Source organism: Medicago truncatula, chromosome 5 (assembly GCF_003473485.1).
Source record: "Medicago truncatula cultivar Jemalong A17 chromosome 5, MtrunA17r5.0-ANR, whole genome shotgun sequence".
In the NCBI taxonomy this organism is placed as follows: domain Eukaryota; kingdom Viridiplantae; phylum Streptophyta; class Magnoliopsida; order Fabales; family Fabaceae; genus Medicago; species Medicago truncatula.
Window position 1 is genome coordinate 26,298,506 of NC_053046.1, and position 72,089 is coordinate 26,370,594.

General features: G+C 35.8%; 1 protein-coding gene and 1 long non-coding RNA gene across 2 annotated transcripts; one reads left to right on the forward strand and one right to left on the reverse strand.

The window, feature by feature from the left end:
- Nucleotides 1–27,883: 27,883 nt before the first annotated feature.
- Nucleotides 27,884–28,975, forward strand: LOC11431946 (F-box/kelch-repeat protein At3g06240). Its single transcript, XM_003614750.2, has one exon. The coding sequence runs from the start codon at nucleotides 27,884–27,886 to the stop codon at nucleotides 28,973–28,975; it is 1,092 nt and encodes a 363-aa protein (XP_003614798.2).
- A 1,592-nt stretch (nucleotides 28,976–30,567) lies between these two features.
- On the reverse strand, nucleotides 30,568–36,252 carry LOC11431492 (uncharacterized). The gene is made up of 3 exons (XR_003012187.2): nucleotides 36,096–36,252; nucleotides 35,571–35,988; nucleotides 30,568–30,783 (listed from the first exon to the last, which is right to left on the reverse strand). It is a non-coding gene; the product is annotated as an uncharacterized lncRNA (long non-coding RNA).
- Between the last annotated feature and the right edge of the window lie 35,837 nt (nucleotides 36,253–72,089).

Here is a 72,089-nt window from a genome sequence, read left to right on the forward strand (position 1 = left end):
TTTCTTACACGGTTACCTTGAAGAGACAATCTACATGGAGCAACCAGAAGGTTTTGTGGAGGACAAGTCTAAGGTATGTCTTTTGAATAAATCTTTATATGGGTTGAACCAAAGCCCTAGGCAATGGTATCGTCGGTTTGATGAATTTCTTTTGAAGATCGATTTTGTGAGAAGCGGATATGATTCATGTGTGTACATGAGGGTGATAAAAACCTTAATTTATATGAAATAGTTTAACAACATTCACTTCTTATGATAATATAATTTACAACGGTACAATTCAAATGTAGAGAACGCAACATATTGTTTAACCAAAGTGGGTTTTAGAACAATGTCTTTAAGGTTTTGATGATAATAATGTATGAAAGAACAACTGGGGTATTATAATGTGTGCTAAAGTGTGCAGGACCATATAACAAAAGAGTTTTTCTACTTGCACCCTAGTTAGTCATGGTTGCACCCCAAAATGACAAGATTACCCTTTCATAAAATTTGATTTTCAAAAAGTCTATTCCTTCTTTTTTGGTTACACCCCAAAACCTTTCTTACAAAACCATAATTCTCTAATCGATCGACTGTGTTCTGCGAAGATTTTCAAAACCATACTTTCTCACGTCCATTCATGATTTCAAAGAAAATTCGAAGCAAATCAGGTTAGCAAGTGTTGTTCTTCAATCGATTGTGTTTTTCTTGTTATGGGTTCTCAGTTCTGATTTTGTGTTTTCCTTGTTCTGCGATTCACAGTTCTGCGATTTTGTAAACTCAGTTTAAGTAGGTTCATGTAAACTCAGTTTAAGTAGGTTCATGTAAACTCAATTTAAGTAGGTTCATGTAAACTCAGATTAAGTAGGTTCATGTAAACTCAGTTTAAGTAGGTTCATGTTAACTCAATTTAAGTAGGTTCATGTAAAATCAGTTTAAGTTAACCTTGCCAATGTAAATTAAAACCGTAATCGTACAGTGCATCATTGCAGTTGAAGGAAAAAAAATTGAAACTAGCAAATAGAAGAAGAAATTCACTTACTTATATCCAATTGAGTATGGATGAAAAATATTTTGATTCACTCTTTAATTTTCATGGAGATTGATATTGAACATGAAATTGTTTGATCGATCGCTTTGTGGGGTGAAACTCACTTACAATGAATAAAATTAGGGTTTTAAGAAAATTTATATAATAGGACAATTTTGGTATTATAAAAAAAATTTAAGAAAATTTGGGTGTAACTAGAAAAACATAGGGTGTAAATATAAAAACTCTATAACTAAATTATGATAACAGCATCCTGAGTCCATATAACTAGAACTTTTCATTCCGTACATGACATTTTTATACCCTTTTAGGTCTTGATATTAATTCAATGCAATAAATGGCTTCACAACATTATAAGTACACAACCGTTGTTAATGCACTTATAAAAAAAGGGAGAAAAGATGGATATCTCTGGACAATTAGCATCAGTTTCACATTTAGTTAGTGCTGCAATAAAAAAATTTACAAAAAAAAAAAAACGAGATAAAATTTGTGTATGAACCGAACCACAATGTAAAGAAGGAAGATTTAAAGGGATCAAAATATGGATTACCTTCAATCTTGTATGCAACCAGAAATAGGAAAATAAATAAAATCATAGGATAAGAAAACTTAAGAGTTTTAGCCATATTGTTTTCTTTGTATACAATAAATAGAATATGATTTGATGTATTAAGTAGATCAAAGTGTTATGTTTGTTTCTTTTCCAGATTTATTAATTGTCTCTTAAGTAGACTAAGGTGTTGTGTTTGAAAGGGGAAATGTTTTTTAATTAACTTTTCAACCTTTCATGATAGAAAGGGGAAATGTTGATTTAAAAATAGTAGGACCAGTAATTTTTATAAATACTGCACGATTATATAGCAACATAGTTATGTTCATGTTGAAATTGTAATTTTTATATATTACTTCACATGGGCAGATTCATCATCACTTATTCTATTTTTCTAGGATAAACTATTTCTTTAAGTAGAAATGGTCGTAGAAATAACATACTAATTCTTTGAGTAGAAATGGTCATGGGAAAAATCAATCCATGGATTGCAATTAATTGTCTTTTTATTATTAAGTATATAGTATTGACTTATTATTACCGAGCCCACACATTTCTCAAGTCATCATCTATAGCAAAAGAGAACTCCCAACGTTTTCCAATGCTTTTGAAGCTTGTCGACAATATCCTTTGAGGAATAACACTTATCCCCTTTATTCAACACAAGCCTGCCCCAAAGATTATGCTTCCAAATCTCCAGCCCTCATATATTGGCATCCTGTGTAATCTTAATCGAAAGAATTTCCCCACGAATGGATGGAGTGGGAAGTGGTTCAGTAGCTGACACCCTCGCTGCTGTAAAAACCCGTCGTGCAAAGGAGAGCTGCTGTTTTGGTGGTGTAGTAGAAGGAAAATCTACCTTATTGTTAACGTGAGAAGTTTCTGAAGGAACCTTGTTAGCAAAGAATTCGGACTGCCAATCGAAGGTCATGGGTGATAATTGCAATCAGAGCTGCTAAAGTGGAATTTGTCCAATCCGTGCCTGAAGAAACCCAAGCGTTGTAATTTTTTTTCTTTTGTATTTGGTGTATGATATCATCATTGGCACCAAGCGGTGTAATTCCAATTTTTTTTTTAAGAGGCTTAAATGAATTATATTACCACGACAAAGACCCTCCTGGCACAAGATGGTGTAACAATTGGATAACAATGGGATCAACAACGTTGTAATTTGAAAAACTGCCCTGAACAAGAAAATCCAACAACTAACAAGACAACAATCACAAATGAATGGAGAATTGAATTGGATTTGGAATTGACAAATGAATGTGGGATGGCGCTCATACAAGGAGAACCCTAGCAGAGCATCTATGCAAGAATTCCTTTTTACACTACGATGAATTGGAATTGTAATTCATTTTTTACTATACAACGATCAACCTATTTAGTGTTTACATAGACCATGCTTCTCTGCTTCAAGATGCGATGTAACATCCTGCAATTTCCTCTCCATAATTAATTTTAACTATGACCCAATTTTGTATTGTAAAGTGATGCATATAAGTTGTTTTCTCATATTTTAGGATTTATGTTTTTATGTGTAATAGTAGGAGTGTATGAGTAGTGGGGGGTGCACCTAGTAATAAGATATTGAACCACCTCTCACATAAGTGGCTGAACAATCTCTCACATTCCAAATAGAAAACAAAAAAATAAAAAAACAGACACAAAAACAAACGGCAACCTTCTTTCTCTATTCTCTCTATCAGCTAACCTAATTTCACCATCTCCACAATTTTAAACCACCAATTCTTCCATAACTATCAAATAAAATCCACATGGAAGAACAAAGTTGGATTAAGCATGTAAATTTCAGTCTACGAAACTTAAAAAAAGAGATTGGAAGCAAATAGTAGCATTGGGTTTAGGGTTTATAAAGGAATAGAGCAGGTCCATCCAAAATTAGCAAAGGCAGGTAGAATTTGAGAGAAGAAACAAGGTTTGAGAGAAAAAGTCATTGTAACACCCTATTTCCCAACGATAATTATTAGATAATAAAAATAAATTTAATATTTAGGATGTTACAAAACTTCACATGATTTCACATATTAGCATAAATTTTCCTTTTAAATAATAATTTCAACAATGGAAAACAATCATCTGATCTCATTAATAAAAATTTCTCTTGTCGTTCGACATCAAAATAAAAATAACAACAGTTCTCAAGATTTAAACTTAACGATAAATAAATTCAACGTCAACTCCAACCCTAGTGTTACAATATCAGAGCTCGTAGCGACTACATTCATATTCAACTACCAAACAACATAACTAAACGGAGGGCATCTCATCGTCTCCACCTTCTAAAACGTCCCACTGCTACTCCTCAGCAACCTGAGTATCTCTACTCAAAGTACATTAAATAAGGGGTGAGAAATCCTGCCATAACATAATAATAGGGAAAAGCACGCACATTAAATAAATTTCATAGGAATACAATTTCTACTATCGCATCACTCTCAACGGTTATCATGTATAGCCTTTTCTTTTCACAAATCACGACAACACATTATTTTCACACATAAACAATTAGCATAAACATCAACAATTACACATCATCCATGACGTCACCAAATCACAAAATATCATCCTATATATGCGAAGATGCAACTCTTTCCTAACACCTATATGCATGCCGGTATCGGTATCTACTCAACAAAATTGTATGTCAATGTTATGTTAGTGAACATACACGTCACCAGAATCGTCACCAGAATCTTAATCATGATATGATGCATGAATAAATTCATTAAATACAACACCATAGAATTTACATATTTACTCACGAATAATGTCACCAGAATTTATATGTTTTGCTCATCATTATCGTCACCAGAATTTATATGTTTTGCTTATCAATATCATCACCAAAATCTATGTTTTGTTCATCAATATCGTCACCAGAATTTGTATGTTTTACTCATCATTTACTTCACCAGATTCTACACATTTTTCTCATCGTTACATCACCAAAATCCACATATTTTACTTATCATTGCATAACCAGAATCTACATATTATAGCTCGTCATCCCTTAACACTCTCATAATATTGAACTCATCGATTACCCTATTCTTCATTTTTAGTTTAAGATTTTACCTCAGTGTTATCATTATGTTATCATTACTTATAACGACTTCAATATTTACAACTAAAACTTTATTATATTTTAAGGCTCTATCTCCCTATTATCAATCACCTTTGACACCATTAATTATCATAAACCACTATCCCATATTTTCAATTAAATCCGTCTTATGCTCCTCTAGTTAATTCATATCTTAGGCTCACCATTGCTCTAAAGGAATCTCTTCTAAAACACCTAGATATACGTCCCTCCCTTAGGAATCACTTCTTTCATTTTTAACTTAAGGTCATTATCTCATTATTATTATTATTACTCTTAACATCATCAATTATCTTAAACGACCACACATTATTCTTCGTTTATTATAATCTTGTACTCCTCTATCTAACAATTATCTTATTAATTAATTAAAACTAAAGATTTCATTCCGAAACTATTAACCTACACAGTAATTCTACTTTGAATATCAAAAATCTATTTATATCGTCGCATTTCTAACTCTTTCTGGCCTGCTTAATAAACCAAGAGACCAACTACTGAAAGTGCTACATAGTTTCTACTCCTTAAAAATCACAAATCCATAGTTTCCAGTCCTTAAAAATCACAAATCCTAATGTGCCGTAAGAAATTTTCATTCGTCCCAATATGGCTACACCAAAAAAATTAAATTAAGATATCTAAAACCCTCACGCAACCAGCAACTCAAAATACCCAATTCTTATTTCTATCTATGGCTTGGCAGTACCAACACATAGTATAGTATGCAAGATTCCCATATATATCTCTTTGAATCATAGCTAGCTTACTTTTGGAATTCTACTTTTATCTTTTAATAAACCATTCGATTGATAACAAAAATGTGAGAAAATTAAGGTCACGCATCACACTTCATGGTTGCATTAAAATCTGAATCCATATATAGTTCTCTTAAACTACACTAATGCTCTCGTAGATGTTTAAAAGGTTATGCTGAATTTTCATGGAAAACGCAGCATGACTTACATGTGGTATTTTAATCATAAGTAAAGTTCTAAAAATTTAAATGGAGTCCAACCAAAAGAAACTGAAAGCTAACAACCATATATACAACTTCGATGAAGTCGCTCAAACCTAATTCGAAACAGAGAATGGTAGAAAAGTTGATTTTCCTAGGCTAGGGAAAAAGCACAACCTTGCTGATCCCAGCTGATCCCTGTGTAGTATTTTGATCATATATTGAATTCTAGATGCTTAAATCGAGTCCCTTCAAAGGTTGGTGAAACTAACATCCATATCTACAACTTTTGTGAATACACCTAAATCCATTTCAGAACTTAAAGTTGCCAAAACATTAATAAACGCACGGTGACAGCAAAATCGCAGTTCTTCTGCGATTTAACTTTGGGGAACCCTTTTTGACTCCGTTTTCGATCATATACTCTCTAAAATCGGCCCTAATCTTTATCCCATGATTACCCTATCATTCAAACATTAACTATTTGTTAACCTACCAGATTATATACTCATCTTAAGTCTTAAAAAAACTTGATTCAAAAACATAAATTAGTTTTCCTCAATTCTCATTTTTCAACTTCATCTTTTATTTCGTTCATCATAAATCTCTCATCAAAATCTCACATATTAACAACAACATCATATTAAGAATTAAAAGACCCCGTCATATATTAAGAGACCCTAAAGTGCAAAGATTTTTCCCATTACCTCGAATTCTCCAAAAACGCGGTGTTTGGCTCTCTTCTTCTTAGCTAGGGTTTCCTTCTCTCCTCTCTTCTCCTCTTTTCTTTTCTCCCGTTCAGCAAGAGTGTTTATTCTGATTTTCTATCTCTCTATTTATACTAACAAAACTAGATTACTTATTATTATTGTTGTTGTTGTTGTTGTTGTTCTTGTTGTTGTCCCCTCCACTTATCACAATTTAATCCCTCCTCCTCCGCTTATTTTATTACTTATATTCCCCACCTCCCATCTCCATTATATATTATTGGGTTAAATATGTTATTGGTCCCTATAAATATACTAACTTTTCGTTTTAGTCCCTCTTAAATTTTCCTTCAACTTTTAGTCCCTAAAAAATTTTCCATCTTCACTTTTGGTCCCTCTTTTAAAGTAAACTCATATGTAGAATTCATATTTTTGAATCAAATTTTTTAGAAAATTCATAATATTAAAAGAATCTCTCCCAAAAAAAATTAGAATTTTTTAACAAAACATGAATTTAATATGAATTTTTATATTATTTATGGTTAAAAATTCGGTGGATTCTAGGGTGAGGGTTCAATTAAATCCCTCACCGGTGGACCATGAACAAAATACCATTAGATTTAATTAATGGTTTAGATTTTTTTAAAATAAAAAATGAGAAGTATTTGGATTTTTACACACGATCGTGTCCCTTTCAGGTTTTCTTCCCTGTGTCAAACTACACGTCTGGTTTCTTTAATTTTTTATTAAGAATTTATGCTTTGAGTTACAATTGTTGCAAGTTACAACCCCTCTCTACAAAATTAATTCATCACCTCCATGTTTTCATTCAACGTATTAATGATTTGATAAGTTAAAAAAATAATGAACTTTTCATCCTAAAGGAATGAAACGCTCATTCTCTGCAACAATTTCAACACTGGACTCGCTGATAATTATTTGAAAGCTTTTTCCTTAAAAAAAGTTATGAAATATTGAATGGGTTGTTCTTCATGGCATTGATAGAAATGGAATAACATGAAGAAGGGTTATGCGCTTGTGCATACAGTCACCGATGGGATGGGAGAAAAGGCTAGAAGAAGATGGAAGGGAGGGAAGAGACAAAAAATCTAGTGCATACGGTGTATAATAAAATATGTGCACTTGATTAATCTAACGACTTTTTATGTAGAGCTGTCAAAACGGGCCGGGCCTTACGGGCCGGCCCGTTTAGCCCGATTAATTATAGGGCTTGGGCCTTAAATATTGAGCCCGAATTTTAATAGGGCTTTTTAGCCCGGCCCTAAAAAGTCCGGTACCCGTTAGGGCAAGCCCGAACGGGCCGCGGGTAGCCCGTTAGCCCGCATAACAAAAAAATCCTATAAATTATATATATTTTTCAAATAATTCTTTACTTTGTTGATTATCAAAGTAAAAAATAAAAGTGAAAATTCAATGAATTAACACATGAATGTAATATAAAATTATATTTACTCGTTTCGTTATTTATATTAAAGATCAAATATATAAATATCTATAACTTTTTTTAGGGAAGTAAATATCTATAACCATAACGTATCTAATTTATTTAAAATCGTTTTCCTCGCCGTTTTAGTTTACGACTGGTGTACGAAAATGTTTACAATTTATTTTTGTGCTAGACATTATTTAAACATATTAAAAAATTATTTATAAAAAAAAATTAATTTTTAATACGGGCCGGCCCGTTAGCCTGCGGCCTGTGTAGGGCCGGGCTCGGGTAGTATATTTTGTTGGAACAAAATGTGTTTCACAATGAACCTTATTAAGTTTTGATGATAACAAGGTATTAAAAATTGTCAATTGGTTATTACTAATAATTGTTCAAGTGTACAGGACCAAAGGCTACTCAAGTTATTTCAATAGGTCTTGGAAGAACAATGGAAAGAAAAAGAAATTCTGAGCATCTGAAGAAAACTGCTCCTGAAGCTAAACTGCTCCTGAAGAGATGACGTCATCAGAAGCAGAAAGTCATCAGAAGCAAAAGTTTTCATCAGAAGCAATATCTTCACCAGAAGCTACATTTGATCCTTTAATCAAACTGAAGATTCAAAGTAGCTGATTTTCAATTCAGTCTTATCAAAGAAGAACGAAGAATTGAAAGGGAGGTATCAACGGATATATGGATAGCACTGAGCTCTTGTCTCTCGTTAATAGAGTTGACAAAGTACAAGTGTACAACCACTACCTCCACTACTCTGTTTTCTGTCTACGCTACAAGACAAAACAACAGCCATGCCTGCAGAATTGTACACTCAAGATGGGAAGGAATTTGAAGTTTATTCTTCAAAGGACTACACCCAAATCAGGCAAAGGATCACTGGTGGATAATCAAAGGATTTCAAACGACTCTTTAGACGTGCTGATTATCTCAACGTCTCTTTCACGCCTCTATAAAAAGGAGTGAAGACTTGAAGATAATATAGAGAGATACATAAGTTTAAAAGCGCCAAAACTCTGTCAATTTGATTCTAAAAAGCACACTGAATTTCTGCACTGATTTGATACATCTTAGAAATTCAAAGTCTAGAGTCTTTTCTGTATTGTATTGTGAACACCACTGATTGTATATCAAGTGTTCAATTCAAACTCAATTCTCTGTATTTTTGTTTGATTAGAAGTCTCTTGCCTGCGTGCTTGAGCATTAGAAGTCTCTTGCTTAGTGCTTGAGCATTGGAAGACTCTTGCGTGTGTGCTTGAGCATTGTTTTGTGAAGTCTCATACTTTGAAAGTATTGAGCAGTTGTAATCTTGTGATTATAGTGAAATCTCCTTGGAAGTGCAAGGGGGACTGGACTACTTCCGTGTTGTGGAAGGAACCAGGATAACTGCCTGTGTCTTTGTCTTTCTTTTCTCTGCTCTGTTCTTTTCCGCTGCAATCTGACTCTGATCATTTCATCAGAAGCAATCAAACTGCTTCTGAAGTTTTATCAGAAGAAGAATCCTTTTTTAAGAGAAAAAGAAAACACAATTCAACCCCCCCCTTCTTGTGTTTTTCACCTTCAATTGGTATCAGAGCTTGCTCTGTTATCACAGCACTTAACCGTGTTACAGTTCAAGATCTATTAGAAAAACATGTCTGGAGATGAGGAATCAGTTACTACAAAATACACAAGTGTCAAGCATGACTATGATACTGCTGACAAGAAAACAGACTCTGGAAAAGCTCCAAAGTTTAATGGAGATCCAGAAGAGTTTTCATGGTGGAAAACTAATATGTACAGCTTTATCATGGGATTGGATGAAGAGCTATGGGATATACTGGAAGATGGAGTTGGTGATCTGGATTTGGATGAAGAAGGAGCTGCTATAGACAGAAGAATACATACTCCTGCTCAGAAGAAGCTTTATAAGAAACATCACAAGATAAGAGGAATCATTGTGGCTTCTATACCTCGCACCGAATACATGAAAATGAGTGACAAATCTACTGCGAAGGCTATGTTTGCTTCTCTATGTGCAAACTTTGAAGGCAGCAAGAAAGTAAAAGAGGCTAAAGCTTTGATGCTAGTTCATCAGTATGAACTTTTCAGAATGAAGGATGATGAGAGTATAGAAGAAATGTACTCAAGATTTCAAACTTTAGTTTCTGGATTGCAGATACTGAAGAAAAGCTATGTTGCTTCTGATCATGTTAGTAAGATTTTGAGAAGCTTACCTTCAAGATGGAGACCCAAAGTAACTGCTATTGAGGAAGCTAAGGATCTAAATACTTTAAGTGTTGAAGATCTTGTTAGCTCACTCAAAGTGCATGAAATGAGTTTAAATGAGCATGAAACCTCTAAGAAGAGTAAATCCATTGCTTTACCATCTAAAGGAAAGACCTCAAAGTCTTCCAAAGCCTACAAAGCCAGTGAATCTGAAGAAGAATCACCTGATGGAGATTCTGATGAAGATCAATCTGTAAAGATGGCTATGCTGTCCAACAAGCTTGAGTATCTGGCAAGGAAGCAGAAGAAATTTTTGAGCAAGAGAGGTAGCTACAAGAACTTCAAGAAAGAAGATCAGAAGGGATGCTTCAATTGTAAGAAGCCTGGTCATTTCATTGCTGATTGCCCTGATCTTCAGAAGGAGAAGTTTAAAGGCAAATCCAAGAAATCAAGCTTCAACTCCAGTAAATTCAGAAAGCAAATCAAAAAGAGCTTGATGGCGACCTGGGAAGATTTGGATAGTGAATCTGGTTCTGATAAAGAAGAAGCTGATGATGATGCTAAGGCAGCCGTTGGGTTAGTGGCAACAGTATCATCAGAAGCAGTATCAGAAGCTGAATCAGATTCAGAAGATGAAAATGAGGTATATTCCAAAATCCCTAGACAAGAACTTGTTGATTCTCTAAAAGAACTTTTATCACTGTTTGAACACAGAACCAATGAGTTGACAGATTTAAAAGAAAAATATGTTGATTTGATGAAACAACAAAAATCAACTCTATTGGAACTGAAAGCTTCTGAAGAAGAACTCAAAGGGTTTAACCTCATATCAACAACATATGAAGATAGACTCAAGAGTCTTTGTCAGAAGCTACAAGAAAAATGTGATAAAGGTTCAGGCAATAAACATGAGATTGCCTTGGATGATTTTATTATGGCTGGAATAGACAGAAGCAAAGTTGCTTCTATGATCTACAGCACATACAAGAACAAAGGCAAAGGGATTGGATATTCTGAGGAGAAATCCAAAGAATACAGTCTCAAGAGCTACTGTGATTGTATCAAGGATGGATTGAAATCCACCTTTGTGCCTGAAGGTACAAATGCTATAACTGCTGTTCAGTCAAAACCTGAAGCTTCAGGTTCACAGGCTAAGATCACATCAAAGCCAGAGAATCTTAAGATCAAGGTAATGACAAAATCTGATCCTAAGAGTCAAAAGATTAAAATTCTGAAAAGATCAGAACCTGTTCATCAAAATCTGATTAAACCAGAATCTAAAATTCCAAAACAAAAGGATCAGAAGAACAAAGCAGCTACTGCTTCTGAGAAAACAATACCAAAAGGTGTCAAACCTAAAGTATTGAATGATCAGAAGCCACTCAGCATTCACCCTAAGGTACAAGGGAGGAAAAGTAAAACCTCCAAAACTAACCCAAAAGGACCCATGAAGATATGGGTACCTAAATCTGAATTGGCAAAAAATGCAGGTGTGCTTAAGGGCAAGAGAGAAACAAAGGTCATGGTACCTAGACAGCGGATGTTCAAGGCACATGACTGGAGAGAAAGCTTTGTTCCTTACCCTTACAATGAAAGATGGAGGAGAAGTGAAGTTTGGTGGCAACCAAACTGGAAAGATCATTGGTACAGGTACTATTGGTAATTCCTCCATCTCAATTAATAATGTGTGGCTAGTAGATGGTCTGAAGCATAACCTATTGAGCATTAGTCAATTTTGTGACAATGGGTATGATGTAACGTTCAGTAAGACCAACTGCACACTAGTCAACAAGGATGACAAATCCATTACATTCAAGGGAAAGAGAGTTGAGAATGTATATAAAATAAATTTCTCTGATCTGGCTGATCAGAAGGTAGTTTGCCTTCTGTCAATGAATGATAAAAAATGGGTATGGCATAAAAGGTTGGGACATGCTAATTGGAGATTAATTTCTAAAATTAGCAAGTTACAACTGGTCAAAGGATTGCCTAACATTGATTATCATTCAGATGCACTTTGTGGTGCATGTCAGAAAGGGAAAATTGTGAAAAGTACATTGTATCAACCTCCAGACCCTTAGAATTACTCCATATTGATCTTTTTGGTCCAGTTAACACTGCATCTTTATATGGAAGTAAATACGGATTAGTCATTGTTGATGATTACAGCAGATGGACTTGGGTAAAATTCATTAAAAGTAAAGACTATGCATGTGAAGTGTTTAGCAGCTTCTGCACTCAAATACAATCTGAAAAAGAATTGAAAATTTTGAAAGTCAGAAGTGATCATGGTGGAGAATTTGAAAATGAGCCATTTGAACTTTTTTGTGAAAAACATGGGATTCTCCATGAGTTTTCTTCTCCTAGAACTCCACAACAAAATGGGGTTGTAGAAAGAAAGAACAGAACCTTACAAGAAATGGCCAGAACCATGATCCATGAAAACAACTTAGCTAAACATTTTTGGGCAGAAGCAGTCAATACTTCATGTTATATTCAAAATAGGATCTATATCAGACCTATGTTGGAGAAAACAGCATATGAACTCTTTAAAGGAAGAAGACCCAATATCTCTTACTTTCATCAGTTTGGATGTACTTGTTACATCTTAAACACTAAAGACTATCTGAAGAAATTTGATGCCAAGGCTCAAAGAGGAATCTTTTTAGGTTACTCTGAAAGGTCAAAGGCATACAGAGTGTATAATTCAGAAACACAATGTGTTGAAGAATCTATGCATGTAAAATTTGATGATAGAGAGCCTGGAAGTAAAACTTCAGAGCAAAGTGAAAGTAATGCAGGTACAACTGATTCTGAAGATGCATCAGAATCTGATCAACCTTCTGATTCTGAAAAGTATACAGAAGTTGAATCTTGTCCAGAAGCTGAAATCACTCCAGAAGCTGAGTCTAATTCAGAAGCAGAACCTAGCCCAAAAGTACAGAATGAAAGTGCTTCTGAGGACTTTCAAGATAACACTCAGCAGGTTATTCAACCTAAATTCAAGCACAAATCTTCACATCCTGAGGAGTTAATCATTGGAAGCAAAGATAGTCCTAGAAGAACAAGATCACATTTTAGACAAGAAGAGTCTTTAATAGGACTGCTTTCAATAATTGAGCCTAAAACTGTTGAAGAAGCTCTCTCAGATGATGGATGGATATTAGCTATGCAAGAAGAGCTAAATCAATTCCAAAGGAATGATGTGTGGGATCTGGTACCCAAACCTTCTCAGAAGAACATTATTGGAACAAAATGGGTATTCAGAAACAAGCTGAATGAACAAGGAGAAGTAACCAGAAACAAAGCCAGACTTGTTGCTCAAGGCTACAGTCAACAAGAAGGCATTGATTACACTGAAACATTTGCTCCAGTTGCAAGATTGGAAGCAATCAGGTTACTTCTATCCTACGCAATTAATCATGGCATAATATTATATCAAATGGATGTCAAAAGTGCTTTTCTTAATGGTGTCATTGAAGAAGAAGTGTATGTTAAACAACCTCCTGGGTTTGAGGATCTTAAGCATCCTGACCATGTTTATAAACTTAAGAAATCACTATATGGCTTGAAACAAGCTCCCAGAGCTTGGTATGATAGACTAAGTAATTTCTTAATTAAAGATGATTTTGAAAGAGGACAAGTTGACACAACACTCTTCAGAAGGACTCTTAAGAAAGATATTTTGATTGTGCAAATATATGTTGATGATATAATATTTGGTTCTACTAATGCATCTCTTTGCAAAGAATTTTCTAAGTTAATGCAGGATGAATTTGAAATGAGTATGATGGGAGAATTGAAATTCTTTCTGGGAATTCAAATCAACCAAAGTAAAGAAGGAGTATATGTTCATCAAACAAAATATACAAAGGAGCTTCTGAAGAAGTTCAAGCTAGAAGATTGTAAAGTGATGAACACTCCAATGCATCCAACCTGCACCTTAAGCAAAGAAGATACTGGAACAGTAGTAGACCAGAAGCTATACAGAGGTATGATTGGTTCTCTGTTATACCTCACTGCATCTAGACCTGATATTTTATTCAGTGTATGCTTGTGTGCAAGATTTCAATCAGATCCTAGAGAATCTCATTTAACTGCAGTTAAGAGAATCTTCAGGTATCTGAAAGGAACAACTAATCTTGGACTCCTGTATAGGAAATCCCTAGATTATAAGTTGATTGGATTCTGTGATGCTGATTATGCTGGTGATAGGATTGAAAGAAAATCAACCAGTGGAAATTGTCAATTCCTGGGAGAGAATCTGATATCCTGGGCAAGCAAAAGACAAGCAACTATTGCTATGTCTACAGCAGAAGCAGAGTACATTTCAGCTGCAAGTTGTTGCACACAACTACTTTGGATGAAACATCAGTTGGAAGACTATCAGATCAATGCTAACAGTATTCCCATTTATTGTGATAATACTGCTGCTATTTGTTTGTCAAAGAATCCAATTCTACATTCAAGAGCCAAGCATATTGAAATCAAACACCATTTTATCAGAGACTATGTTCAAAAAGGAATTTTAGATATACAATTCATTGATACTGAACATCAATGGGCTGATATATTTACAAAACCTTTGTCTGTTGAAAGATTTGATTTTATTAAGAAAAATTTGAACATGCATTTTGTGTCTGATTGAAAAATTGCTTGCCTCTGAATAAGAAGTTTGGTTCTGAAGTTTATTCAGGAGCATTTTGGTTCATCAGAAGCTCTTAACTGAGGTTCTGAGGAAAATGTGCTTCTGAAGATGACGTCAGCACTAAAACTTCAGAAGTGTTATTCTTTGCTTCTGAATAGCTTGGTTAGTGGGAACGTTGGTAGTTACTTTATGTAAACAGCTGTCCCATTACCCAAAAAGTAGTTTTCTGAAGAGTCTCTAACGTGGTCTATTTGTATTGGAGTATAACAAAAAGGGCAATGATGTTTTATTCGCTTTTTAACATACTTACACGCGCCCCCAATTTGTCATTAATGCTGTGTTTGTTTGTCCATTCTGAATTACAAACGTTTTAATAAAAAACACTAAGTCATTTCACACACTTCTCACTTCACAACAAACACTTTCTAATTTCTTCTCAACCCTCTGTGTAAGTAAGCACATTCTCTCAACCTCTCAAAACACCTTAGAACCCTAATTCTACTTAAAATCAATGGCATCTTCAAGTTCTGCCGGTGGTTCTTCATCGAATATGGATATAGATACTCCTGCTTATGAAATCAAAGGAAGAACTATGTCGATTGAGGAATGGGATCTAATCATTCAAGCGGAAAATCCAGTGGATTTCACTTCTCTAACTCATCATGGATGCGACTTGGTAAGATTCTACAAAAAGCAGAAGCTGATGAGTTACTTCAGTCTTCTCAACGGTCCTACTTATGAAGTGCTTGTCAGACAATTCTGGGTAAGAGCTTCAGTGTTTGACAAAGTTGCTGCTAAACAGGAAGAAGCTCAGATGATTCTGGTTGATCCTACTTTGGAGGGAAAAACCAGAGAAGAAATGGGTCTACTCGCCTTCACTGGGACTGAGATTAGATCAAACGTCATGGGGATTCCTGTAACAATCAATGAGCATGTGATTGCTCAAGCCATGAGAAGGGATGCTTCTGGGACATACGATGGAGAAGAGATTCCTAACCCCAGAACAAGCCCATGGAAGGAGATAGTAAACAACACTATCTACGGATCAAAGGATGCTAAGCCTTACAGCACCTTAAGCATGGAAAAGAAAATGCTGCTGAAGATCCAAAATGAAAACATTTTTCCCAAAGGTGGAGGAAATGATCAACCTTCACTTGGTCACAAAGTCTTTCTGCATCACACCATCTCTCAGGAAACAACAATGAATGTTCCCAAGTATATGTTTAAATACATGATCAAGGAACTCAAGAAGAGCCAGATGGAGAACAGGAAGTTTGTTCCCTATGGAAGGCTGCTCTCCATAATCTTTCAAGAAGGAGGACTCCTAAGTGCCCTGAAAGACGTGGGTATTTATGATAATCAGAAGCTGGGAGCAGTCACAGGAAAAATAATCAATGGGGCAACTCTAGTCAAGATGAGGCTGATTTCAACTTGCAAGAAACTAGATACAGATATGCATGAATCTGATGTCATATCTGATCTAGTCACTCATCACATCCCTATCTGCAAGAAAGATCCCCTGGATGTGCAGAGGGCCTACATCTTGGACTACTACAAGAGCTACAACAAGAAAATCAGCCTGAAAGATATCCCAGAAGAAATGTATGGTGGTGATCTGCCTGTGGCCAAAGGCAGAAAATCTAAAAAGAAGCAGATCACCAAGGAAGAATACCTTGCTGAAGATGCTACTGAGGTGGGTGCTCAGAAGCATAAGAAAGCTAAGAAGGAAAAATCTGCTATGTCCACCATTCTTGAGGAAGTGGAGGATTTGGATGATGTCCCTCTTATCAGAAAAAGGACAAGGAGTACTCAAGAAACAGCAGAACAGCCTGCTTCTGAACAAGCTGGTTCTGAACAAGCTGCTTCTGATCAAGCTGCTTCTGAAAAGCCTTCAAGTCCCAAAAATAAAAGAGAAGCTGCTCTTCAGACCATCCAAAGGAAGAGGTCTAATTTAACAAGAAATCTGAAGACAGCTGAAGGAAGAAGGGAAGAAATGTTGAAAGAACTGGAAGAGAACTGGGATGAAGACTCAAGCCCCAAGAAGGCAAAAAGGACTGCAACTTCTGAGCCCATAGTCATGCCCAGTTTTGAAATGACTGAAGAAATGAGGCAGTACGCTAGAGAGGTTTCTGCATCCAAGATAGCAGAAAAGAAAAGGTTGAAGGAAGTGTTTGAGAAAGAAAGGGATGAGCGTCTCAAGGCTGCAGGGTATGTGCCTACTCCTGACATTGCTGCTTTAGCGTCTGAGTTAGAAACAGTTCAGTATGGAGCAACTCTGCTTTCTCAAGCCTTGAAGAATAAGCAAGCTTCAGGAGCAACTTCATCAGATCCAGTTTCAACAGCTCCAGAAGCAATTCATCCAGAAGCTCAGTCCTCAGGTAATCCATCTAAAGCTCCAACTAATACTCAGTCTCTATCTCTACCCTCTTCACCCTCTTCATCATCCACAGAATCAGATGACCAACCCCTTAGCCAACATATAGACAAGCTTCTAAAAACCAAACCTACCAAACTAACAGAATTTGGAACACTTGACTATGAGAGTACTCAAATAGAATTTTCAAAAAATAGGATAAAACTTTGTGAGAAATTCAATTTGCCTACTACTCATCCACTATATCCAGATATTCCAGAGCCTGTTAGTATACAACAACCTGAACCCAACCAAGAACCTAACCAAACTCCACAAAGAGCCTCTGAAGTAGTTTCAGATGCAACTACTTCAGAAACCCCCCAACACCAAGAATCCTCAACCCTTCACAACTTAGAAAAACATCTAGGTGGTGAAATGCAACCAACACCCACTAAGGCCTCTAAGACAGTTTCTGAAAAGACTGTCTTGGAAACCCAAACAGAAACCCAAACCATCCCTGAGCAAACTGTTCAGGAGCAAACTGCTTCTGAACAAGTTGCTCCTGACCAAACAACTTCTGACCAACATATACCTTCTGACCAAACAACAGAACAACAACAACAACCAGATTCACCCACTATAATAGACTTAACCTCTGACCAACCTTCCACATCAAATACAACTCAAACTGAACCTTCACCCATCCCTGACCATATCCTGGAGTCTGAGTATATAGAGGAACAACTGATCAGACTTAGTGATGAGATTCAGGCACTGATTCTTCGCAGAACAGTTCCTGCACCTCCTATTCACTATTATGATCAGTGGATGGATCTACAGAAGAGCTTTGATGAGCTGCTGGATCAGCTTAGAACTAAATGTGTGTCATCTCACTCTACTATGCTGAAGAAGCTTTTGGATGATATGCATGAAGCAGCTAAGGAGAAAGAGCTGAATTTTGTGCCTCTGCTGGACATCACTCCTTTCTATCCAGAAGAAGAGTACATCACTAGGGCTGCTAGAATTCAGGCTGGATATAAAAGAAGAATGAGGTAAAAGGATGAGCTACTTCAGAAGAAGGATGATCAGATCAAGTATCTCTTAGAACAGTTGTATAAGCAAGCCCAACCTTAGTTGCACACCCAACTCTAGCTTGTTTTTTACTTTTGTTCTTAGTAGCTGTGTCTTTGTATCTTAATCTTTCTTTATATATATTATCATTGTTTCTGGATCTTGTGCTTTTTCACCTTCAATATGTTTTACAAGCTTTAACTCTGATGATATTTACTGTTTTTAATGCTGTTTGCTCTGATACTCTTTCTTTTGTTTCTATTCTTTTTGTTGATGACAAAAGGGGGAGTAAATGTATAGTATTTTTTAAGGCACTGAGCCCTACTCTAAATTTCTTTTAAATACTTCTGATTTGATTTTATAAGTATTTTATTGAAATTTAATTAATAAGAATAGAACTTAGGGGGAGCTTACAAACCTCACCTTAAAGATCTATTAGACTCAGGGGGAGCTTACAAACCTCTGTCCCAGTAGTCAACTTATTAATTAGATCAACAACAATTGAACATTTTAAATACTATTGTTTGTCATCATCAAAAAGGGGGAGATTGTTGGAACAAAATGTGTTTCACAATGAACCTTATTAAGTTTTGATGATAACAAGGTATTAAAAATTGTCAATTGGTTATTACTAATAATTGTTCAAGTGTACAGGACCAAAGGCTACTCAAGTTATTTCAATAGGTCTTGGAAGAACAATGGAAAGAAAAAGAAATTCTGAGCATCTGAAGAAAACTGCTCCTGAAGCTAAACTGCTCCTGAAGAGATGACGTCATCAGAAGCAGAAAGTCATCAGAAGCAAAAGTTTTCATCAGAAGCAATATCTTCACCAGAAGCTACATTTGATCCTTTAATCAAACTGAAGATTCAAAGTAGCTGATTTTCAATTCAGTCTTATCAAAGAAGAACGAAGAATTGAAAGGGAGGTATCAACGGATATATGGATAGCACTGAGCTCTTGTCTCTCGTTAATAGAGTTGACAAAGTACAAGTGTACAACCACTACCTCCACTACTCTGTTTTCTGTCTACGCTACAAGACAAAACAACAACCATGCCTGCAGAATTGTACACTCAAGATGGGAAGGAATTTGAAGTTTATTCTTCAAAGGACTACACCCAAATCAGGCAAAGGATCACTGGTGGATAATCAAAGGATTTCAAACGACTCTTTAGACGTGCTGATTATCTCAACGTCTCTTTCACGCCTCTATAAAAAGGAGTGAAGACTTGAAGATAATATAGAGAGATACATAAGTTTAAAAGCGCCAAAACTCTGTCAATTTGATTCTAAAAAGCACACTGAATTTCTGCACTGATTTGATACATCTTAGAAATTCAAAGTCTAGAGTCTTTTCTGTATTGTATTGTGAACACCACTGATTGTATATCAAGTGTTCAATTCAAACTCAATTCTCTGTATTTTTGTTTGATTAGAAGTCTCTTGCCTGCGTGCTTGAGCATTGGAAGACTCTTGCGTGTGTGCTTGAGCATTGTTTTGTGAAGTCTCATACTTTGAAAGTATTGAGCAGTTGTAATCTTGTGATTATAGTGAAATCTCCTTGGAAGTGCAAGGGGGACTGGACTACTTCCGTGTTGTGGAAGGAACCAGGATAACTACCTGTGTCTTTGTCTTTCTTTTCTCTGCTCTGTTCTTTTCCGCTGCAATCTGACTCTGATCATTTCATCAGAAGCAATCAAACTGCTTCTGAAGTTTTATCAGAAGAAGAATCCTTTTTTAAGAGAAAAAGAAAACACAATTCAACCCCCCCTTCTTGTGTTTTTCACCTTCATATTTCAAGCCCATTTTTCCAACCGGGCTTTTTGGCCCGGCCCGATAAAGCCCGAAGCCCGTTTAGGGCCAGGCCGCCCGTTTTGATAGCTCTACATTTATGTACAATTTCATTAAAAAAATACAAAAATTTACTTTGAAATAGGGACCAAAAGTAGTGTCTCAAAATTTTATAGGGACTAAAAGTTGAAGGAAAATTTTAGAGGGACTAAAACGAAAAGTTGGTATATTTATAGGGACCAAAAATATATTTAACCCCTATATTATTTTACCATCCCTTCCGTCGTCATTTAAATTGCTATGTAGTCCCGGTAACTATTAGAGCTCTATTTCTCTCAACAATACTATAAAACATCAAACAAATTGCATTATCATCGTAATAATAATTAATACTCTACTTATTTTCTTTATTAGATTAAATAAATAAAATTTGGGGTGTTACAATCATCACCAATTAGAGGTGGGTTTCTGATCTTTTCGGTGAGAACGGTTGAGTAGCAACAGTGACAGAGAATGTTCTGATGTGACGGTAACGACTTCCAGCACGATGGTAATGAATCTTCACTTGGAACGAAGGGTGCATACATACACTTTAACACTCCAACGCTCAATTCAGTAATGGAACTGAAAAAGAGTGTGTAAGAAGTGTTGTGAAAAGTGATGTATACCTTAAGGGTGAAGCAAGTTCACCCTTATATAGGCGCGCTTGGATCATAATTGTCTCCGTGAAGCAAGTTATGGGACACATACATCATGATCTCTGAGTGGAGGCGCGGTCATGTGTGGCACGGTGTACGCAAGCTGGTGTGCGCTCCTTCGAGGACGGAGCTTGAGGCGGTTTATTTTAAGCCACGTGTAACTGCTTGAGTGGTCTTGTGACCGGTCCAGAAGAATTTTCTTTTTTTCCCTCATTCCACATGCATAAAATTATGATAATTGATTTTGTGGATTATGAGGTGTTAAGAGTCCCACATCGGATAGGTGATGGCCGGACAATGTGTTTATAACTGGTGGCAATCCTCACCTCACAAGCCGGTTTTGTGGAGTTGTGTTAGGTCCAACCACGATTTCTACGATGGGGGCTTTATTGGTAAAATAAGGGTTCATTATGCATGAACGTTAGATCTAAGAGTTGAAGTTGATGCATTTACTAAATGGTGTATTTTCCTATTAATTGGATTATAGGTGATTGATGATAGAGTTTTGAAATTCCTGTAAATAGTCTTTTTTATCATTGTTGTCAAAATTCCGACTTAAATCTTAAAATTTAAGATATTGCGACTTTATACTTTATTCACCTTCAAACTCATATCCATAGCAGAATTCTAAAATAGGCAAAAACGTATTAAAATCGCATCTAAATCGTGAAATCCATACAAAATCGCAAGATTTTGAAGGATTTTGTCCATTTATTTTAGTCATTTATGTATAAGTATTTTGTGGACTTTAAATTGAGTCATTTATGACTATATACAATTTATAATATATATTTAGCATTATTTATGTTTTAGTAAAATCCACCGATTTTGATTGCGATTTTTTATATTGATTCTACAAAAGTAGTTGAGTAAAATCCTTTGATTTTGATTACGATTTTACGATTTTCGATTTTACTCTTCCCTTTCGACCTAAAAAAAAAATCATGATTTTGACAACCTTGTTTTTTTACTACTAATATAGCTATAAAATAGCGCATGAAATTTACGGTTATAGAATAAGTTGTCTAAACATGTAGCGAAACTCTTAATATTGTTGTGAGATTAATTCTGTAGACGATGCAAACAAGAAGATGAATGAGAAAGGATTGAGTAATTTATTCATTTATTTAAGTTTTTCTTGGTTTAAGATTTTTCTGGGTATTTTTTATAAACATTGATGAAGATTTGTTGAAGATGATGAAGGTGAGGAGAGGAGAAAGAAGACGAAGAGATAGAAAAAAGAATTATTTGTAGATAGTATACTATTAGATGCAATAGACCCACACAATCTAATGGTTTCCTTTTTGACAAAAAGATCCAAGGGTTAAAATTGAAAATATTAATGAGATTTTTCTTTGTCCATCTAAGATAGCCGGGGTTAACCCCTTGACAGAAGGGACAAAATTGTGTAACGGATGCATATTTAAAGGATCTAAACAGACCAAAAATTAATTATGGGATCAAAAGATATAAAAAAAATAGTTATGGGACTAAATTAGCAATTAAATCTTAATTTTTGTACATCTTAGAGTTAAAAATCCATAATTTCGAGGTACATTAAATTACAAACTTAAAAATAAATAAAAGTTATGATTATTGGGTGATTGTACGAAAATTAAAAGGCAACTCAAGAAACATTCTAGCATGAGAATAAGGTATATTGTGTGGTTTTTTTCCAAGTGTAAGAACTCGTTACTCCCTGAATCGGGTTTTTAAACACTCTAGATTCTGATTCTCATACACTAAGTGGCTTCACTCATTTACAAGTCTACATATGTTTTTAATGCACATAAACATTAAAGGATACATGACGAAACGTTGTGGACAATCATCATCAACTTTACATATAGATTTTGCTAAAATAAGAAAATGAAAAAAAATATATATTACTAAAATGAGATTAGATATTATGTAGGAACTACAATGTTAAGAAGAAAAGTTGAAAAGGGTGAAAAATTAGCTCACCATAAACCTCCTTTGTAACCATAAATAAATAAAGACATGAAAACATAGCATAAATAAACTTTAGTGTTTTATCCATACTATTTTTTTTTTCTCTTTTCTTAAACAAATAGAATATGAATTTGATCACTTTATAATGAATGAAGCTCATGTAATTATGAAAACAATATAATATTTTTGACACTTAAAAACATGAATGTGATGTACTTGTAATTTTACCACACTTTGTAAAGGTTTCTTAAATTAATTTTGGTTTTGTGTTTGTCCCTTTAGCTCACTTGGTAAAAGGGTAAAATTAATTCTTGTTATTTTATAATTTACTTTTTAACCTTTTATGATATGCTTATCTCACGACGCCAGATGTGCCTTCCGAACGTGGTTGGTTTGATGATGTGTGGGTGAAGGAAGCTCCGCTTAAGGTCTCTGTTGTTTGGCGTTTGCTCCGCAATCGAATCCCAACTAAAGATAACCTTTTCCGTCGGCGCATCATTCCTTTTGACGACATTTCTTGCATTATTGGTTGTGATTCTCTCGAGACGGTGGATCATCTCCTGCTTCATTGTCCTCATCTTGAAGTGGTGTGGCATCACATCTTTCAGTGGCTAGGCATTTATTTTATTGCTCCGGCGTCTATCTCCGATCATCTTCATCAATTTTGTCATTTGGTGGGGTTTCCGCGCACTATTCACTCTTTTCTAATGGTAATCTGGATGGCTACTGTCTGAGCTATCTGGAAGGAAAGAAACAACATGGTTTTTAACCAGAAGATTGATACTTTAGATCATTTAGTATATAAAATTAAATTGATGTCTTTTTCTTGGCTAAAGGCAAACAAGCCTACTTATGCTTTTAGTTACCACGACTGGTGGCGGCACCCTTTACCTTGTATGGGTGTTTTATTGTAGCCTTGTGTTGCTTTGTTGTTCTTCAGGAGTGTCCATTTATGGCACCAGACATTTAGCTGTATTCTTTTGGTGGGTGGTTCTCTTTTGCACACCTTATACGAGATGAATCATCTTTGATGATATAATATATTCTATTTTGGCTTTGTAAAAAAAAACCTTTCATGATAGAAATGGAAAATGTCTTTTTAATTTTGTCGACCGTTAAAACATTCGGTTGTACGAATACTACATAATGAACATGACAAGTTGACAACATAGTTATGGGTTTAAGAATTGCTCTTATTCGCAAGTACTGTAAATTGTACTGTTTCTGTGAAATCTACGAGTTGTGTTTGTTAATAGTACTGTTAAGATTTGTGTGTTTTCGTGTTAATATTCAGTTTTGCTTTGACTTGTGAATAAGGTGATGATACAGAATATTTTCTTGGGTACGTAAATACCTCTTTTCGTCCCTGTAATATTAACGAATTTCGGTTTTAATCTATGTAAAAAAAGATTTAGATTTTGTTCCTGTAATTTCATATTCTTCCACTTTTGGTAGCTCATTCCACCACGTCAGCAAAATCTGCATACATGGCACGTAAAATGAGGGACCAAAAATGGAGGAATCTGAAATTACAGGGACCAAAAGTGGGAGAAATATGAAATTACAGGGATGTAATTTATGCGGATTCTGCTGACGTGATGAAAGGAGGGATCAAAAGTGGAAGAATCTAAAATTACAGGGATAAAATCTAGATTTTCTTTTTTACATGGACTAAAACCGGAATTCGCTAATATTACAGAGACGAAAAGAGGTATTTACCCTATTTTCTTTTGTACTAACTATTGATAGTTTGGAGCCCAGCACAGCTTCACAATTTCTTTTATCCTAAATCAAAATGTGATTCTTCTGATTATTATATGTAGGGGTTGGGGTTCGAACTTCAGACATCCCACTTATTCACATTGAAAAAAAGATGAATTCTAATTACTAGATTATTTGACCAAAAAAAAAAATGTATGTTTATTTTAAATAAATACTTAATAAATTGGTAACTTTATTTAACAAAAAAAATTGATAACTTTATTAAATGTTTTCCTTCAAAAAAGACTTTATTAAATGTTTGCAAATTAATTATGTATCAACTGGAATTAGATTTAGCCGAAGAAATTAAACTCTCGGCAGATATTGTCTCTAATAAGATTAGCTCTCACTAATATTTATTTTTGAAATAATTAGCTATCACTAAATGCAACTTATAAAAAAAATTAAAATTAATTTGTGTGTAGGTAACTTATAGGAATAAACTTTTTTAGAATAAATTACAACATATCATATTTGTTTGTATATTTAAACAATTTAATGTTAATGGTCATGATATATGATGATGTCCATGAGAAGATGACATGTACGATACCATATTATGGAATATATAATTTTTGCTTGTATTAAAAATTAGTCTCTAACAATGGCAAAAATGCCCTCTCAACCGAAAGCATCAAACATTTTCACCTTGGAACGGTGATCCTGATAATGATATATTTGAGTTTATGAGGGAATACATTTGAGTGATAATTATATAAAAAATAATTAAATTTTTTATTGTCGAATGATTAAATATATTAAATGAAAATTAACAATATTAACGTAATGTTTCTATTAAATATTTTTCTCTTATATATACAAAAATCTATTAAATAGTCGAATGTGTCAGTTTTAGATTTTATTTGTTTATATATGCCAAAACAAATTTTAATGTACATGTATAGAAAAATCGATATAATAAAATTTTGAAAACTGATGATTATTTTTAAAATATCAATATGAATGTAGTGTTTCTATTAAGGATAATACTACTTGGCACGATGGAGAGCAAGTATGACACAGACAACTGTTTGAAGCCGTTAGATAACTCATATCAACAACATGTTTTCATTTTTTTTACTTATCGTATATCTTCCGCTTTTTTCTTTCTTTCCGCTATCACTTTAATATGCATGTCGTTTAATTTCGTGTGGTTTAGGTATTGTGCTGTATAACATTTCCCTTTTTTTTTTTTTGTAGATAGACGAAATGGCAAAGCCATTATAAACTCACACACACAAGTGGAGGTACCGGGGTTCAAATCCCGGTCATGGCATCCGGCCTAACAATTTCGACATTTTGCCAGTTGAGTTAGGACTTCTGGATATTAAATCACTTCTAATTTAATACGCAAAACACCGTTAATATTTGTACTCCACTCGTTTAGGATTTTATATGTTTATATACTCATAAGAAATTTTTTATGTAGCGATATGCGATAGTCGATATGATAAATTTTTTAAAATTTGTGACTATTTTTAAAATATCAACATTATTATGGTGTTTATATTAAACATTTTTTATTTTCTATATAAAATATCGTTAAATATTTTCACCACACCTAATTACAGATTGTACGTGCTTGTATCTCAAAAATCAAATTTTACATATACCGTCGATATGAGAAAGTTTATATGCTTAAATTAAAAACTAATTATTATTTTAAAAGATATCAACGGAATGTAGCGTTTTTTTGAATTTTTTATATGCAAATTAATGATATTAAGAGATTAAAGGAAAAAAATATATAAACTCACTTGGATTGGTCTGGTGGTATTGACTTGAGATTTGGGAGTGTGTTCCTCCTTAGAGTATAAAGTATCGGGTTTGATTCTCTTCGATGTCAATTTAGGTATGCTAATTTAGCTTCATAACAAAAATTAATATATATATCCAATGATCCAAATTCATTTTGTAATGAAAAAAAAGGAAGGTCTCCGAGTTAGAGACTTACACGTGTTGTTTGCATGCATTTTAAAAAAATAAAAGTTATTTGCATGTATGTATGTTTATTTTGTCCCGTGAGCATAACTCAGTTGGCAAGACATGCATTATTATATGCAGGGGTTGGGGTTCGAATTTCAGACACTCCACTTATTCACATTGAAAAAAAGTGAATTCTAACCATTAGACTACTTAAAAAAAAATGTATGTTTATTTTAAATAAATACTTAATAAATTGATAACTTTATTTAACAAAAAAATTGATAACTTTATTAAATGTTATCCTTCATAAAAAACTTTATTAAGTGTTTGCAAATTAATTATGTGTCAACTGGAATTAGATTTAGCCGAAGAAATTAAACTCTCGGGAGATATTGTCTCTAATAAGATTAGCTCTCACTAATATTTATTTATTTTTGAAATAATTAGCTATCACTAAATGAAACTTAAAAAAAAAATTAAAATGAATTTGTGTCTAGGTAACTTATAGGAATAACCTTTTTTTTTTGAATAAATTGCATCATATCATATTTGTTTGTATATTTAAACAATTTAATGTTAATGGTCACAATGTATGATGTCCACGAGAAGATGACATGTACCATACCATATTATGAAATATATCATTTTTGTTTGCATAAAAAATTAGTCACTAACAATAGCAAAAAGGTCCTCTCAACCGAAAGCATCAAACATTTTCATCCAGGTGATGATACATTTGAGTTTTTTTTTTTTTTTTTGCTTTCGCATCGGTTTTCGACCCACCAATGGTGGACGATTAATCCGGCTATGCGTAGAGGTATGCGCACTGACCAAGTGTTGTTCTCCCTGAAAATCGAACCCTATATTCCCCGGATACGTCCTTGAGCTCCTTGGTTGATACATTTGAGTTTTTGAGGGAATACATTTGAGTTGTATTCTGTTTATGGTGAGATGTTTGAAAGAAAAAAAAAAAGGCGAGAAATTAGATTGGCCGAGTATCAATCAAATTAGATTCGCTATATCGACACAGAGTGTACGATTTTGGTTTTAATATTTTAGGTTTTGATGGTGTCAATGGAATTCTTTGTCTCCTTTATACGATACCATATTACGGAATATATCATTTTTGTTTGTACATTAAAAAAGAAAATTATGTTATCGAATCAAACCACTAAGAAATTTAAGCTCATTCCTTCCAACCCTTTTGATTTTGGACCTAATTTGAGTGTTTTGCTTAACCATCGTGAACTTGGTTATGATTCTGTCAACAACGACTATAAAGCAATGTTCCATGGAATAGTTTGTTGAGAAATTAATTCCATCCCCCATATGTGGGAGAATAAGTTATAAAAAATAAAATAACATTTTAATCCCTTTTGACTTTGACTAAAACCCTAATCTTGAATCTGAAAACTCCAACTCTTCTTCCCTTCCCACGACACAGAAGAATGGAGAGATGTGTGGCTGCGTTGTCGTCAAATTCAAATAAACAGAATGTAAAGGTAAGAAGAAGCCAATCACATATTCCTAATGATCTTTCCTTCTCTATTCTTTCCAAATTACCTATAAAATCATTCAAGCGTTTTGGTTGTGTACGTAAATCATGGTCCCTTTTATTAGATAACCCTTATTTCATGACCATGTACCGCTATCATTTCGTAACAAAGGATCATTCTTATTATGATGATACCTCTCTCCTCCTACACCAAATATTAACTCCTTGGGGCCTCCACCCTGGCTGTGACCGTTATCCTCACGATGATACATTTGAGTTGTATTCTGTTTCCGGTTCGAGTTTTGAAAATAAGGTCAAATTAGATTGGCCAAATATCAAATTAAAGCCGGGATATTATAGGGCTGGAGTCAAATATGAGCGTGGTTTTAGGCTTTTAGGTTCAGGTAGTGTCCATGGAACTCTTTATATGGTTTGTGCACACAACGGGAATTTTATATTATGGAATCCATCTACTAAGGAATCTAAACTTATTCCTCCTAGCCCTTTTGATTCTGAACCTAATTGGCGTTTTTGTGTTATTCATCGTGGATTTGGTTATGACAGTGTTCGAGATGACTATAAAGTGATATGTTATGGAAAAGTTTCAAGAAACTGTTATGGAGTATTTACCGAAGAAGCTAATTGTGGCTCCTATTTATGGGAGATATATAGTGTAAGAAGAAACTGTTGGAGAAAACTTGATGTCGACATGCATAATAAGCATGATAGTTGTAACCATCAACAATTGTACGTCGATGGACTCTCACACTGGATGTGTTTTGGTGAAACATGTCAGGAAAGATATATGTTGTCATTTGACTGGAGCAACGAGATTTTCCTTACAACACTCATACCCCCCGCCCCCATCTCCAACATAAATGGTCGTCTTGAAGATTTTTGGGGGATGAAACAGTTGTTCCTATTAAACGGGTCTATTGCTTTCATAGTAAGTTATAAAGAGACAGGTACATTTCACATTTCAATTTTGGGAGAACTCGGTGTAAAGGAATCATGGACTAAGATCTTTATTGTAGGGCCCTTTCCTTGCCTTGAGTATCCTATCGGAGCTGGAAAGAAGGGCGATATGTTGTTCCGGAAGAAAGACGGCAAATTCGCTTGGTTTGATTTAAATACCCAAACAATAATTGAGGAGTTTGGTGTTATAACACAGATGCTTGGATGTCAGATAACAATTCATAAGGAAAACCTTCTTCCTTTTGAAGGAAAAAGTATTTAATAGGCATTGTTTTTTGGGTTTCACTTTGGATCTTGAGCATCTTGTGCTAAGATGTGTTTCTAACTATTTGGCCTACGTTTGTGTCATTGAACTAGGATGTTTAATTTTACGTCATTATTGGATTATGTTACTGAGGTAGAATCAATGTACTGATGCAGAGAATACAATGGACTGTTAATGTCATCTGTCTCATGAAAGTATCATTTTCTTTTTATAAGTGAAGGTTTGATTACAGTTCTGTTTTTACTTGTTTACTGTTCTATCAGAATATCATTAACGAGTAAACCCTCAATTTAGATCACTCTTCTATCTAGTCTTTAAACAATGAACACACAATAAAGATGACTATATACAATTTGGTAAAATCTATCGATTTTGATTGCGATCTCTTTGAGTCTTAAAAACTAATGGTCTAGGAGGAAATTAATAAGAGTTTGTCATTGTTATGATTTCTCAAAATTTACTTTGACTTTAATTTTATCTCCCAAAGATGATACTCTGAAGCTTTGGCTAAATTTACTAAACTTATCCAAAACCAAAAATAATTAAAAATTATTTCTTGAAGAAGTGACCATGGTGGTTAATTTGCTAACGCTCCTTTTTTTTGTCATGGGTCTACACACAGAAATAGAAAAAAGACAAAAAAATCAAGAGGCAAAAACATCAAAAATTTTGGTCATTTAACAAATATGTTTATTTATGTCAAAAAGAAAAATAAAAAAAATAATTCTATTGTACTCATCTTGTCTGATTCAAGGAAGGAATGTTGGCAATTTATCAACGTAGGAATCCCTAGGTTTGTAAACTAACATCAAGTTCTTTTGTTAGATTACTTTTCCAAATATATCCACCCTTAATCTAAGCCAAGTTATAACCCATACAATCCTCAAAGTGTGTATATATTTTAATTTTGGCTGTCTGTTTTAAATTGTCTGAAATTTACTGCAAGGTACATTCATGTGACAACTGGAGTGGCCAGATGTTGTGACCAACCCTATTGGCTTCGGGTGATACATACGTGTATTATGGAAAAGAGTATGGCTGAGAATATGAGCTATTTTATTGTTCTCAAATAAGTAACACGAATTGTTTAGACGAAACAACAATCCATGTTGATTTGATTCTCTACTTATAATTTTATTAATTGGGAAACTATCTGGTACACTTGCCTAATCTGACTACAATCCACTTGGATACGACAAATTCTAAATAATTACTTTTTATCATAAAACTACAACTATCAACAACCTATGTTGCATTCATAACCAACTATTCCTTTGGAGTTGTGATATGCATTGTTAGATTATCGGGTTTCGTATAGTTTTGATTACACAAATGATTATGTCTTTCCTCAACGATTCATGCTTATGCACTTAAAATCCTAAATCTCTCTACCCTTTTCAACCATCACTTGAAATAATAAAAAATATAAATCTTTAGACATAAAATTAAATTAATAGTTTACAATTAAAAGGATTATTTTTTTACTCTTAAATATTAAATATATTCTTATTATAACTGATATTATTTATAACTTAGTTGGGACAAAGATGATACATCAAAATTAAGAGACGAAATAAGACAATCTATAATTAAAATAATCTTTAGTACCACAATTCATTTCATTAACAACATCTAAGAGTAAAAAGCAATAATTTACAAAATAAAATATAAATTAAAATACAATTACTGCATTTAAAACCTCATTTTAATTACAATTCTACATCCTCTGTCGATGCACTTAAAATATAAAGGAGGATTCGAAACTTTGGGACATTCGTCATCAGTTTTACATTTCATCCAGTCATCTGCAACGAAAAAAGGAAATAAAACATATTACTAAACCAAAATAAAAATTTGTACAGTAACTGCAAATTATAGAAGTAAAATTCAAAAGGTTAAACATATTGCTTACTTTGAGCTGCTTGTGAGACAATAAATAGGGATAGAAATAAAACCAAAGCATAAACAAACTTGATAATTTTAGTCATATTATTTTCTCTTTGTATGCAACAATTTGTAGTTTAGAACGCTCATACAATGTGTTATATTTGACCCTTTTCACACTTATTGTTTGTCCCTTAATGTGTTGCGTTTGAAAGGGGAAATGTATTTTTAATTAACTTCTCAACCTTTCATGATATAGAAATTCATATGAATAGCAAACAATTGGTGTGACAATATAGTTATGCACAAGTTAAAATTGAAGGATTTTTTAATATATTTAACAAAGTGATATGATAAAATAAATTGCACTCTTCAAGTCAGTGCCAAACTCTAATTTTTACTCACTTAATACTAATTATTTCTCAATACCTTTCAAAGTCTCGAAGTAGTTATTTATATACAAGGATATGAAACAAAATTTCCTATTATTACTTATAGCATAACAAACGGGTCATATTTCATTGAACGTTATAACTGCATGAAAAAGGCCATTTTGCTTCAAATTGTTGTCGATATTGTAAGACAGTTGGGCACTTGATTCAAAATTGTCCCAATTGTCCTGCATGATTGATGAAAGGTCATCTTACGTTATTTTTAACTTGTTTTTCAATCATTTTTAGTAGGTTTTAGCAGCAAAAAGGAGGAGTATTAGTAAGATAGCCTATGATTTCAAGACTTTTGTAATGTTTTCTATATTTGAGTATGTAATTTTAGTTTTCCCGAAACACAACAATTTTAGGGAGTTTTGAAGTAATTCATGAAGAAATCATGCAAATCGGCAAATCAAGAACAACTGAAGAATTGTCAAGACTTTAGGAAGACAAAGAATGAAGATTCAAGAGGCCTCAAGAGACTTTACATAGGAAGGAATTATGTTTCCAAGTTCCGGGCAAGTTATTTGAAGACGAAGACCTAAAAACGACGAAGATCAGAGAAATTGGGTCCGAAAGCACAATCAAATGCGCCTAGGGCATGCAATATGCGCCTTATGCATTGCCTAAAGGTAATATGCGCCTCAAGCATTTGCTATGCGCCCCAAGCATCTCAAAATGCAGGGGCGCAGGCGTAATTTTATTCATTTTTCGGGGTTTAGCCCGCGTTTTTAGTCCAAACCCAGTTATAAATCTCAACTATAAATAATAGCCTTCCTCATTCAGAATTTCTTGTTCAGAACTGTGACAGTTCAAGAGGAAGGCTAGTTTGGAGCTTCGGGAGATAATCTTTCTTCTTCTTGATTTTCTAGGGTATGTTTTTCTTTTTTGTAATTTATTTTTAGTTACCATGTGTTACTAAATCTTTTTAGGTTAGAGTTCTAAGATGAATCTTTATATATTTTTGTTGGATATTTATTTAATTTAATATGTCGTTTATTTTATTTTATTTATTCTTTTGTTCGCTATTAAGTTTTATTATGAAATAGTTTATTTTTGTGATAGGTGCAACCCTAGATTAGGTACTTAGGTTGTGACAGGGCCTAATATTTTTATCATTAACTGGATGCTTATATCTTGATATTTATATCCCTTTTCTGATTACTATATATATAAGAAGTAAGTGATTATTAACTAGTCAAAGATACCATAGGAATTGTTGATTCTAGACGTAGGTACTCATTTGATGATGCCCACTAAGTCGGGTGGTACCTTACCGAACCTAGGAATTAACTGGTTAGTAATTAGGGAACCAAGCACCTAGCTGTCTGATTTAAGCTATAACCTAATAGAACCATTCTCTTGAAACCCTTGGTAAGGTAGACGTAGATTAGGGATGCCCGTTTGTAGAACTATTAAGAAAGCGTAGAGAGAGTGTGCTATGAGTGTCCTAAGATTCATAGATGGGCACACCTAAGGGAACCTTGTCCTTCATTGCCTTGGGAAACACTAGAAAGACAATTTAAGCTTATGTTTCAATTACCTTTGAATTAACAAGACCCCGCACGTAAGGATCACCGTGCGATCATCAGGTGCAGTTAGCCATCGGAGGGATAAACCAAAGTAGGTTAGTAACGTCCCAACGACCTCATCACTTGTATAGTCTACATAAGATAAATAAACGCGACATTTATATTACTTATTATCCAACAACATTTATATCACTTGTAAGCCTATATAGTTTTACTTTATGTTTTTTTTATGATGTTCTTTAGTTTACCTTTTGATGATCGTCTTGTTCTTCATTTTTCTAGCATATAGCATGTTAAAGCACCCAACATCTAGTCTCATTGTCCTAGGATTCACGTGTGTCTTGTGCATTGCTAGCTTATTTGAAAATTATCCAATTCTCATCTTTTCACTAGCTGAATCGATTCATCATACTTTGAATCGTATCATCTGAAGTTTCTGACTTCAAATGAAACGATTCACCAAAATTTGAAACGCATCACCATTGAATCGATTCTTCATATTTTGAATTGCATCATAAAAACTTTCTGACATGCATGGAATTGATTCATAAAAGGTTGAATAGTATATTTCTTCATCCTTGGCTCACTTGAATTGATTCAAATTTTCACTGAATCATATCAATCTTCATAGATCTCTGGCTTGTATTTTTGCTGTCTGAATCGATTCACACATTTAGTGAATCGATTCACTTTGTTGCTTTTGGTTGAAATTTTACACCTGCCACTCCTCTCTATATATACTCACCTCCTCATAACTCCAATTATTCAATCATTTGTACCTATTCTCTCTAGGTCTCAAAAACTCATTGTTCATAAATTCTTCAAGATTAAACACTTTTTCTTAGAATCTCCTTGTACATTGAGTCACATGGATTTTATAGTGGGCTAGTAGGGATTGTAAGTTGGTTCTTTATAGGAGATTGGTTTGGCTTAATCAAGGCTCCAAAGTGAAGTGAATAATCTCACTCCACCTCCAAAGGTCTTGGGGGGTATTTATAATTGTTCTTGCAATCGAAGAGGAATCGTTTACCGGATGTAGCATCAAATACTTGAGTGAAGCGTTCGAAGAGGAGCATGGGTAATCAAGGATTCGAAGATTCAAGAAGCACCAAATTCAAAGGTTATTTGAAGTTTGGGGGAGTGCTTACATAGGAGTTGAAGAACTAGGATAGTTTCAAGGAACTCTTGTAATCACATTTGTATTCAACATTATTACTATTAGTGGATAACCTTGGTGGATGCGTTTTTCACCAAGAAGAGTTGACGTAGCTCAAAGCGAGGACGAAAGAGTGAACAACTATAAAAATATTGGTGTCGTTCTCTTTTCCTTATCCTCTTTAATTTCCGTTAATTGTATATGTCAATTGATTAATTGATAGTGTTGAATTTTTTTAATTGATCTAAGTACTTTTTGATAAAATTGATCTAACTCCTTGAGTTAGGTTTTTACTATTGAACTTGGATTAATTAGTATCAAATTCTATCCAATTCATCAATTGCTTATAAATTTTGTTTTTGATTGATAGCTTATTATATTTTCTTATAGGTTTGGATTTGAAATTGTCTAGTTTTGCAAATTATTCAAGAACTATTAATATTTGATTGTAATAAAATTTATGTTGTCAATCTCTCAGTTATATATTGAATCTTATTAGCATATAGTGTTTATCTTTTTGTAATTGTTGTGATTGTTCAATCTTGTTTTCAATTAGTCAAAACATTTCAAATAGATTTTGAAAACTCCTTAAAAAGTTTCAAAAGAGCTATTCACCCCTCTCCAACTAGTAACATTATTGGCCATATAGACCAACAACCGCTTTTGTCATTCATAATTTCTAGTTCAGAACAGGAGCAGTTCAAGAGGAAGGCGATTCTAGGAGCTTAAGAAGGAGTTTTATCTTCTCCTTATCTTTTATAGGGTATGTTTTAATTTTTTTTAGTTTGTCTTAGTTATCATGTGTAAACTAGATATTTATAGGATAGGTTTCTAAGATGAATATCTATTTGTTTTGCTGGATAATTATTTAATTTAATGTCGTTTATTTTTGTTTATTTTATGTTCGCTATTAAGTTTTATTAGGATTACTTTATTTCGGTGCAGTGCAACTCTAGTTTATGTACTTTGGTTGTGACAAAGCCTAATATTGATGCTTATATCTTGATATTTATATATACCTATCTAGGAAGCAAGTGGTTAATAACTTGACGAAAAATATCGAAAGCGAGTTGACCCTAGTAGTAAGTACTTAGGAGGTGACATTACTAATATTGAGTAAAATCTGCTAAATCTAGGATGTAACTAGTTATTAATTAGGGAAACATGCATAGTCTACTTAAGATAATTAAACGCAACATGAATCTTATTTACTTCCAACAAAATATATATGGGGGAATCGAAGAGTCTTAACCGCTACTTACTTTACTGCAACAAAACAAGTAACTTGCTCTGTTTCAAACAACTAAAAATTGAAATCGCTAACCCTTAACTCTTTTATTTTATATCGTTAAACTAAAATAAGTAACGTGAATTGTTTAGGCGAAACAACAATCACTTTATTACTTGATAAACGATTTGGTACACTTACCTAATCCGTCCATCAATAACCTACAATACATACACCCTCTCTAATGATACAATCAGTATCTCAGAGAGAGAGAGAGAGGGAGGGAGGAAGGGAGGGAGGGGGAGAGGGAGAGAGAGGGAGTGTGTGTATGTTTGTAAAGGTGTGAATTTTGATATCATACCAGCGCATAGCGGTGATGCCACACTTCTATAGTCGAGCTAGTTATAACCATTTGGTGAGACGAAATAAGACAATCTATAATTAAAATAATCTTTAGTGCCACATATCATTTCCTCAATAACATCTAAGAGTAAAAAGCAATCATTTCAAGGTCTGTGAATTTACAAAATAAAATATAAATTAAAATACAATTATTGTGTTCTTAAAGGAATTCACATAATATTATAGTATAAGGTCTATTATAGTATAATATTATTGTGTTCAAGAACTCGTTATATCCTATAAGAGTTTCTGTACCGTCTTATGTTTATATTTGTCGTTGATTACCATTCTACATCCGTCGTTGATGCACTTAAAAGATAAAGGAAATTTATCATCAAATTTGGGACATTCGTCATCGGTATTACATTTCATTAGGTCTGCAGCGAAAAAAGGAAATAAAACATATTACCAAACCAAGATAAAAATTTGTGCAGAAACTACAAATTATAGAAGTAAAATTAAAAAGGTTAAAAATATTGCTTACTTTGAGCCGCAATTGAGAAAATAAATAGGGAAAGAAATAAAACCAAAGCATAAAGAAATGTGAGAATTTTAATCATATTATTTTCTCTTTGTATGTAACAAATAGAATATGATTTGTTATTTTTATAGTCTATAATTCTCATACGTTATACTTGACCCTTTTCACACTTATTATATGTCCCTTAATATGTTGCGTTTGAAAGGGGAAATGTATTTTTAATTAACTTTTCAACCTTTCATGATAGAAAGGGGAAGTGTTTTTTCAGAAAGTCATTGGACCATAATATAGAAATTCATATGAATAACGAACAATTGGCGTGTCAATATAGTTATGCACATATTGAAATTAAAGGATTTTTTAAAATAAAAACATTTAATAAAGTGATACGTGTTTACCGGTGTTTTTTTTTTGTAAATAAGAAGATTTGGTTTTGGTTATTACAAGCACGATCAAACAAGAAATCTTAGGACATGATGTGCAAAGTTTTTCTAGAAAGTGAGTGAGTATTTATCAGATTCATAGGTTGCTTTTTGAACAAGACAAATTTGCAGTGTCTTTTGATAGAAAAAAGTAAAGAAAAATGCAAGTAAAAGACTTTAAAAGTTTAAAACATGGAAACTTAAAGAAAAAGTAAATTGCATTGCATTAATGTAAAGGTGGTTCAACAAATCAGATTACATACATTATGTATGACTCTTATCTCTAGACGCTGGTACTTCGAGTGCTAGAATTCAATAAACAATTTGCGACCCATTTTTCATATGGAAAACTACTATTAGTACATAGTAAAATAAGGCTAACTGCCACAATCAACACTTCAGCCACCGAAAACTACTTGTCCCCCACGTCTTCACTAAGGAAACCGCAGTTTTTTGAATTCAAATTCTTCCCTCTTCGCTAGTAACTGTTTGACTTCGACGAACTTACATCTTTCTTGTCGAACTCTGAAGCTTTTAGAATCTTTCAAACGCTAAGTTCAGACTCTGCTGAAATCCTCATGTTGAAGAAAAATACTTTGATTCCTGAAAAGACAAAAGTTAACAAATGTTGACTGCATTAATTGAGCTTGACGAAATTACAAGCTAACAAATTGCCCCCCAAAAATGAAATTTTCGACTGAAAAATTCTAAAGGAGAAAATTGACATTTTTGAAAAACTCTAAACATTCTTTAGAAAATGACGTCATGCTAATTATGACTTTCAAGAGTGGTCTTTTCAAGTTTCCTTTCATTTCACGCTTTCCAGATTTAGTGGGCCATCACTTTTGCAGTTAAAAAGTTAGTGGGCCTTTCCAACTTGCCATTAGGAGCCAAGTATCACTTGTTAACCCTTTATCTTCATTGCTCTCACGTTTTCCTATTTCCTCATCATAATTACGCCTCTTATCTGAAGATTTTATCGATTTTCTCCCCTCGAGATTTTCAACTTTCCCACTAACTCAAGAAACCAACCTCTCATCTAAGACACGCGTCAGCTACTTCCGTCATTTTATTGCCTATAAAGTCCCCTTGTCTTTACTCCCTTTCAACTCGTCTTCCATTTCTAAAAACTTGCATTTTTCACTTTCTGCGAAAGAGAAAAAACTCTTGCAAAAATGGAACGACTCCTAGACGACGTTCTGCTCGCCATCGTCAGAAAGGTCACAACTTCTGGTACTAGAAACCTTTTCATATTCAGAGAAATTTATGTTCGCCATCGGAGACAAGCCAACAATCATGAGGTAATTAGGGCTTTTCCAAGGAGTTGTCTGTTGTATCTTTCTGATTATCGTCGTGCGGAAAAAACACGCCTTCATGCGACAACTTTCTTGTAGTGGGCATTCAGCGTACTGCGTTGTGTTGGCGTCCAAACTGTTCCAAAAAACTAGCCCTGACTTGGAGGAAATCAAACAGATCTTGCACGAAGCAATTGTTCATGGATCTAACGCAGCCAAGTATTTCCTAATGTTGCTGAACGCCCTGGCTAGAGATGGGTTTTCAACAGATGAAGTTTTCTCCACCTTCAAGGACCTCTTCAAGCATCGGCAACATGCCACCTATAGGAGGACTATCATGAATATCGAACGTCATTACGAGTTGAGGGCCCTCCCTCTCGGCTTGGAAAAAAGGTTTATGTGTGCTTCAAACAAAACCTGTAGAGGGAATGGAAGGAAGCCCAATATCTTTTCACCACTTCCAGGCTCTGATAATGACTACTCCATGAAAGACCTCTGCCTTTCCTGTCGATTTGATGTCTAGATTACCTGGTTTCTCATCCATTTCCATTTCCCATGAGACGCAAGATTCTAGATTTTCATATTTAAATCTAGGAAATAGTTTCTTGTAACTTGGTTGTCGAATCAGTTTTAGAGGTTTTACCCGTATTTCGACATTAATGTATTTTGGCTCGTTAGTTGCCTTTCAATCTCAATCAAAATGCCATTTATATTTCCTATGCTTTTTTTTATATAATGTTCAACAATATACATGGCTTATATAATTGCTTCTTCGCACTAATTTTGCTTTTAGTTATAATGCCAAGTTTCTTGTTTCTCGTCGAAACTATTCTTGTATTATTTTAACTTTCTGCAATATAGGCTTATATTTTTTCAAATATTTTCCATTTATTCTAAATATTCTATTGTTGAAAATACTTGTATAACTTTAAATGGTCCTTTCCAATTTGATGACCATTTGCCCAAGTATCTCTTTTTTCCATCGACAAAAGTACTTTCCAAACAAAATCTCCAATTTTAAACATTTTTGATTTTACCTTCTTATTATAGGCCTTTGCGACACGTTCCTTTTGCCTTATGAGCACTTCCAATTCCATTAGCCTTTCTTCATCTACGTCAACCAATTCATCCAACATCATATTCCAATATTGATATGTTGGAATTTCCATTTGCTTTTGTACTTTGGCTGATTTTATATAGATTTCTACCGGTAAAACTGCGTCGTGCCCAAAAGCCAAACGAAATGGTGTAGAATTTGTTGACTCATTTGGAGATGTTCGACAAGCCCAAAGGATTCAGTTTAAAGTTTTATTCCAATTTTTTGGTCTAGCATGTACATTCTTCTTGATCAAAGTAATGACAATTTTATTGGGAGCTTCAACTTGACCATTTTCTTGAGCATAATATAGTGTCGAAGTGAGCAACTTAAAACATGTTTGGTTGGCCAAATCAACCATCTTTTGAATAATAAAGACTGATCCTTGATCTGTAGTGATATTTTCAGGAATTCCAAATCTATAAAGAATATGATTTTGAATAAAACTAATCACAGTCTCCTGGTCGACCATAGACAAAGGAATGGCGTCAATCCATTGAGTGAAATAGTCTATTCCAACTAAAATAGAACGATGACCTCTAGATGAATTTCACCAATTATATCTAAAGCCCAACCTCTAAATGGTCAAGGTTTTATTATGGAATGTAATTTACTTGCAGGTACATGCTGAATTCCTGCATGTTTCTGGCACTCTTGGCACCCTTTTGCAAACTCAATGCAGTCTTTCAAAATGGATGGCCAATACAACCCTTGTCGAAGTATTAACCATTTCATTTTATGACCTGCTTGATGAGAATCACAAGCCCCACTATGTACCCTAGAAACATCTACGTAAGCCTCATTTTCCTTGATGCACGTAAGTAAAACCTCTTCAACAGTTTTCTTAAACAATTCAGTTCAAATGATCACATAGATTAAGGCTCTATAGCTAGTGATTAGTTTTATTAAACAATATGTGTCTGATGGTTGATTAGTTTTCTTAAACAATTCAGTTCAAACGACAAAACTGTGCCTGATGGATTCTCAAGGTACTCTACAATTGGTTTTCTCCAATCGTTATTTAAAAAATTGTCAATGGCAAAAATTTCAAAATATTTGGGATAATGATAATCAGGATAAGAATATGACTCGCTAGAGTCTTATTCTCCTTCTGCCCCTACAAGTTTTGGAATTGACAATTTTGTCGAAGGGAATTAATTCAATATGAACTAATTTATCCTTGATTTCAATCAATTCCTGTAATTTATGTTTAGAAACCTTATAACCTGAAGAAACTTGTCCTAAATCATTTACCACTTGATTCTCAATTCTATGCACATGTTGAATATTTACATATTGAAAATTATTTAACAAAGAATTAGCAGAAACAAAATAAGAAAACAAATTCTCACTTATGGATTTATACTCCTTTGTTAGTTGTTTCACCACCAATTTTCAATTTCCTTTTATCACAACATTCTTTGCCCCTAGAAAGTAGTATCTCTAATCCAACTATTAATGCTTCGTATTCAGCCTCATTATTGGAGCAAGATCCATTGATTTTATATTAAAATTTTGTTAGCTTTGGAGCTACCTCGTCTTTTGTTTTTCGAGTTTTAGAGTCGGACTCTGATTATGGGTGTCTGTTGTAACTGAAGCTTGTTTTGATGATGTTTGTTGTTGCTTGTTTATTTCCTAGCATAATGTTTCTCTCTTTGTAGACTAGAATTAGATCTTGTTAAAGCACCCTAATCATATGTGGAATAATGTTTCTTTTCCCTTGTGTCAAAACTTCACATGTTTTCAAAAACTATTATTCAGCACAAGTGAATCAATTCACAGTTATTTGAACCGTATCACAAGAGCTCTTTGACTTTGTGTGAATCGATTCACTACACATCATGAATCGATTCACTCCTAAATTGTGTCATTTAAATTTGAAGCGTGTCATAAAACTTTCTTACTTGCACTGAATCGATTAAATCTAAATCTGAATCATTTCAATCTTCATCCTGGGAAAATTTGAATCGATTCAATATATGTCTGAATCGCTTCAATCTTCTTTGTTCCCCTGTCTTGTGTAACGCCCTAGTTGTTATTAATTATTTTAATTTATTTTAGAGTCTTTTGTATGATTTTAATATGAATTATGTTGATTGGTGTTGATTTTTGGTGTGCTATACTTTATTATATGATTTATTATGATATTTATTAGAATAATGTGATAATTATTATTATTTTAAAAATTGGGGAGTTAATTAGAATTTAATTGAATTTAGTAGGAATGAGGGTTAATTAAAGGGAGTTATAAGGAGTTAAGAAAATAGAAAGGAAGTTAAGTTAAGAGTTAGAAAGACAGAAAACTGTCTGTACGTACAATTGAACTTTTGGGAGGAAAACAGAGAAAACCAAGCCAAAGGGAGAACAAGAGCAAGAGGGGAACGATTTTGCTGTAGCTTTGTTTGTGCAATTGAATTCAGGTAAGGGTGAGGTTTGCTTCAATAGTGTAGATTATTATAATTCTAATTTTGGTTTAACGTAGTTCTGTTAAAAATTTGGAAATTGGGTTTAGGTTTGATTCTTAGATTTTTGGATGGAAAGAGTGTGGAAACCTTGTAAATGATGTTAGAATTGATGTTCAGGTGGTAGAATAATCATAGGTTAAGTTTCCTATCAAATTTGGGGTTTGGGTAGATGAAATTTGGTTTTTTTGGGTGAAAATTGTGCAGAAATCGTAACAGCAAGGGAAAAACTCGCTAGGAGTTCGCTGTAACGCTCTTATTTCTATTAAAGCAATTAGACATGCGAATAATACATTTATTCAAGAAATAGAAATTACGTCTTATTCAAAATTCAAAAAGAACGGTAGACATGTATGTAAACCTCAACAGTTACAGCGGAATACAAATCAGAGTGATCAAATATATACATGCCATGAGCAAATAAATCATATCCCAAAGATAAGTCTCAAAACCCAAACATACGGGTAGTCATCAACAAAATAATAATTCAAAGGAAAATATAACAACCTAATCTAGACCGACACGACAAGCCTAGATCAGAGCCGACACAACACCGATATCGGAGGAAGCTCCCGATATCCCACGCAAGACTCACCGAGACTACTCCTGCACAACGTCTACTCACCCATACAGGCAAGTAGGCGGTTAAAACCACTGGGGGTAAGCATTACATTATCATAATCCAGATAATAATCAAATCAAATAATATCATGTACTTGAATAATATTAGTCATGCATAAATACTTATACCACAACTTGATAGTTCGTATCCACATATATCAATCACATGAATAATTATCCAATCATAAATATTCATTCACAACATCAATCATAGACAATCATTATCAACATTCATTCATCTCAATTCATCACCAATCACATAATTCACATAGGACTCATGCTATGATATGCACTTATGGACACATAAATGCATGCGGTACCAAATCTCAACAAGGTCGTCACCTTTCGATGCCACTTGCACATCGAATGTAAGGGCTCACACCTGCCTTACAATAATCTCGAAGTAAAAGAGTCATCCCTTTTACAGCAACAACAACTATGATGCATGGACATGTATAAGGACTCGATAATGCGACAACAATTCACAATCTCAACTCAATATATAGGACAACACCCAATTATATTGATTATCTCCACAACATTGCATTATCAAGAAAACATGCCCACACAAATAAATCATAGTATTCATCATCACACATCAACATATTTATCAATAATCAACAATGTCATTCAAAATCAATCACATGATTTTCATTAATCAACAAACATCACTTATCACGTATGATTTTACCAATTCAAGAATTCTCACATTTCGAGCAATTAGCATACGGTTCTCACGATAGTCATCATACTTCAAACATATACATGCATATTCAATTATTCACTCTAAGTACCTCATTAACCCATTACTAAGTTTGTAAAAGTCTCACGGTTTACAAAGAAAATATTTATGACAAGTTTTCACAAAGAATCCACATAACTCATGTGTATTAATTTGATCCTAACCCAAGTTCTAAAAATCATTTGAATATCAAACCAAAGCCATTAGAATAATAACATATTTATCTAAAACTTTCATGTTTACACTAGAGTTCAATTCAAAACAGAAATATGCAAGAAGGGAGCAAGAGTGCGAAACAGGGGAAGCTGACACTAGCCTACTCGCCTCGCGGGTAAGGGTTACTCGCCGTGGCGAGCAATTCCAGTAGCTACTCGCCACCGGCTCGCCTCCCACTCGCCTCGCGAGTCATGACAGGTTTCAGAAAATTCTGTTTTCGTGAAAAATCCATTTTCACCCCAAAATCCCAATTTTTGACTTCCCAATACCCAAATTGATCCCAAAGGTTTACCCAAATGTTTTTAGACATGAAAAGATACTCAAATCCATATACAAACTTGAATCGAACATTATTTTAAACAAAATTACAATTTGACCCATTTTCTCAAAACAACAACAACATTTCATTTTTTATCATCAATCCACAATTAAGTATACCCAAGTTATAATTCACTCACAACAACATGTTTTGTCAACAACAACATCCATTGAAACTTGTTTCTCACCTCAATCCAACACAACTTATCACAAATCATTAATTAGGCAAAATTTCACAACTTGACATTTATACATACATTGAACCATGTAATTTCATCCACAAACATATCATAATTATCAATTCAAGTATAAGAAACAACAACATAACAAGAGCACGAATTTGACATGAATTGTTCATCAACCCATTTTCATACAACATGAAAAGATGTAAAATTTGAAATTGATTATGATAAAAACTAACCCCCTTACCTTAGAAGAAGATTAACCCAAACTCTTGCTTCAATTTAGCTCCTAAGCTTACCCAATTGGATTCTTCAAGTTCTTCTCTCCAAAACCCTTTTGCTCTTCTCTTCACCTCTTTCTCTCTCTACCTCTCTCTAGAAATGTTTGTGAAAATGAATGAATTGGTTCTTCTAACACAACCCTAGTGTTATCTCCACTAATGGGTTTAACTTAGTTTCTAGTGGGCTTAACCCATTTTATTCAAACCAAAAATATTACTACACTCCAAACGATATTTTAATTAATAACGGTAAAATGTCACTAACGGTAAAATCTAATCACTACCCTAGTAACTTAGTAAAATAAGGGTTCTCACTAATTATTAAAATAATTCTCACCAAAATTACCATTTTACCCTTACCCACCAAATGACTAAAATACCCTTTGTTATCGCGATTTTCGGGTGTCAAGTCATTAATTAGGCTTGAACCTTTCAATCTTTGATATTCTCTATTTTTTCTTGGGAAGGGCAAAATTGAGAAAAAACCCTTAGATTCTAAGTTCGAGGGTCGTTTTCACTACGGGAAGGTGTTAGGCACCCGCGGTGACTATAGTACTCTATAGGAGCCGTTTTCTTAGTTTATGTCTACGCTTTATTTTTAATGCTATTCATGAAAAAAAAGGAAATTTATTTATGTTAAGAATGGGGGGAGAAAGTGTTTGAGGTTTTATTTTAGTGGACTTGGAGAGGTTTTGACCTCATGCCTACATACCCATTTAAGGGATCAAACTCCGTGTAGTTCTCTCTCAAAAAATGTTTTTGTGTGTTTGGTTGATTTTAGTTTTTTGTTGGAAAATGGTTTTGAAGAAAAGAAAGAGGCCTTAAAGGCATAAGAGAAGAAAATGGTGAATGGTTGGTTCAATTGTTATTAAAAAAGTCTAAGTAGGGATTAGAATTCATTTGGATTTGTTTAAGAAAATAAAGGAAAAAATTCAATGGAGTTTTGACTCCAAGGTTTGTTTGGAAAGATTTGAGTGATGGAATTGGTTTATTATTTTTTTGAAAATTGACATTTGTCTAAAAATCGCATTTCCTAAGCATACATCTAAACGGTAATCATGCAACGTGTGTGCGTGTCGGTGCTTGTGTCGGTGTACATCACTTATAGTGTCCATAGTCCTTTACATTGAGTCCTAAATACATGCTATGGTCTTGCAAGGAATTTAAAAAAAAGAACTAATCTATCTAAAATTATTACAAACCCAATTAATATAGAAATGAATAGAAAAATGATGCCTAAACTATGGGATGAATGAAATGTGAGATGAAATGGTTAGTATCATAAGTCATAAAAATAGTAGAAAGGTAAACAAAATTGAATAGAATAGCAAGAGAAAAAAAGAAAAAAGTAATGAAATGAAATAAAATGGCAAAATATACCTAAAATTGGTTATGACACTTAGACATGCATATGACCTATAATCCCCTCATTATAGCAATGTTAAAGGGGTTTGCTTTTGAGCTATAATGTGGGAACAAATAGGACACATTCAAGCCAAGAATCATGACACATTTTTTTTTAGATATTTTGCACTTTATTTCTTGATAAAAACACACATTGCTTGCAAAACAAGAAAGACATGAAAATCTACATCCACAATCAGCAAGATATACACATGATCAGCAACACATTCACCATGAAATTACACACCAATCATCCACATCACATGCCAACATTTTGTGAGAAAATATACCACAAAAATACACAAACTTAGATCAAACACAAAATTAATCAAGAAGAAATAACACACACATTTTTATCATTTTTTAAACCACTGAAAAATATCACAAAAGTGTTAAAATGTATTAAGAAACATATAACAATTTTTTAGGAATTTTTAGAGAAAAGATTGAGCATGCAGAGGTTCAATTAGCAAAAAAGCAGGGTGCAGATAGCAGGAAAATGGCAAAAACGCAAAAAAGCAAAGCCCAAACCAAAACCAAAGGATCCGGATGCACAGGGAGCGTTGGATCAATCTAGAGGCTGAGAAAGAAAGGGAAGAACCGAAAATAAACCGGACTGGTTCAATGTTCTATATATATGCTTCAATTCCGGTTTTTTCATTTTCTTCCTTTCCCTTCTCTCTCTTCTCTCATCTAGTGAGAGAAGCTCTCACTTCTCTCTAGAATTCCGGTTGTCTTCTCCGGCGTGGCTCCCCTTTCCGGCGCGGCGGACGGCGGTGGCGCCACCGCGCCGGAGCTCAAAACTTCTCCGATTCAAATTTTTTTTGCACTTTTAAACATCCTTTTTTGTCTACTTCTCGAATCCGAGCTTAGATTTTTCAGAAAAGGTTCGAATCGGAGTAGATCTGAGTTTGAATCTTGACAAAATTTGTTGAAAAAACGGAAGGAAAAGGAAGAGGAAAGCGAAGAGGATTACCTCTTTGTCGCTGAGGCTCTTGTTTCACGATCTAGACTCGCGACTTTCGCGATTCTGGTTCGGCCTTGTGCTTCGTCGCGTTCGAACTCTTTCTTTTTTGATTTCTTCTTCTTCTCTGGTTCGAGCCTTTCGCGCTTTCCCTCTTCTTCTGTGGTGCGAGCCTTTCGTGATCGTGCTTGAGTCTGTTGCTAACAGCGATGGATTCGCACTGGAATTGCGAAAGGAACGGTTCGATGATGACGATTCAAGGACGAATCGCTGAGAACCGTAGAGAAATCCGAGAGATTTTTGTCGAATTCTGGTAAATTTGTGATGAATCTGTGAGTTAGGGTTTGGGATTTTTTTTCTGTGTTCTTGATGATTTCTGTTTTTGATCTGTAACTGAAAGGAGAGAGATTGTGACCTCTGTTTGTGATGTGGCGTGTATTGTGTGGGTTTTTTTTGGAAATTCTGACACTGTGTTGTATTTATAGCTGACATGTGTACTTGAGACCCAATGGGGTGATGACACCTGGACTTGGACTTAAGGACCTTGCTGCAAAAAGGAAAAAAAATAAAAGGACTAATCTGCAATTATGAAAAAGGACTTAAAAATGCAATTTTAAAAAGTATTGGACTAAAATGCAATTTTAGAAACTGTTTCAGGGACTAAAAATGCAATAAAAATAAAATTGGACTAAAATTAGTAAATTGGACAAAACGTAAAGTGAAACCAAAAATAAAATCAACAAAAGGACTAAAATGAACCAGCTACAAAAATGAGGTATTTTAAAATACCTCTCTGCCGAAATTTTGACAGGAAAAGACCAAAATGCCCCTGGGGACTAAACTGACCCAAGCTGACTCAGATGCAATTTTTGAAATAATTTTTAAACAAAGACTCAACAATGATTCGTACAGACAGGTTGAAAAGACTCAGAGGCAAACACAGGGACTAAAATGGGTTCCACTGCAGGAAATGACCAAAATACCCTTTTGTATGATTTTTGAAATAAAATGCAAGAAAGGTAATGCGACGTTTCAGAGAGTTCTTAAAAGACTTGTAATGTCAGAAAAGACAGAGGCAGTCAAATACGTTTAAAAAGAGAGTAAAGATTCAGAGTAAAATAACAGAGAATTGACAAATATCAGTGTTAAAAAGGAAATTTGAATGAGTATTTTTAGGTCCAAAATCAGGGTATAACAGCTGCCCCTATTTAAGTTTCTTTGTCCGGAGGGTCAAGAGACGGAGTCTTTTGCTTGACGGGACGAAGATACTTAAATATTAACATTTGCACTGTGTTTGGACGTAAAAATACGTTTGTACATTTTCAAATATCATGAATGCCATGCAACATTGGGATTATGAGTGCGAGACAAACGAAAGCTGGAATTAACAAAAGATGCCGTATCCATTGCGGGATTGGTAGACATTGACAAGATAACAGATAACAAATTGACGGGTACAAGCTGCTCTTGGATTGAGCTGGGCACTTGACCGGGAATAAAAGCAGACAAACAGGTACGAGTTGTTCTTGGATTCGAACTGGTCACTCGACCGGGGACATGGAAAAGATGGACAGGTACGAGTTATTCTTGATTCGAACTAGTCACTCGACTGAAAGCAAGGCAAATAGACAGGTGCGAGCTTGTTCTTGGATGCGAACTGGTTACTCCACCGGAGATAAAGACCAATAGACAGGTGCAAGCTGCTCTTGGATTGAGCTAGCCACTTGACCGAACAGAAACAGATAGACGGGTACAAGCTGTTCTTGGACTTGAACTAGCCACTTGACCAAAATCATAGACACATAGACAGGCCCGAGCTGTTCTTGGATTTGAACTGGTAACTCGACCGATAGCATTGAAAAGTAAACGGGTACAAGTCGTTCTTGGAGGCGAACTGGTAACTCGACCGGAAACATAGACAAATAGGTAGGTTCAAGCTGCTCTTGGATTGAGCTAGCCACTTGACCAAACAGAAACAGATTCACTGGGGATTGTTTTTTTTGAAAAAGTATAGATTGAGATTGACTTGACGTCGATTTGATTTGAAAGGTAGAAATTGACCTATATTATTGGCACACAAGGTTTTGACAGAGAACCCGACATGAGTATTGAATTGAGACTTGTATTGACATTGGAAATGCAATATGCATGAATGATATAACAGTTTCATTAAATGCATGGGCACGTAATATGCATGATTATGCATGTATGAATGCTTGTAATGCACGACTGTTGGCGATTTGTAGACACAGTTCCGCAGAGACAGACAAGACACTGGAGTATTGGGCACGTAATGGCTCGTGCTATATTACACATTCCTGGAAATCCTCTTTGGAGATGACGTCGTTGAGAGACGTATCGGAACCATGGCTGAGGGCAGGTAGTTATGCAACTTGCTGGGGATAGAATCTCGGAAGACTCTACTGGGAATAATGCCGGATGTATCGTGGATGTCGCATCTGTGGTCAATGCTTTTTGCATGTTATTTTTTTTCAATTTTCATTCATTCATTTTTGCATCCCATTTTTTCCTGGATCACCCTTTCGGGTTTTCGATCCACCGGGGAAATAAATTCTTTTCAATGCCCCATTTTTGCCTGAACTGCCCTTTCGGGTTGTCAATCCAGCGGGGTGCTCATTTTTGCCTAAGCCGCCCTTCCGGGTTTTCAACTTAGCGAGCCTATTCGTTTTCATGCATTTTCATTCTGTTTTTTCATTCTTGCCATTGACCACAGACTATCCTGGAGGAGAACCTGCTTGTAACATATGTTGAAATAGACACCAACACACACTTGCTCATGCATGTTTTGTTTGAATGTACCCTGTTGCTCAGGTTTGCTTTTCAAAAAACTTTTTCAATTTTCAAGATGTTTGTTTCGAGCATTTGTCATTATTAAAAATAGAAGGAAAATGTTTTTGTACATAACTTTGAAAGTAAAAAGAAAGCGGAGTTTCAAACAAAAGCACATGCTCAAATTGATGTATAAGAGTGGTGGTCAGCCGAAGGCGTGACTCCACGGATTTACAAAGCTTGGAAAATGGTAATTTTTATTGGTTGGTGGTACATTGAACACAACAATCATTACATTTCCTAGAAACTTTGAATTCGCAAGCATAGGAGCTTTTGATGAAGATGGTCATTAGTAGCTGCAGACGCCCCAAGGGAACGGTGGTTGGCCAGATATAGTTACTTGCCTTTTGTTTCAATCTCATTTTTGCATGAACCGCCCTTCCGGGTTTTCGGCTCATCGAGACGCTCATTCTTGCCTGAGTTGCGTACAATCTCAGCGAGCTTTTTCATATATTTTTTTTGTCCCTTATTTTTGCCTGGACCGCCCTTTCGGGTTTTCGATCCACCGGGAAGCGCATTTTTGCCTAGGCCGCCCTTTCGGGTTTTCGACCTACCACGCTGTTCTTTTCATATTTCTAGGCAAAGTATTTCTTGACTATATCGGCATTCACTGGATTTGGAAGTTCTACACCATCCATGTGTGTAAGGATTAAAGCACCACCGGAGAAGGCCTTCTTGACAACATAAGGACCTTCATAGTTAGGCGTCCACTTGCCCCTTGGGTCGGGTTGCTGGCTTATCCTCCTTTTCAATACAAGTTCCCCTACCTTGAATTCTCGAGGATAGACTTTCTTGTCAAAGGCAGTCTTGAGAAAGGGGTTGCCCCGGTTGAACTACGCACTGTAGTACGGTAGCCATGCAGAGCATAGGGTAGCATCTCATGCCAGTCCTTGTAAGTGGTTACCATCTTCTGGACAATCCTCTTGATATTCTTGTTGGCGGCCTCAACTGCACCATTCATCTGAGGTCTATAAGGAGAAGAGTTATGATGCTCAATTTTGAATTCTTCACAAAGAGCTTGCACCACATTGTTGTTCAGGTTGGTACCATTGTCGGTAATGATCTTGCTGGGAACACCATATCGACAGATGATGTTGTTCTTGATGAACTTAGCTACCACTTGCTTGGTCACATTGGTATAAGATGCTGCTTCAACCCACTTGGTGAAGTAGTCAATTGCCACTAAGATGAAACGATGACCATTTGAAGCCTTCGGTTCAATTCTCCCAATCATGTCGATGCCCCACATTGAAAACGGCCATGGGGATGAAATAACATTGAGAGCGTGCGGAGGCACATGAATCTTATCAGCATAGATTTGACATTTGTGGCACTTTCTGGCGTGCTGGTAGCAATCATGCTCCATGGTCATCCAGTAGTAACCTGCCCGTAACAGCTTCCTTGACATAGTATGCCCTGTAGCATGGGTCCCGAAGGTACCGTCATGTACATCATGCATCAACTGCTCCGCTTCATGTTCATCAACACATCTTAACAATACCATGTCATAGTTTCTCTTGTACAGAATATCTCCATCTAAAAGGAATCTACTGGCCAATCTTCTCAGGGTCTTCTTGTCTTGGTTGGAAGCACTTGGCGGATACTCACGGCTCAGCAAGAACTGTTTGATGTCGTAGTACCAGGGTTTATAGTCAACCACATTTTCACCAGCCTGATCGATCACATCCCCAATAGCAAACACATGTGAAGGTCTTTCAAGGCGTTGCACTTTGATTATTGGCACATCATTCCAATGGTTTACTCGAAACATGGAGGATAGAGTAGCAAGAGCATCAGCCATTTGGTTCTCATCACGAGGAATATGGTGCAGCTCAACCTTTGTAAAATATGTCAGCAAACGTCTCGCATAATCACGATAAGGAATCAACTTAGCATGGTGGGTCTCCCATTCACCCTTTATCTGATTGATGACGAGCGCAGAATCTCCATAGATGTCGAGGTGTTTGATTCTCATGTCAATTGCTTCCTCGATCCCAAAGATACATGCTTCATACTCAGCCATATTGTTTGTACATTCGAACAGAATCCGGGCGGTAAAAGGGATGTGATGCCCCTGTGGGGATACAACTACTGCCCCAATTCCTTTACCATAAGCATTGACAGCACCATCAAAGACTAAACCCCACTTGCTATTGGGATCTGGACCTTCCTCAATCAACGGTTCTTCGCAGTCTTTTGATTTCAGATACATGATCTCTTCATCGGGGAAATCGAACTCAATTGGTTGATAATCATCAAGAGGTTGGTAAGCAAGATGATCGGCAAGAATGCTACCTTTGATTGCCTTTTGAGTTTTGAACACAATATCATATTCAGACAAAAGCATCTGCCAGCGTGCAATCTTCCCAGTAACAGCAGCTTTCTCAAAGATATACTTTATTGGATCCATTCTGGATATCAACCAAGTTGTATGATTCACCAAATAATGACGCAGGCGTTTAGCGGCCCAGGCCAGAGCACAACAAGTCTTCTCAAGCATTGTATACCGAGTTTCACAATCGGTGAACTTCTTGCTTAGATAGTAGATAGCATGTTCTTTCTTTCCAGTCTCATCTTGTTGACCAAGTACGCATCCCATTGATTCATCAAATACTGCCAAATACATAATCAAAGGCCTTCCTTCCACGGGTGGGACAAGGATAGGTGGTTCCAGCAGGTAATTCTTGATGCTATCAAAAGCTTCTTGGCATTCATCATTCCATACAATAGGCTGATTCTTTCTGAGTAGCTTGAAGATCGGCCCGCAGGTTGCGGTCATGTGAGATATGAATCGGGAGATGTAATTCAAACGTCCGAGGAAACCTCTGACTTGCTTCTCGGTCTGTGGAGCTGGCATTTCTCGGATGGCCCGGACTTTATCAGGATCGACTTCAATGCCCTTTTGGCTGACAATGAAGCCTAATAACTTTCCGGATCTGACACCGAATGTACATTTGTTGGGATTCAATCGAAGCTTGTATTTTCTCAACCTTTCGAACATCTTCGTCAAATACTCAACATGTTGCTCCTCATCTGTTGACTTTACAATCATGTCATCCACATATACTTCGACTTCTTTATGAATCATGTCATGAAACAGAGTAGTCATTCCTCTTTGGTAGGTAGCACCAGCATTTATTAGGCCGAACGGCATCACTTTGTAGCAGAAAGTACCCCATGGAGTGATAAAAGATGTCTTTTCTCTATCTTCAGGGGACATTTTGATCTGATTGTAACCGGAGAAACCATCCATGAAGGAGAACACCTTAGACTGAGCAGTATTATCAACAAGCACATCAATATGAGGTAATGGAAAGTTGTCTTTTGGACTGGCTTTGTTCAGGTCTCTGAAGTCAACACACATTCGGACTTTACCATCCTTCTTTGGCACAGGTACAATATTGGCAACCCATTCAGGGTACTCAACTATCATGAGGAAACCCGCATCAATATGTTTTTGAACCTCGCTCTTAATCTTGAGGGCCATATTTGGATGAGTCCTTCTCAATTTCTGCTTGACGGGAGGACATTCAGGCTTGGTGGGGATCCAATGCTCCACAATCTTAGGATCTAGACCTGGCATATCTTCATACGACCATGCAAAAATATCCGGATATTCCCGGAGGAGTTGGATGATCTTCTTTTTAACCCCTTCCTCTAGAGCAGCACCGATCTTGATCTCTCGCTTGTTCTCCTTGGTACCTATGTTGATAAGCTCAATCTCTTCCTGGTGAGGCTGAATGGCTTTCTTTTCTTGCTCAAGTAGCCGAGTGATCTCATATGGTATGTCATCACCTTCCTCATCTTCGGCCTCATACACTGGGAATTCAAAATTCGGAGGGAATGCAGGGTTACTGTGCCCAACGGGTTTATTATAGTTCAATCTGCGTAAAATGGTTGGATGATTTTAGAAAGAGGGTTTTTTATGCAGATTTTTGAAATTAATAAGAAAATACAGATGTTTTGGTTTTTTCTGGCATTACCATTATTTCCAAGAAAAAAAAGCACTAAAAAAAAAAAAATAGCAGTCGTGAAAGAAACGACAAAATTTTTTATTAATCAACGGCAATGCCGAAACAAACGTGCCCTTACAGAAAATATCACTCTCGCTTTGGGCAGAGCGAGAGGATTGTTATTTTGAAAAAACAAGATACTTAAGCAACAAGGTATATTACTCAGAAACATGCATGATTGAGGGAATGTCAATGGCATCCCAATCTCTCGCAATGCCTCCTGGTGTAACAAATACAGGCCTCGGGCCAAATCCAATTGCTTCTTCTGTGATTGCGTTGACAAACCCAGCACTATAGCATGCCCCGGTGGAAACTCCTGAAGTTGGGGAGAATCCAAGACCTTCCTTATGCTTGTTCTCACGAAGCTGTATTAACTTGCCCCAGCCGACAGCTTGACCCTCTTGGACGGCTCTCTGTGCATCTTTCAAAGAAGCCATTGCAGTTCCATCCCTCTTGGGTTCCGTACCTTCGACAGTTAATCCTTGAAAAGCGGTCCCCTCTGCAGACCCTGCTTATATGCAAGAGAAAGATGATAGCTGGCTAACCAGGTATGCTTCCTCTCCATGAATGGTAACAAGCTTTCCACTTTTTGCAAATTTCAACTTTTGGTGCAAAGTAGAGGTCACCGCCCCCGCGTTATGTATCCATGGTCTCCCCAGGAGACAGCTGTAAGAGGCATTAATATCCATGACCTGAAAGGTGATTAGAAAGGTTTCGGGGCCGATAGTTATGGGCAAGTCTATCTCCCCGAGAACACTCTTGCGGGTTCCATCAAAGGCTTTGACCAGAAAAGTGCTCCTCCTCAAGGGAGTTCCTCGGTAACTCAGCTGATCGAGCGTTGACTTGGGCATCACGTTCAAAGATGAGCCAGTGTCTACTAACACATTTGATAGCATATCGGACTTGCAATTCACGGAGATATGCAAGGCCAGATTATGATGCTTTCCTGCTTCGGGCAATTCATCTTCACTGAACCCCAGGTTGCTGCAGGCGGTAATGTTCCCCACTATGCTACCGAAGTGATCCACAGTGACTTCATGATCCACATAAGCCTGCTCCAATACTTTCAAAAGGGTATCTCTGTGGGCAGCAGAACTCAGGAGTAGAGACAAAATGGATATCTTCGACGGGGTTTGCAGCAGCTGATCTACAATCTTATAATCACTTCTTTTGATCAACCTCAAAATCTCGTCCAGATTAGAATCCTCTATAGACCGGCCTGGTTGGCTCGCGTCTCTGTTAACGGGAGAAACATCAGTCGGGGTTGACTTGTCAATGGGTGGCACGGTAGGCGTAGCTGCCTTCTTTTGAAACAACGGTGGACAGACTCTTCCGCTTCTTAGGGCTGCTGAAGTTCCTTCGGCGGTATTGTTCATCACAGCCAAGGACACCAGAGGCACTTCTACTCCGTTTTCAATTATGGTAGCATTATATTTGTACGGGATAGCCCTATCTGAAGTATACGGTACCGGTCCGGGCAACCTTATCACCAGAGGTTCAGCATTCTCCTTCAAAGGTATACTCTTGACAGGCGGATCGTGAAAAACTGGCACAATCACGCAGACATCACTGACAGTCAAAAAATTATCATTCATCAAGCTTTGGATGTCATCTTGAACAGTATAGCAACCCAAAGGATTACGAAGGCATCCTAGGCACATGGCATGATCATGGCTGAACAGAGAAGCTTTGCACAGCTTGATGTGTAGAGGCACCAGAGGAGTTGCAACGTTACGGACATCAAGTCTAGGAGCTTCCTCACATACTTCGATCATATTTACAGCGGCATGATTTGGAAGAGGATTGTCGAGGACATGTGGGACATTATTCTCAAAAGTCAGCTTTCCTTGATCAATGAGCTTTTTCACGATATACTTCAAAGCATAGCACCCCTCGACATCATGACCCAGAGCGCCTTGATGGAAATCACATTTGAGATCGGACCTGAACCTGGGAGGCAACGGATCAGGTGGGGGCTTGCCCTGTCTGGTTGTACAATGCCCTCTATGGAGTAAAGTCGGAAGCAACTCAGCATACAATATCGGTATCGGAGGGAAAGTAGGTCTAGCTTGCTGATTTTGTTGTTGTTGTTGAACTGGCAACTGTTGTTTCATCTGTTGAGCAATTGTATTAACGGGTACTTGAGGTTGACCCGGTGGCAGAGGGTACTGATGATAGAATGGCGGAAAGAAAGGATGTTGAGAATACGGCGCATATGGGTATGACGGAGGCATTTGGGCTGCATTGATAGGAGCAACAGTAGCCATGGATTGACCGGCTCCGGCAGACACCATCCCTACTTCCGTTTCTTTCTTCTTGTGGTGTCCATTACCATACCTCTTTGATGCATTCACAGAGGATTCAGCTTTCTCGAACACAATGATTCCTTCTCTGACGGCTTCTTCCAGACGAGTTCCCATGGTGACCATCTCCGAGAAGTTATTCGGGGCAGCAATGATCATTCTCTCAACATAATCTTTTTTCAAGGTCTTTAGGAATGTCTGGGTCATTTCTTCTTCATCAAGAGCGGGAGTAATGCGGGCAGCTGCCCCCCTCCATCTCTGCGCGTATTCACGGAAGCTTTCCTCCTTCTTTTGGGAGAGAGATCTGAGGAATTCCCTGTTCGGCTTAAATCTGGTGTTAAACCCATAGTGGCTTTTGAAAGCAGTGGCTAATTCATCAAAGGTATGGATGTCATTCTTGCTCAAACTAGTATACCACTCTGCAGCATCTTCCATCAAGCTATCTTGGAAGCAGTGAATCATAAGTGAATCATTGTCTTTGTAATTACCCATCTTTCGGACATACCTGATGATGTGGTTCTGGGGACAAGTCAGCCCATTGTATCGGTCGAAATCCGGGATTTTGAACTTCTTAGGGACATCCACCTTTGGCACCAAGCAGAGATCCTGAGTTTTGAAAGAGTCCGCATTCCCTCGATTAGCTTTGATCTCATGACGGAGTTCTTTAGCAAGTTCCTCCATCATCTCTTCCATGGTTTTGATCACGGGGATGTTTCCGTGCTGTGTGTTGATGTTAACACTTTGAGGCATGGCATGCACAAGAGGCTCAGTGACAGCTGCCGTTGTTTGTGGCAAAGTAGTATTGATGGAGACAGCATTTGTTGCAGGAATCAGAACATTGTTGGCAGTGCCAGAAGTGCCCGCTGTAGTACTAGGAGTGAAGAACGGTGGAAGCCCATACGGAAACCCAGCTGGCATAGTGAAGCGAGCGTCTGTAGATGCAGTTGGGAGCACGCTTGTAGTCACCGGTATAGCTGTGGCTATAGGGATAGCTGTGGCTGATTGTTCTTGAGCGGCTAGCAGAGCAGTCATGACATCATTAGCCTTAGCCAATTCTTCCCTTAGAGTGGCTAACTCGGTACGGAGCTGAGCATTTTCTTCTTCCATGGCTACCGAATTCTTCTTTCTGTAGAGTCTAGTCCGGTGTATTCTGTCTGGTTCGTAAACTTTCCGAGCACGAGCCACCTTTCAATCTCTGTGGCAGAAGAACCAGGAGGCAGTGAGCACTTGGAAACCTTTTGTGACTTGATGAATGATGCACATGATGCATGATATGCACATATGCAAATGCAAAAGCTTTTTTTTTTTGGACATCGAAGAATTTTTAGACAAATTAGGAGTTTTGTAAACAATATCTAAACAAGAAAAGCAAAACGAAGTGTTTACAAGACGAATCCCTTTGAAATACTAAGCCAAGGGAAGACTTTGAAATATAAACAAATAAAACTCTCAAGCATAGGAAGTGGTGGGATGATCCTCAGACTCAGACTCCAAATCCGAACCGCAGTATCTAGTATAGAAGTTGCGTCGTCCTCTAGCTCTCTTGGAGTCCCGCATAAGTAACTCATCCTTTTCTTCAAGTTCCTTTCGGACCTTAACCAATTCCTTCTTCAACATCAGGTTCTCATGAGTCTTCTGCTCATCCTTACCATCCAAAGTCATGATTAGATTCTCAACCTCATTGTATCGGGCTTTCCACACTTGTTTCTCACGACTCTCCATAGCTAGATGCTCCTGATACATCTCCTGAGTTGTGGGAGGTAGAGGTAAAGGTATAGATGGAGCAGATGCAGCCACATGTCTCATAGCAGGGTATGGCATACCAATCTCTTCAGCTCGGTTTATTACCCACTGAGTATAGGCCTCATGAGCAATACCAGATCTCACACCCAAATGCTTCACACTCTTCCTACGGACCTTAGACCAAGCCCTTGTGAAAGCCTCCCTTTGTCCGGTGGGGGCGTTCGATTAGTAGAAGAACTCTGGAGATGTAGCCAGATTGATGGGCTTTGCCTTCATTGGGAACCTAAACTGTCTCATAGCAAGCTCCGGATTGTAGTTGATTCCCCCACGGGTACCAAGAAGAGGTACATTGAGAAAGTCTCCACAACCAGTAATAATTTCCTTAACCTGAGCGGCGGGAGTGATCCAGACCACCTCGTTAGGAGAGAGAGCCATCATCCGCTGTGAGTAGGACCAATCCTTCGAGTTATCATGGAAGGAGCTCGGAAGGTGAGAAATAAACCACCTATATAGGAGAGGCGCGCAGCAAAGGATATACCCACGACCTTTGAGAGTCCGGTCATGGATAGCATGGTACGCGTCAGCTAGCAAGGTAGGAACCGGATTCCTGGAATGGAAGATCTCAATAGCATTCATATCCACAAAGTTGTCGAGATTCGGAAAGAGAATGAGCCCATAGATAAGCAATGCAAGAATAGCCTCGAGTGTGTCCTGACAAGTAGTTTTGAGATTAGCTTGCTCAAGTAGATACTTGGAAGTGAACCCTCGGATGTGAGACTTAGTAGTAAGATGCTTGGAGACATCGGAAGTCTTGAGATAGAGATCCTTAGCAATAACCAAAGGAGCAAGAGAAGCCCCGGGACCGGTGAAAGGCGTCTTCTCGGCTATAGGTGAATCCAATAAGTGGGAATAAGCCTCAAGAGTAGGGACCAACTGGAAATCCGGGAAAGTGAAGCAACGGAAACTCGGGTCATAGAATTGCACTAGAGTGTGCACGAGTTTCTCTTCAACATTAGTCCGGAGAATAGTAAGCAAACCACCATACCGGAGTCGGAAACCTGTTTGATTCTTAACCTTGAGTGCCAATTCTCTCAAACTAACCAAATCAACCTCCTTGAACATGTAGGATTTAGTCTTCTTCATACCTGTAATGTTTACAAAGTGTTTAATTTGTCCAATCCTTCGATGAATGCATGAGAAAAATTTATGCATGAATGCATGTATGCATGATTGTTTTTTTTCAATTACAGAGAAAACATGGAGGGTTGAGATTAAAGTCGAGGAGCCACGGGCGGACACGGTGCCCGGTAAACTAGGGCTTAGGATAATAGTAACCAAGGTTCTAATCAAGTTCCCAAACTGCAACCTCTCTTACGTATATCATGGTAGCACGGGACAACGTCCATTCCATGTTTATTCGCAAGAAGGTCTAGCTTGAGTGTAGTATCGCGTGACGATTAAAACTCGAGACAACACTCGGTTTAGCCACCGCACTACGTCCTAAAAAAGGCCAGGGATGGGTTTGGTAACTACGGTCCATAGCATCGTCGAACAATTGAAAGCAAAGTGCCTAAGCATGACAACACACGCCGACAATATTACTTCCAAAATGCCTCAGCTATGTGAGATTGATCGCATAACCCAATACACGAGGCAACCCTCGGATCGAATTGTCGATTATATCTCTACCTATTCATAAGTTCACTCAGCCCGGGTATAGGACTTTTGATATTCTCACCCCACACGTCAAATGAAGATAAACAAGTATTCACATATGTAAGCAATAAAACAAAGTGTAAATATAAACTAAGGAAAACTAGGCGTGACCCGCTAAAAGTGTCCCCAGCGAAGTCGCCATTTCTGTTATCGCGATTTTCGGGTGTCAAGTCATTAATTAGGCTTGAACCTTTCAATCTTTGATATTCTCTATTTTTTCTTGGGAAGGGCAAAATTGAGAAAAAACCCTTAGATTCTAAGTTTGAGGGTCGTTTTCACTACGGGAAGGTGTTAGGCACCCGCGGTGACTATAGTACTCTATAGGAGCCGTTTTCTTAGTTTATGTCTACGCTTTATTTTTAATGCTATTCATGAAAAAAAAGGAAATTTATTTATGTTAAGAATGGGGGGAGAAAGTGTTTGAGGTTTTATTTTAGTGGACTTGGAGAGGTTTTGACCTCATGCCTACATACCCATTTAAGGGATCAAACTCCGTGTAGTTCTCTCTCAAAATTTTTTTTTGTGTGTTTGGTTGATTTTAGTTTTTTGTTGGAAAATGGTTTTGAAGAAAAGAAAGAGGCCTTAAAGGCATAAGAGAAGAAAATGGTGAATGGTTGGTTCAATTGTTATTAAAAAAGTCTAAGTAGGGATTAGGATTCATTTGGATTTGTTTAAGAAAATAAAGGAAAAAATTCAATGGAGTTTTGACTCCAAGGTTTGTTTGGAAAGATTTGAGTGATGGAATTGGTTTATTATTTTTTTAAAAATTGACATTTGTCTAAAAATCGCGTTTCCTAAGCATACATCTAAACGGTAATCATGCAACGTGTGTGCGTGTCGGTGCTTGTGTCGGTGTACATCACTTATAGTGTCCATAGTCCTTTACATTGAGTCCTAAATACATGCTATGGTCTTGCAAGGAATTTAAAAAAAAGAACTAATCTATCTAAAATTATTACAAACCCAATTGATATAGAAATGAATAGAAAAATGATGCCTAAACTATGGGATGAATGAAATGTGAGATGAAATGGTTAGTATCATAAGTCATAAAAATAGTAGAAAGGTAAACAAAATTGAATAGAATAGCAAGAGAAAAAAAAGAAAAAAGTAATGAAATGAAATAAAATGGCAAAATATACCTAAAATTGGTTATGACACTTAGACATGCATATGACCTATAATCCCCTCATTATAGCAATGTTAAAGGGGTTTGATTTTGAGCTATAATGTGGGAACAAATAGGACACATTCAAGCCAAGAATCATGACACATTTTTTTTTAGATATTTTGCACTTTATTTCTTGATAAAAACACACATTGCTTGCAAAACAAGAAAGACATGAAAATCTACATCCACAATCAGCAAGATATACACATGATCAGCAACACATTCACCATGAAATTACACACCAATCATCCACATCACATGCCAACATTTTGTGAGAAAATATACCACAAAAATACACAAACTTAGATCAAACACAAAATTAATCAAGAAGAAATAACACACACATTTTTATCATTTTTTAAACCACTGAAAAATATCACAAAAGTGTTAAAATGTATTAAGAAACATATAACAATTTTTTAGGAATTTTTAGAGAAAAGATTGAGCATGCAGAGGTTCAATTAGCAAAAAAGCAGGGTGCAGATAGCAGGAAAATGGCAAAAACGCAAAAAAGCAAAGCCCAAACCAAAACCAAAGGATCCGGATGCACAGGGAGCGTTGGATCAATCTAGAGGCTGAGAAAGAAAGGGAAGAACCGAAAATAAACCGGACCGGTTCAATGTTCTATATATATGCTTCAATTCCGGTTTTTTCATTTTCTTCCTTTCCCTTCTCTCTCTTCTCTCATCTAGTGAGAGAAGCTCTCACTTCTCTCTAGAATTCCGGTTGTCTTCTCCGGCGTGGCTCCCCTTTCCGGCGCGGCGGACGGCGGTGGCGCCACCGCGCCGGAGCTCAAAACTTCTCCGATTCAAAATTTTTTTGCACTTTTAAACATCCTTTTTTGTCTACTTCTCGAATCCGAGCTTAGATTTTTCAGAAAAGGTTCGAATCGGAGTAGATCTGAGTTTGAATCTTGACAAAATTTGTTGAAAAAACGGAAGGAAAAGGAAGAGGAAAGCGAAGAGGATTACCTCTTTGTCGCTGAGGCTCTTGTTTCACGATCTAGACTCGCGACTTTCGCGATTCTGGTTCGGCCTTGTGCTTCGTCGCGTTCGAACTCTTTCTTTAAACATAATTATATAAACATAATTATATTACATCAAATTGATTCGAATTGAATGATTTAATCACAACCAAAGCTCTGATACCACTGAAGAGATTTAAAGAGGTGTTTTTCATGATTTTAATCCTCTTTACGGAAGAAATCCCATTGAAACGGATCTTGATTAAATCATTAATCACAAATCAAATAGAAACTTAAACACTTTAAGATTCATGTGTTTACCTCTTGAAGAGCAGAACCTTTGTAGCAGAAATCTTTCTGATCACGAGCAAAGCAAAGCAGCGATGCCTCTACTCAGTCCACACGAACAGAACTTCTCCGATGACCGGTGCTAGCCAATTCCAACGGAGATTCAGAGAGAACGAGGTTTAGAGAACGGCGGCTAGGGTTTCACAACTTTTGTGAATTAGGTTAAGCACCCAAAAAGTTAGTAATGCTTCAACACAAGGGTTCTATTTATGGAATCACTTGTGTGGACAACAAGACAACACTTAAATACACCGTACCTTACGGTGGACCGCGTTTCTCTATTTTTCGTAAATTAAATAATAAAGTCATATTTAATTATTTAATTAATAATAAGTCTCACTTATTATTTTATAAATAAGTCTCACTTATTTATTTCTCTCATCTATCTGTCCTTTGTGTGTGACCCTATAGGTTCCCGTAACGTTGGGAATAATATTAAATCACATATTTAATATTATAAACAGTGAGCGGTATCTAGCAACACATCACTGCTACCCAAGTGACGAGAATGTCATGTGATCTGACGAAACCTTTCTGTGATAATGATCATGTGTATAATTACCCTTTTGCCCTCATGTCTATATTGAACACAAGGCATAGACCGTTCCATCCTTGTCTAGTTCAATATTGGGCCCGTAGACATTTCTCCTGTTATGTAGGAGGGGAAAATTCCATCTAGGTCACTCATGTCCCTCAGCATGATTCATGGAGTACCCATCAACCAACTTTATAGTCATCCTGTTACGGACAACGTTTGAATGGTGACAAAGCACTCGACTCCAACATCTAGGGTACATAGTGGTTTCAGGTCGAAGGGTGGAATACACCACTATCACTATGAGAATATCTTATGACACTTTTCATAACTTTTACTATGTAGTATTCTCATGGCGGATCAATCCAATATAAATATTACTCCTAATATTTATATCTATGTGAAGACTTGATAACTCTTTATCCATGATCTGTGAGATGTGATCATCAGTCTACCTACATAATAGTCTCTATGCTTTATTGATATCTCACTTCTCAATAAAGCTTGACTACGGATACTTTTAGAATAGTTTCATTATGTTTAATGGGGTCTCACAATTAAGTTATACTTAATGTTCCATTAAACGGACTAACTATTCTAGGGACTTTATTATTTTGAAACAAAACAAAATCAATAAAGAAATGCCTTGTTATTATATATTCACAATATATATTTATATCAATATCATGATACAAAGCCAAACCCAATCAATATAGATTGGCTATTAGGGCTTATTCCAACAATCTCCCACTAGCACTAAAGCCAATCAAATATTAACTCAATATCTATTGGTCAAGTGTTAGCATCAAGCACACTCTTGACAAGATACTATACTAGCAGATAAGGAACTCTTTCCTATGTTGGTAGGTTATACTTCATTCAATTTCCACTTTCGATCTTCTATCGAAAAGAAATTGAAGTGTCAAAGTATACATTTGGATCATTGGTGAGATCAAGTTTTCATTGCTCACAAGATTTAAACCAATTTTTTTTTTTTTTTTTTTTTTTTTTTACCTCATACGAGATCAATGGAATCCGCAACGCAAGAAACACATGTTTTCACTGAGTTATGAGCTAAACAATCCAAATCATATATATTTGACATCTGTAATAGAAACAACAACTATTTGAAGCTTGTACTTTTACAAATTTCATAGTTAATATCCTAGCATAATCATTTATTCCAAATTACGATCTGGATATACTGTACACTGATATGAAAGTCAACATCATTGTAACTCATTTACAATGTTTCTTTCATCTGTGTTCAAGAAACAATTTATAGTCCTTTAAGACATCCAAGGATATTCTTGAACGTATTATAGTGTCGAACACAATAATCAATTTTGGTACATATTGAAAATAATTTTCTAACCATGTCTTACATGTGTAGATAAATTATTTTGGTGACTAGTATGTCATCCACATACTCCACCAAACTAATTTCAATGCTCCCACTAATCTCCTTATGTGCACAAGATTTCTTTATTAATCAAAGTTTTCATAAAACTTCGTTAATAAAATAAACAATTTAACTTTGAGAAGATTTCTCTAATAAATAAATTTTGTAATACATTTACCTTTCTAGTATCCTTTGGATTAACGGAACCCTACATATATGTCAAATACATATATAAGGTCATTCTAATTAAAGAATGCAACATCGTTATCCATCTCTTAGAATTCGTATTATACAACAAAGACAATTGGGATCTTTAGATTTAAGCATTACGATGATGTAATAGTTTCGTCATGATTTGCATCATGAGTTGCATGAAACTTTCTACAATCAATCACATCTTAAATGTATTCATAATACCATCCATGTCAGTTTTCTACAAGAAAACTCACATTCATCTTATGAGTCATACTCATTTGGATGATATAACCAATATCCATATATGGTTTGTGTACATGGATTATTTATAAGATCTCATGGCATCTAGCCACTTCTCAAAATCAGGCCATTTGCGACCTTCTAGTAAGTCATGTGCTCATCTTCCATGAGCATCATATCACCTTGTTGAGTCATGACAAAATCATGTTTCTCATCCTAGTGTTATGACATATCAGACTCATCTAGATCATGTGCTACTCGAACTAGCGAATTACCAACAACCCTTTGTTGAATCAATTCATGTTCCATTCTTAGAGAAACATGTATTTTGTGGTACTTGACTTAATTCAAGTTCTACATCACTCCCACTAGCTCTTGCAAAGCTATACTCCTTGAAAAGGAATACTCTAGTTCTATCGACAAACAACTTTTGTCAAGGAAGAAGATGTAGAAATAGTATCCTCTAGTTTCCTAAGGGAACCTCCACAAGTATACATTCATTTAATTTGAAGTTTAGTTTATCTAGTAAACCATATAACCTCAAATTATCATAAAGTCAAAAATAGGTACTCTTACCTCCATATCTAATATGGTGCATTTATGATTACTCAATTAGAACTTGTTGTGGGTGAAGAATAACTGTAATTTAATTAATTTCAAGAGTTTTTGAGTTATAATCAAACTATTTTAGATCGAGTCATGTCAAAAATGAAATGATATAAATAATCATTATACTCATTAATCAAGCATTTGCATTTACCATCACGACTTACTCGTATAGTCTTTATACTTTTCAAACTTATTCCTTTTACTTCATTGTTGAAATCTTTGAACAATTTCAAAGTTTTCATGAATCGTGTCAAATACACTTTTCTTATCTACTAAATGATTTAGTAATGTTAGATGAAGTAATAGAAACAATATTTAGCAAATATGTTTAGTTCTCCATATACATCTCATATGTATATAAACTCAAATAAATTATGTGTCCTTTAACATTTTATGGTGACCGGTATACTAATCTATTTTGAAAGGTGGGACTCACATCCTTCAAATGATATAAAATCAAATGAGTCTAATAGTCCATATCTATGGATTTTGGAAATGTGATTCACACTTGTTTGTACTAAACAGGGATGCCAATGATATACAAAAGGTTCTAATCTCATTTGATCCTTTTTCTCATAAGTTATAGACCAGCTTATCAAGATCATGGAACTCAATTCCATTACTTGATTAGCATACTTATATAGAAAACATAATTTGCATAATAGAACAACATTTGTCTTTTTATTCAACTACACAATCATTCTCTTGTCAATACAAGATTTATGATTTAATGCTTCTATTTTATATGGAATTTAATAACAATTATTTTGTTCCATATTAAGTTAAATTTAAGTCCAAGCATTATCTCCTATGTCAATGAACAATTTGTCTCATTCTAGACATAAGTGGACTTCGCTTATAGCTAATGTCCCGCTTCTTTAAAACTCTCTATATTTCAACAAATATGAGATTAACCATCAAGTATCATATACTTATGATGCAGAAGTAGAAATTTAACTTTCTATAACTATATGGGCAAATAAGAAGTCTTACTTCTATCTTGACTCTTGTTTCATAACATTAACAGTTTTTCTCATTCTTAAGAACAATTCTTAATACCAATTCAGAAACTCTTTCTTGAAGATTTTGTTCTTCATAAGAACATTTAACAGTATAATAAAATGCATATGCTAAAGAAATTCTAAATACAGAAAATAAATAAAATAAATGTATCATAATTTAAGAACATAATTAATTAGGTCTTTAATTAATTATGCTCCCACTATTTTACTCAAATCAAATGACCTTCAACATTTGAATTGGAAAATCTTATTGGAAGATTTTCTAATGGGTTGAAATCCATATTTTACCTTGTTTTAAGTCAACGGGGGCTGTACTCAAAACTCAATTATTTAGGTAGGAACTCCTTCCAATTGTATCTCATACAACTTTCAAATCATTTGAGTGAATAACTCCTTACTCTAACCTATCATATAGGTGTTCCCAAACATTGCTTCTAAATTTATTTTAATCATATTAAAATAATTTAGTTAAGTTGGACCCAAAGAATAACAGTCGGGTAAATGGAATTACCGCACCGCAACTTACTAGTATAGAAAGTGCACCTCGCGGAGGCGAAACCTACACATTTCGATATTAGTCTTGAAGGGTGTCATCCTTTGGAAAGCAATTAACTTAATATTCTTTTGAAGTAAATATATATATTTTAATCTTATTAAAATAATATAGTTAACTTAGATCCAAAATAACAGTCGGTAAATAGAATTACCGCACCACAACTTACTAGTATAGAAAGTGCACCTCGCGGAGGCGAAATCTACACATATCGATATTAGTCTTGAAGTGTGTTATACTTTGGAAAATAATTTACTTCATATTCTATTTGAAGGATTTTTAATTAAGTTGATCTCACTAACATGTGTATCTTATACACACATCTAATATTATACATGACATTCATGTTCATAGATAGCAAGTATATATAAAATATTTAAAATATACATGCACTAATCTAAACACACATTTCATGCATCACATACATAAAATAATAAACTAGGTAGTATGATTATGACCTCCTAACGCGTAAGAATTAAATAAACTACTTTATTACAATTCTTTGGCCCACGAGCAAGCTTCAAAAGTTTCTCCATCGAAATCATCTTTTGGCGTTGTCTTCTCTTCAAATTGAGCATTTACATTATTTAATACTTAAATAAAATAAATAAAAGCAAATCACGACACACAGGTCGTATTTAAATAAATCACGACACGCAGGCCGTATTTAAATAAAATAAATCATGACACGCAGGTCATATTTAAATAAATGAACAAACGCCAAAATAAACTAAGGTCATAACCATATACCAATTAAATAATTTAATTATATGAACACTCAATTATTATTAGAACTAAATCTCTATTATTAGAGTGGTCGATTTGTTTCCAAAACAAATTAATGTCATGAATAAAAGTATGATGCCACGTCATTTGGTTCAAAACAATATCGCCTTAATTGATCATCACGGTATGCTGATTTAATTTAAAAATCTAAGCAAATCTCCTAAAACAAAATTTTGCATAAATCAAGTGTGATAGCATGCAAAAGTATAGCCATGATTCTAGGAGATATAGTTCTTCTTTTATATAGTTCTTCTTTTAAATTGATATCATATCAATTTAAAAACAAAGTTATTAATTATTAAACAAAATCACGCTAACATGAATTTCAAAATCAACTATTTCCAAATTCACATTTACGGTGACCAATAGGCGAATTGCTATGAACCAAAACAGATCGAGACAAATAAATCATGTATACATCTTATGTATACAGAACCGTGAACAACTCATGCTTACAGGAGATAAAATTTGAATCATATTCAAAAGTGTTCACTATATTCGTGGCTATTTAAACTGAAATCAAAACAAAGTATGCCATCCGTTTGTTACTCTAATTGCCAAATCAAAACTGATTTCACGGTGTATTTAATTCATGAATTGTTCCAAGAAATAATACCTTTATCAAATTTCCTTTAAAAAATACCTTTATCAAATCAAATTTAATAAAAGAGAACAGGTATTAAATTTGAAATCAAAATTTGATTCTCAGAACCAAACAATATTACTCCAAACAAAAGTCAAAACAATTTCAGAAAACTAATAACCGTGAAATTCCAAAAACAATTTTCCCTTTTGATTCTAGTAGGTACAAACACATATGAATATAAAATCTGAATCATATTCAAAAGCAAAAGTCATATGTATCGATGTATATCAAATATACACAAAGCAAAATTGATCCCGAGCAAAACGAAACGAAAATCGTATAGCATATGATCTAAATCGAAACAAACTAAAATATTTCAACGATCATAATCAAAATTATGAATGCACACAATACATCACATATATGCAAATAAAACCAGCCTTTTCAATCAAACACAGTGTCGATATTGAAAATGTATATATTGTATCACATACATATATACAGAAAAGCCAAAATATCGATAACGATGAGATTTCAAAAACATGATTAAACACATTTAATCAAAGAGGCGTTTATAACTATGAATGCATCATCATATAAACATAATTATATTACATCAAATTGATTCGAATTGAATGATTTAATCACAACCAAAGCTCTGATACCACTGAAGAGATTTAAAGAGGTGTTTTTCATGATTTTAATCCTCTTTACGGAAGAAATCCCATTGAAACGGATCTTGATTAAATCATTAATCACAAATCAAATAGAAACTTAAACACTTTAAGATTCATGTGTTTACCTCTTGAAGAGCAGAACCTTTGTAGCAGAAATCTTTCTGATCACGAGCAAAGCAGCGATGCCTCTACTCAGTCCACACGAATAGAACTTCTCCGATGACCGGTGCTAGCCAATTCCAACGGAGATTCAGAGAGAACGAGGTTTAGAGAACGGCGGCTAGGGTTTCACAACTTTTGTGAATTAGGTTAAGCACCCAAAAAGTTAGTAATGCTTCAACACAAGGGTTCTATTTATGGAATCACTTGTGTGGACAACAAGACAACACTTAAATACACCGTACCTTACGGTGGACCGCGTTTCTCTATTTTTCGTAAATTAAATAATAAAGTCATATTTAATTATTTAATTAATAATAAGTCTCACTTATTATTTTATAAATAAGTCTCACTTATTTATTTCTCTCATCTATCTGTCCTTTGTGTGTGACCCTATAGGTTCCCGTAACGTTGGGAATAATATTAAATCACATATTTAATATTATAAACAGTGAGCGGTATCTAGCAACACATCACTGCTACCCAAGTGACGAGAATGTCATGTGATCTGACGAAACCTTTCTGTGATAATGATCATGTGTATAATTACCCTTTTGCCCTCATGTCTATATTGAACACAAGGCATAGACCGTGCCATCCTTGTCTAGTTCAATATTGGGCCCGTAGACATTTCTCCTGTTATGTAGTTATGTAGGAGGGGCAAATTCCATCTAGGTCACTCATGTCCCTCAGCATGATTCATGGAGTACCCATCAACCAACTTTATAGTCATCCTGTTACGGACAACGTTTGAATGGTGACAAAGCACTCGACTCCAACATCTAGGGTACATAGTGGTTTCAGGTCGAATGGTGGAATACACCACTATCACTATGAGAATATCTTATGACACTTTTCATAACTTTTACTATGTAGTATTCTCATGGCGGATCAATCCAATATAAATATTACTCCTAATATTTATATCTATGTGAAGACTTGATAACTCTTTATCCATGATCTGTGAGATGTGATCATCAGTCTACCTACATAATAGTCTCTATGCTTTAATGATATCTCACTTCTCAATAAAGTTTGACTACGGATACTTTTAGAATAGTTTCATTATGTTTAATGGGGTCTCACAATTAAGTTATACTTAATGTTCCATTAAACGGACTAACTATTCTAGGGACTTTATTATTTTGAAACAAAACAAAATCAATAAAGAAATGCCTTGTTATTATATATTCACAATATATATTTATATCAATATCATGATACAAAGCCAAACCCAATCAATATAGATTGGCTATTAGGGCTTATTCCAACAACAACTCTCCCCCCCTAAAAGAATTTTCGCCCTCGAAAATTACCTGAAGGAAACAACTCCGGATACGAAACCCTCATCCTACTCTCCGGCTCCCAAGTGGCACTCTCACCAGTTGGTCCAACCCAAATCACTTTGACCAAAACAATCTCTTTGCCACGCAAACGCTTCAACTCACGATCCTCAATCCTAACCGGCAAAGTCTCAACCGTCAAATTATCCCTTACTTCCAATTCATCCACTTGGATCACATGAGATGCATCATGCACATACTTCCTCAACTCAGACACATGAAACACATTATGAAGATTCGACAAAGACGGTGGTAACGCAATCTGATACGCTACAACCCCAACCTTCTCAATGACATCAAACGGCCCAACAAAACGAGGAGTCAACTTCCTACACTTCAAAGCACGACCAACTCCGGTCACAGGATTCACCCTTACAAACACGTGATCACCAACTTGAAACTCAATATCCTTCCTCCTCTTATCATGATAACTCTTCTGTCTACTCTGAGACGCCTTCATCTTCTCCTGAATCATCTTAACCTTTTCCGTGGTTTCTTGCACAACTTCCGGTCCTAACAAAGCACTCTCTCCGGACTCAAACCAACACAACGGTGTCCTACACCTCCGACCATACAAAGCCTCAAACGGTGCCATTCCGATACTAGCATGAAAACTGTTGTTGTAAGTAAACTCAATCAACGGTAAACATTCGTCCCAACCAACACCTTGCTCCAACACACAAGCTCTCAACAAATCCTCCAAACTCTGAATAGTCCTCTCTGTCTGCCATCGGTCTGAGGATGGTAAGCAGAACTCAATCTCAACTTAGTTCCCAAAGCAGCTTGCAAACCTTCCCAAAACTTAGAAGTAAACCTCGGATCCCAATCCGACACAATACTAGAAGGAATACCATGCAATCTAACAATCTGCTCAATGTAGATCTCAGCCAACTTCGCTACCGACATACCAGTCTTGATAGGAACAAAATGCGCTGACTTCGTCAACCGATCAACAATCACCCAAATCGAATTGAAACCCTTATTAGTCTTAGGCAACGCTCCAACAAAATCCATAGAAATGCTATCCCACTTCCACTCTGGCACAAACAACGGTTGCATCAAACCCGACGGTCTCTGATGTTCAATCTTTGATTTCTGACAAACCAAACAAGCATAAACAAACTCAGCAATCTCCTTCTTCATTACAGGCCACCAAAACAACCTTTTCAAATCCTGATACATCTTAGTTGCTCCTGGATGAATACTCAAACTACTTCTATGACCTTCGTCCAAAATTTGCCTCTTAAGCTCAAACATATCTGGCACACAAACTCGATCACGAAACATCAAAACACCATTCTCATCCAATCTAAAGTCCCCACCTTTACCTTGATTAACCAACGTCACTCGGTCCACGAGTTCCAAATCTTCCTTCTGACCCTTCTTAATCTCTTCCTAAATATTGCTTGTCAACTTCAACATACCCAACCTCACACCATCAGGTGTCAACTCACTGACCAAACTCAAATCTCGAAACTGCTCAATCAATTCCAACTCTTTAACCATCAAAGCAGACATATGCAAAGTCTTTCTACTCAAAGCATCCGCAACAACATTAGCCTTTCCGGGATGATAACTCAACTGAAAATCAAAATCCTTAAGATATTCCAACCATCTTCTCTGCCTCATATTCAACTCTTTCTGATCAAACAAATACTTCAAACTCTTGTGGTCACTGAACACCTCAAACTTAGAACCATACAGATAGTTCCTCCAAATCTTCAATGTATACACAACAGCCGCCAATTCCAAATCATGAGTCGGATAATTCTTCTCATGCACTTTCAATTGCCTCGAAGCATAAGCTACAACCTGACGATTCTGCATAAGCACACCACCAAGACCCATCTTAGAAGCATCACAATACACAACAAACGATTCCTTCGGATTCGGCAAAATCAACACTGGAGCTGAAGTCAACCTCTTCTTCAACTCTTGGAAACTCTTCTCACACTTGGCATCCCAAACATAAGCTTGTCCCTTCCGAGTCAACTGCGTCAATGGCAACGCCAACTTAGAGAATCCCTCAATGAACCTCCGATAGTAACCGGCCAAACCAAGAAAGCTTCTAATATGAAAAACAGACTTAGGAGACTCCCACTGCAACACTGCATCAACCTTGGAAGGATCTATAGAAATACCACCCTTAGAAATCACATGACCAAGGAAACTCACTTCCTTCAACCAAAACTCACACTTAGACAACTTGGCGCACAACTGGTTCTCTTTCAAGACTTGCAACACAATTCTCAAATGCTCAGCATGCTCTTCCTCAAACTTTGAATACACCAAAATATCATCTATGAACACCACCACAAAACGGTCCAGATAAGGATGAAATATTCTATTCATGTATTCCATAAAGACACCTGGCGCATTAGATACTCCAAATGGCATCACAGAATACTCATAGTGTCCATACCTCGTTCGGAACGCAGTTTTGGATATATCTTTTGCCTTTACTCTAATCTGATGATATCCTGATCTCAAATCAATCTTACTAAACACCTCTGCACCAACTAGCTGATCCATCAAATCATCAATCCTTGGAAGTGGATACCGATTCTTAATCGTCACCTTGTTCAACTGCCGATAATCCACACACAACCTCATGCTTCCATCTTTCTTCTTAACCAACAACACTGGAGCACCCCACGGTGAAACACTCGGTCTAATAAACTGTTTCTCAAGCAACTCTTCCAACTGATTCTTCAATTCACCCAACTCCGATGCAGACATCCGATACGGCGCAATCGAAATAGGACTCGTGCCTGGCACC

Excerpts from the sequence above, each read along its gene's own strand:
- LOC11431946 (XM_003614750.2), top strand. The coding sequence starts at position 27,884 with ATGTACCGCTATCATTTCGTAACAAAGGATCATTCTTATTATGATGAT.